A 72089-nucleotide genomic window follows, 5' to 3' on the forward strand; every position below is an offset into this window, starting at 1 on the left:
GAATTTAGTGATTATCTAAGAGAGCATTAGATAAAGAGACAATTTACATGCATGCATTAGATAAAGAGGTAGTTTACATATAGGTATACCTTGAACAAAATGGGATTACAAAGAGAAAGAACATATATATTACAAAAGTTTCTCGTGTATTGATACATTATTTTTCAACTAAAGCAGTAGCAATTACAGCTTATATTATGAACAGAACTACAATAGTTCATGGCATGATGCCCAATCAAAAATCTATTGGCAAAAAACTAGACTTAGCACACTTCAAAGTGTTTGGGTGTATTGCATATGTACATGCACTAGATGAGGTGAGAAAAAAATTGAATCCCAAGGTAGAAAAATGTATCTTTTTTAAATATCCCCTTGAGCAAAAAGGTTATGATGCTTCAATCCCACTACGTGGTGAGATGTGAGGGAGAAGGGATGTTTTTTTAAAAGAGATGAGTAGTTGGTATACACTAGTGAAGGATTCCATAGAAACTGATGTAAACAACAATGTGGCTACAACGAATAGAGAGCAACAATCACATGCTTCATGGACCAAGAGAGTTCTCAAACAATGGGTATATTCTTAGACCTCCTCTTGTAAATCACCATGTAAAAATATAATCTAAACATCCATTTGATGTAAAGACCATCCCTTAGTCACAATAATGACTGCTCTCACCATTACCATCCTAGAAACTGAGCTAAAAGTCTACTCAACCTTAGTGCCATTAAAGCATAACACAAAATTGGTTGTAGATACATGTGATCTTTGAAGAACCCTACTATGTACATGTACATTGTAGGGAGTTTGATCTACATGACTATCACCATGCTAGATTTGAGCTATGTTATTAGATTGGTGAGTCAATTTATGGAAGCCCCGAGGAAGCTACACTTGGATGCAGTAGGCAAGATACTTAGGTACATAAAGTCCATAGTACTCTATGGATTTTTTCATTATGAGTAGAGTATAAGTACATGGATATGTAGATATATATTGGGCTGATAGTGTCTCACATAAGAGATCTACTACGGCTTTATCTTGTTAGCTGGAGCAGCAAGAAAGCAAGAGATCTACTAGGAGCTTCATGTTTTCTTTTGGAAGTGATTTTTTAAGTTAGAGTAGCAAGAAGCAACCAACAGATGCATTGTCATATACAGACGCCAAGTATAGGGGTGTTGCTACGTGAGGTAGCTAGGTTACAGAAGCTACTTGCAAATATTGGAGAGCACATAGACAGGGGGGTTGTCATTTGTTTGTGCGACAACATGAGCTACATACAATTCACTAGTAACCTAGTGTATCATGCTAGGATGATGAAGTACATTGAGATGCATTATCATATTGTGAGGGAGAAGGTTCTAGCAAGGGATGTGGATATGATATTTATAAGCATAAAGGATCATGCAACTAACATATTCACCAAGGCATGGGATATAGAGAAGATCTACAAATTCATGAGCTTACTTGAAGTACATGGTATGGATTTGAGCTCTAGGGAGAGAGTTAAAGATATCAAGCTAAACTAGTGTGAATACGAATGACACCCCAGGATGACATCTCTACACTATTTCATTATCATGGTTGGTGAGATTATGGGTGATATGCTACTAGTGGTTTTTTACAGGCTATGTGATAGCCCCTTAGTGCACTAGAATTATGGCATAGTTAAAGTACCAGCTCATATAGTTAGGTTCATACTATGGACCGACCTTAGTAGGAGAGTACTTTCCCTTATAGTACGTACTCTTATATTTATGTTATGGTTGTAGAGAAGAGAAGAGAATAGATGAAAATTTAGCCATCCATCTCTATTGTGTGCTTGTTTACCCTTGAGTGTGTGTGTGTGTGTTTGCTTGTGAATGAGCTCAAGCTCACCAACTTCCTTGTATTTTTCTCATCCTACACTCTTTGGAGATGCAATAGAAACACTATGATGAATGCGAGACGTCACGGTCCAAAAGAAGGATCGTATGCCCCTAACCATTGTAATATCAAAACAATCATTTGAAAATGGGGTGAGACTTCATGAGTAGTACCATTAGCCAAGCTACTAAGGAAACCCAAGGGTGTTTCATCATAGTCACCATTAACTACTTCACTAATAAGTGGGCTAAGGCCGAAGCTACATAGAAAGCTGATGTGAGATCTACTAGTTCCTTTATGAGAATGCGATTACTCGATTTGGTTTCCCACTAGTGAAGAGTTCGTGGCTCACATTGAATAAACAAAGTAGTGATGGTGGAACCTACTTGTCTTGAGCTAGAGTTTTCCTAGAAAGGCTTCCTAGTTGTGTGGCCCTCCTTGGTTGACATCAAGACTAGTCACAATGTTCTATCTCGGAAGACATGGACCTCATTAGGGCACCTTACCCCTCACACTATCCGTACGACCATCACCCCATGGTAAACAATTCCCAATCCATAACCATCAGTTGTTTCAAAGTGAATATTTACAATGGAACTAAACATGTGACTTGCAAGTTTTATGTGACCGTCATATAGGCACAATGAAAGAATACATCATTCTCTAAAGGGAATGGATTGCTACCATTGATTGCATAGGCAATTGGTGAAGAAGAACCACAACGGTCGAAGGTACAATGAAATAGTGTAGCATTTCTGGAAGGGGATGGATTCCCGCCAATGATTGCATAGCCAATTGGTGAAAAAGAACCACGATAATGGATTCCCGTCGTTGATTGCTACCATTGATTACAAGTTTTATGTGACCCTCATATAGGCACAATGAAGGAATGCAACATTCTCGAAAGGGAATGGATTTCTGCCATTGATTGCATATGAAATTGTCGAAGAAGAACCACAACACTGGAGGGTACATTGAAAAAGTATAGCATTCTTGGAAGGGGATGTATTACCACCACTAATTGCATAGTAAAATAAGAACTGCGACAATGGTTTCCCGCCATTGATTGCATAGTCAATTGATTGCTACCATTGATTGCATAGTCAATTAGTGAAGAAACCGCAACACTCGAGCTTTCCTATAGAAATGTTATCATGCCCTTGGTGGATGAAGGACACCCTGAATGCTTTAGCATACCAAGCATCATTATCTAATTATAGGGATATCACCTCAAGTAACCCAACACTCAACACTCCTCTCCCCTCGATGCATCAACACTCCTCTCCCCTCGATGCATCGGCCACCCCCTTAAACCATTATGGAGATCCAAAATCTCACCAAAAGAGATGGATAAACCCCCCAAAAACTAACCACAATCCTTCAGGGAGGTCACCAAGAAGAAGTGGATACCCAAGAGTTCCTTGGCTAGCCAATGCAAGTTTGTTTGATGTTGCGTCCAAACAAAGATCTGGCAAGCACTGTTTAGTTAGAAGCCGACCTATGATTTTTTTAAAAAAAACTGATGGGGAGCCTCAAGAAAAGGAGTTGTTTACATAACCCTTGTTAAGATTGTAGAAGCTTAGTACTTCTACGAGGAAAACCTTGCCCCAATACTAACTCGAGCTGAAATATCAAAGCTCAATCAAGTGCACCAACAAACCGGATGGTAATTCTATCAAAGCTTTCATCGTGGATGGGCAAGCGATTTTTTGCATTTGCTCATTGATCTCATATAATAAGCCAAGTCTAAAACCGCACGTGTACATATGTAACGTTGCACCTCTTACTATCAATTGTACATACAAAGATACTTGGGAATGATGATTTTAAAAACAACATATAACAAAAAACAACATAACCCAAACACACAGCCACACTATGCATGCTCTCTCTCCACACACACAAATAATAACTTCAAGTACTACAACAATGGAAAATAGTCATTTTTCACCTTTTTTTTTCTTTTTCTTCACACCCTTATCCATATCATATTCTCTTATCTACCAATCACACAACTTCGAACAACCATATTAAGGGAAAAGAGACCTATAGTAGAAAAGACCGGTGGTTCCCTGGAAGTTGCGCCAAAAATGTTACGTCCTACACCATCCCTCTCCTAGTGCAATGGACAATACTCACCTTAACACACATTTTGAAACAACTCCTAATCTTCCCCTTATAAAAATCAACACCTACACACTTGCACTTGCACATGCACGTGCACACACATGTGCACTTGTACATGCGTGGATGCGTACACATACATGCACACGCTCAAAGCGTAGCCTTGAGCTTATGTTCCTAATCACTTTGACTGGTTTTCACCATCTTAGTGAGAATAGGAGCACACAATCCCTTACTGGTACTCTTGGCTTGTCCATTGGTATGTGAGTAATAAGGCAAAAATTTACGATGTATACTGGAATCTGGTATCATTAACAAGTTTCAATGGACACACGAATGCATGCTCGTATAAGATTTCGACTGTTATACAAAGTGTCAAACTTTCTTGTGGCCTTTGCCTCCAGCCATTTTGTAAAATAGTCTATGACAACAATGATATATATATCGAGCATCTCGCATGTTAGACTAATGGGTCCTATAAAATCAATTCTCTAATTTTTAAATGGTTGAATGGTCATTGAACAACGGATTGAGGAGGCATGTGGTCTTTTGTTGTCGAATAGCAAAATGTTGGCATTCATCGCCACACCTTCTCACAAATTCAATATCATCACTAAACACAAACATAGTGTGCCACCATAGACCTGCTTAGAGAAATCTGCAAGCAACTACAAAGTGCCCTACAATTCTTGATGAGTGTGCTGCTTCCAAAATGGTTACAAAGTGCCCTAATCTTGGTTACGAATTCATCATCTCGCACATCTTGTATTAGGAGTACTCGTCCTTGATAAAGTTGATATATTGATTTATGATATTTGAGAAAGTCAATTAAGATAAGTTGAAAGAGGATATTCTATAAGAGTAAGGGAAAGCTTATTACTGCACTTAGATGAAGACAATGCTATCCAAAATAGCTAGTAGGAAGGAAGATGTTTTCATCTACTTCATTTGATGAAGAATAATCAAACTCAATGCTATCCTAAATAGTTCGTTAAAAGACACTTCATTTGAGGAAGATAGTAATAGTGTAAAAAATAACGAAGAGTAGTCGAACTCAATGGTGTTGAGGTAAGCTTAGGATAGATGTTTTCTGTAGCTTTTCTAACAATCTACCTTGATTGACTAAATTACTAAATTATTGTTGAAATTATTCGTTCAAAGTATGAGTACTTGCATACCCAAATTTTCAATGATTGACTAAGTATTAAATTATTGCTGAAATTATGAAGATACAAACTATTTGTTTCAACTTCTATACCCAAATTTTCGATGTGCCTAATGTTGTTTAACACATGCCAAATAGTTATAAAAAACACGTAATATTATCCCTTTTTTCACAATTATGCAAGTAGATGTTGCTACCAAATTATTAATAAATTATACCCAAGTCATAAACGACTTTGAAATTGATGATAGCAACACACATCGTACATCATCGAAGCTTTAAGGCAATCACATGATATAACTCCGAGGGTAATAAATCAATAGATAATATAAAGGTTCCACTTTTGATGTATTAACAATATATCAACTATAATTGCATGGAAAGTGGAAAATTACACTGGAGCCTAGCATTGACTTAATACACATAAATTATGGAAGGAATACAACCAGCTTTTTTTCCCCCCCTAAAACAAACCACTATATTTAATCATTAAAATTTCAACGTGCAAAGTAATCCAACTATGTAATTGTATTTATCCACTTTTTCAACTTAAATTTAATCGATTTCAAGAAGCGTTAACGTGAGCCATAAAAAGGACGAGCACACAATAAGCTTCAATTTTAACTTTTGATGTTATAACTTTTATCATGTACAACAAAATATAAATATAAATTCAATCTTTACACGTTAGGTAATAAGACCTCACTTCTTTCTTGAGCTAATTAAACACTATCAATCAACCAGGTGTAGTTCTACGATCAAACAAGTTTAATTTTCACTTAGTAAAGTTTTGGTTATGTCAATAAGCTTAGTCACTCTTCACCGTCTATGATGCAAATATAGGCAACTTAAATTTAATCGATTTCAAGAAGCGTTAACGTGAGCCATAAAAAGGACGAGCACACAATAAGCTTCAATTTTAACTTTTGATGTTATAACTTTTATCATGTACAACAAAATATAAATATAAATTCAATCTTTACACGTTAGGTAATAAGACCTCACTTCTTTCTTGAGCTAATTAAACACTATCAATCAACCATGTGTAGTTCTACGATCAAACAAGTTTAATTTTCACTTAGTAAAGTTTTGGTTATGTCAATAAGCTTAGTCACTCTTCACCGTCTATGATGCAAATATAGGCAAGTTTATCTACAATCCAATTTCAGCATATAGAAGTATAAGGACAACCATCTCCTCTTGAGTGCAATAAATATCAACTTCAATCATGCTACACTTTTAAGATGCGTTCATCCTTGCGAACAAAGATGAGGAAGAGCCAAGTACCAGTGGTATAGAGTGGAAGGAATGTTCCCTATTGTTACCCAAATTTGATTTTTTAAAGTGTTTTCTTTGCATTGTTTTTTGCTTTCTAAAAATAATTTACCCAAATTGAGGGAATTGTGCATTTCATAATTATTATACCATGGCGAGGATTTAGAAATTTCACATTTTTGGTTATCTGTATTTAAATATAGGGGCTAACGTAGGGGTTCATTGTGTGGTCAACCTCTCTTATATTGGGCCTAACATGAGAGTTCAAGTGTTGGTGCCATTGTGTCTCCTTTGAGCATGTGTGGTGCACTCCAGAGTCCAAACCACCATGTCTATTGAAGGTTTATCAACATCCCCACCTTTGCTCGATGGGAGGTTTGTTGGGAATTTGAGGCTCAGTATGTGTAAACACCCTCTTAGAGTGTGAACACCCTCTTATGAGAGGATAGGATAAGTGTGTCATTAATTTAGTGTGTGTGATTTTTATGGGTCACAAGATAAAGATGCTAGCCTACAAAATCATGTACTTGTAAAGGGTTTCAAACATCAATCAATAAACCATCATTAAACGTGCAATACTCTCTCTCTCTCTCTCTACACACACACACTGGTTATCTCTCATCTTGTGTAGCTCTAATACCAACAATGTGCACACATTCCAGCTTTATTATTGTTCTACATTATTAAGATCCAAAGGCCAATCCTCTTCAAGAGAGAGTACAATAAAATTTGGCATTGTATTTGAGGATTCTAGGAAAATTAACCCTTATTCTGAAATAATTTAACATGGCTTAAGGATACTCTATGGCTAATGGATAAAATATCAAAAATGCCAAGACCTTTGCATAGGTAAGCTTATTGGTCTCAAGAGACCTCGTGATGGGAACATTCACTTATCACTTTTAGCATTATACTAGGAGAAGCTCTATGGGAATCCATAAGGAGACCATAAAAAATTAAGTGCTCATACTGGAGAGTGCAGCTAAACAATCTATAGATTTAAACATATGAAAGATTGAAACACTCACAAAACAAATACTACAATCAATTTTGAGGGACTAGTTGGACAAAAAACCCATGACCCACACACAAATGGCTTTTAGAAAGCCCAACCATAATCTTCCTCATTTAGAGAAAGATTAAGTGGTCGCATGTTCTATTGCTGAAGATGCTCTTGCTTCGTCGACTTCTTCATCTTGTGCCACAAAGTTTGCACCTACCTTCGCTTGCTCTTTGGCCATCTTCTTGAAGCATCAATTCTTTGTGTGTCTAAGCTTCTTGCATAAGTTGAATCTGATAGTCCTTCTTTCTTGCCTTTCGTCTTTGTAGATCACCTTGATGTTTGTGGTAGGAGTCTTTGTCTGTGAGGATTGAACCATCTCATCATAAGCCATTCCTCAACCACCCTTAGTACAATCAAGGTTTCAGAGAATTTTGAAACCTCTTCTATATTAGATAGACGCATGGCCTTCTCCATCATCCTCATCCACTGTAACTCCCAAGCCAGAGAGGAGTTGTAATATAGAGCCAAGGTTGCTAAGATGTTCGCCCAAAGTTTCTGTTTGATTTATTTTTACAAGAAAATTTTGCTGAAGAGAAACTTTGGAGTTATGATTTTATTACCAAACAAGTTTTCCAACTTATCTCATACCTCTTTTGAGCTCTTGGTGAAATCCACTTGATGAATCAGGTTATCAAACAACCGAAGCCCAATTATCAATTCGATCATTCCTAGTGCAAATCTTCTCCACTCCATCGCTTGGATTGATGTATGTGCGATTGACCACATTCCATACGACATCTTATCATTAGGAGATGCATCTTAATCTGCCATGTCAAAAGTTACATCCACTGAACTTTTCAATTGCCAGACTACTTCAGTTGGTCTCCACCATGATGCTTGCACAGACTTCAATTTGAAAACCCCAAAATTTTTTATGTTGCACCTGTTCCTATTTGATGTAGAGGGCTAATTTTTGCAAGAGCCCCAATTTTTTATGATGGCAAAAACATGAATTAGAAGGTTTACACCTGATTTCAGAAAAGCCTCAAACATGTTTTTGATGTGGCATTGTAGGTCAATCGAGCCAATGACACTGAGTTGTTGCCGTCAACAGAAGCTAGAGTGTTGAATGCAAGGAAGGAGGAGGAGTGAGGGGCAGGTGTAGCATACGATGGAAGAGGCAGGAGATGGTGGCGTGTCAACAGCAACAGGTTTGGGCTGCAATTGCATTGACTGGGAAAAAAACGGGAGTCAACGGGTAAGTCTTGAAGGGGCTAGCTCAGCGAGGGGTCATGGAAGCACTACAAACAGTAAAGCTTTAGCCTAGTTAAAAAGAGGCCAGCATTTTGAGCGTTCTCTCATACACATCAAACATGAGAGACACCTAAGAGTGAAGGGAAAAAAAACGCTAGTAGCCCCACACGAACAAGCACCCGAAGCATGCAGCCTGCTGCTGTACAAACTTATATAGACACGATCTGTAGGGCAGGCGTGGAGCTGCATTTTGCAATCACTGGTTTTGTATGGACTGCTTGGGCTGATTGGGACCATGTACTGTGCTCCAGGTAGCTGTTTGCAGGCTCATTGTCTACATCTACATTGACCATTCTTAAAAACTTTAATTAGCAAGAGTAGATTCTCTGGTGGAAGAGGCACTGTAAAGAAAGAGAACCGTCTTACAGGCTCGACAAAGGATCTTAGAGCAGTGTGTAGAGAACTTATGCGCACTCATATAACTGTGGCAACTTAACATAACATTCCACCTTGCACCATTGCTTTCATGTAATAGTTTGTGCCATTGTGTGCTTTTTATATTTAATAAGAAAGAAAGATCTTCGATGAGGCCAAACCAGTTTCATATACTAATCCAATTGGATATGGATGTGGTGCTGCTGCCGATACCTGCCACGTCTCTTTTGGCATCATCTCACTGCCATCTACTGCAGCAGCAGCACTCTTCAGCCAGTAGCTTCCAGCCCATTTGTGCATCCAACAGTCAACCCAGATTTAACAGCCATCCACATCGATTTTGGCCCCGATTTTGAGAGCCAGGCAAACTGTTGGCTTGAATTTGACAAGGGTCTACTTCAACAGTCAGTTGTTGTAGTGCGACATTTTCTTACTGGTTCATGTTGATTTGGGTGGAAAGATCTCTGAAACGTGTGGTGTTGTGGGAAACGACAAGCTGAAACGTTTCCGGCAACCGTTTTGGGGTTTACTGAAATGTTTCGATGACCAAAACGCGTTTCAGTCCCCTACCTACCCCGAAACGCATTGCAGCCCTCAAAAACGGCCGTTTCGGGCGTTTCCCGTAACTATGCTTATAACACAAGGTGGTACAAATACATAAAAACTGACATACACGTCAAACACTTGTTACAAATCTTTTTCGGGAGACCACCCGGGCAGAGGACCCATGACACTCACTCACATAAAGAACATAGATATTTATGGGAGATTAGATCCCCCCCTCGAACACATGTTGGTGATGAATCTTCTTCTAGTGGTGTTGCCAGGCAATCAACACTTGGGGCATCATTTTAAGCTTTGAGGCTAGGGGCTGTGTAGAAGAAATCTGAAGTTTTTGTCAATGTTTGGCTCCAATTTGAAGCAGAAGGCTCAATTTCGGACAAGCCCCAAATTTCAACATGTGCAAGAGCTCCAATTTGGTGTTTTTCTCCATATTTGAGAAAAGGCCCCAAATTATTAATGCTGTAGTGGGTTCAATGTCAATGTAGGAGCTCAATTTTTTGCAAAATCCACAAATTTTTACACAAAAATCAGAAAAGCCCCGAAATTTTTGCACCTATAGAGGCGTCAATTTGGTAATTTTTGCTTGAGTTTCGAAAATCCGCAAATTTTGGTGCATCAGGGACTTCAACTAGACAACTTATGCTTGATTTTGTAAAAACCCCCAATTCTGATGAGTGCAAAAGCATTTATTAGACCTTTTTCACCTGATTTTTGAAAAAAAAAAACCCTATTTTTTGTTGATGTGCAGGTACAGGAGGTGTGATGGGCTGGGGTTATGCTGGAAGTGCAGCGCCGGCTACTACTGATGGAGCAAATAAGGTCCAGCTGGTGGCAAACGCGACACATGCTTGTGCACGTGTAAAGTGGTTGGATTGCAAGGGGGACAGAATGGCTGTAGACAAGGGTGTCATGTAGGTGACGGACCTGTGGCAGTTGAGCAGGTGTGTGCTGGTCGAAGCTGAAGCAACAATGTGGCACACAGCTGCAGGTCGGCTATTACGGGCAGCAACTCAACGTGGCCTATTAATATAAGGTTTTAAACCTTCTATTCAAGTTAACCGACCATGTAGCCAACAACGGCAACACTTGTTCCGGTAGCTGCATTTGTGGGCTGGCGACACTCGTCTCATGTTGCACTTGTTGTTTTGTTTTTGTTTTTGAGCTGGGAGGTTGCAAAGGAATCACCCTCTACCACCATTTGCTCGGGGAAAAAACCCGTTACCACCATGTCACCATGAGTCCTTTAAGAAGGCCATGAGCACTTACTTGGACTACCCCCAGTAAGGGGTGTGGGTCGGCATCTCAAGAAAGAGATAGTGCAGGCCTTGACCAAGGATCTCACCTGCTGTAAAAGCCCCTTAAACTCTTCTGTCAAGAAGATCACCCAGCGGGTTTCCGAAAAGGAATGCCATGCCCATACGGAGGGCGTCGGCTCGAGGGAGGTGTCCCAAACAAGCGATACCCGGCGGTAGCCCGAATTCCACCAGATATCGAAGACGAGGTCATACCCAGACAAGTGACTACAACGGCTCAGGCTCAGCCAACTCACGAGACAGCTCGTTGTAGTACTTAGGTACGGCCTCGTGGAGGAAAGCTGCAACGCACTGCGCATAGGCGATCCTCTGCTTCGGGCAAGGGACTACCCAACCAGGTAGTCTCCTCCCGCGAGCCTCCCCTCCAAGGAGGATGGTTCCGATTTCGTAGTCCGAAAGGTTCCGATTTAGCCCCCTGGCATGAATGATGGCGGGCTGTATTGCCTCCCTGGGGCCATCCAGTTCGGAGCGCTGAATGAGGAGGTGGGTAAGGGAACTTTCGTTCTCATCCCCTTTACACAACGGGCACGTCGTAGGTGTGGATTGCATCACCTTATCCTTAAGATGTAGCCCGTCCACGCGAGCGAGGTGCAGAAGTTTCTCACCAACCCCCCCGGGGTCCTCGCCGATCATGGCTTTAAACAAGTATTTCCGAGAGAGATCAAAGGATTTCTCTTTATAGGACCTTAGGGAGACACAACCGTGCGAATTTTCCCACAACTTCCAACTCTCCTCCCTCTCGCGGTTTGGACTGGCGCGCTGTTTATATACCTCTTTCCCCAGAAAAGAGTTCGCTTGCACCAAGTCCACTTCTTGAACTGGGTCCAGGCGGGGATATTGTCACCAGCCTGGACATTTCCCAGTTTGAAAGAGGTCTGGTGGACTCCAAGATGTTTAAATATTTGGAAAGTACAAGCTTTGGGAATGGGGGATTATCCTAGAATACAAAGGACCACACTCCTAGAATTTAGGAGAGTTGCTATTTTTGGCCCGACTCCGATGGAAATTCTGTTCGCGTCATTATATCTGGAATTGAGCAGATACCAAGAGTTGGCAAAGTGCCTATGACAGAATGTCTACCAGTTGGGATATTTTTAGAGATAAAGTTTATGGAAGGACCCATCTCTTAGATTGGGACATGTGGCAAGGAGGTGGACCAAAGTGAGACAAGTGGCCTGACACTTGTTAGAAAGTGGATCAAAGTGAGACAAGTGGCCTCACACTTGTCACTTCAGCTATTGTGTGGCTCTCCACTTGTCATTGTAGCCTTCTCTTGCCATTTTAGCTCATGGGAGGCCCAAATCTATAAATTGGAGCCCTCTCTCTTCATTAATGGAGGCTCTCTTGCTGCACACTAGCCTCTACCACCGTTACAGGCTGCCCTAATGATGGCTACTCTCTTTCTCTCTCTCTTGAAGGCTGCCCATGAAGAATACCGGCTGTTGGGGACTGTTTTGGAGGCTTCCATCGCGAAGAAATACTGAAGGCAAGGGTATTTAATCATTTATTATGATTTCTAGCCATTGTACTTGTTGCACCAGCATTTGTACCTGCTGTACCTGCTGTACCAGCCACTGTACCTGCTGTACCAGCCACCGTACCGACTGTACCAGCCATTGTACCTGCTGTACTGGTCATTATACCTACTGTACCAGCATTTGTACTTGCTGTACCAGCCAATGTACTTGTTGTACCAGCCATTGTACCTACTGTACCGACTGAATGGAGAGTTGTACTTGCTGTACCAGCTCTATTGCATGAAGACCCGTGGTTTTTGGGGAAGAATCAGTACCCACACGGAGGTATATGGATTATATTGTTGGCTCGGCATTTCTACAGCCTATGTTCCGGCTTAGTTGCCTCGTGTTGGGCTGTGTTATGGCATTTGTATATGGATAATCCGGCATCTCCCGTGGGGAGAGTAAGGCCCTCAAAGCTTGTACATCATATTATTCTCCTTGGGTAATAAAATACTCCAAGGGGGGGGTCGGCCCATTCCGGCCTCTATGCGGTGTCACACGTGCAAGCTCCATTTTCAGCATTTGTGGATGCTTTGTCCAGCTTTATGTTTTATCAAAGTGATGATGGATATGTGTTAAGGCTGTGGCCATGTTTAAATGTTTTAATATGCATTGATGGTATCAACAAGTGTGTCAAAGGCCCTAGTCCCCCGGGCACCACCGCCGCGAGTTACAGATATGGTTTACCAAGTCTGCGATCCAAGTTCGCAGTCCCGAATACTTGGTGAAGGCCCTGACTCTCTGCCCTGCACAATAGGCAGAGACAGGGGGTAGTTTGAGTTCTCTGTGCAGGGCTGAAGCGGCAACAGAAGTCGATTTGGCTGCTTCACCCAATACCCATCGCATCCCCGTTGCGATTAGGCTCTCAATTGGGTTAAGCTTCCGCATGTCGTGGGACCCTAGAATTTCCGCCCCATAAACCGCGACTGGAAAAATGCAAGCTTTGAGAAAGGCCAGTCTGCTCCACACTGGGATCTTTCTCGAGCAGCACAAGTGTTTATGCGAGTATAGAATTTTACGAGCCGACTCTATCCGATCTTTGATAATGGTGTCAATTGAGACCTCATTATCAACCAGGATGCCAAGATATCTATATCTCTTTCTTGAGATCCAATTCGAGGCCCGAATCTCTCAAGCTCATCCAGGTCGCCAAAAAACACTGTTGCCTTGCACTTTGCCACACCGCACTTCATGTCCCACTTCAGCGCCCAATCGTGGAGTCTATCGAGGCTAGCCTAGAGATCCTCTTTAGACTCCGCCAACAAAATGAGATCGTCTGCAAAGAGAAGTCCTTGAATGCGCCTCTGGAGTTCCGGTACTGAGACCCCCAGGTTATTAGCGACTTCGCTCAATATATCGTTAATGAATATATTGAAGAGTGTAGGCGATGCGGAACATCCTTGGCGGACCCCCCGCGCGATGGGAACTTCTTCAGTCAGTTGTTCCCCTACCCGTACTCGTACCTTGGACGATTTATATAGGGCTTTGAAGAAGCTTAGGATACGCCCCCCCACTCCAGCCGCCTCCATTTTCAGGAAGAGGGCTTCATGGGGGACTTGTGAAAGGCCCATAACACCTTAATTCCTCTCGTTTTGTTGATGTTGGTGACAAGAAGAGAGAGAGAGGGAGAACCCCATACAGTTCTTGGAGGAGACTCTCCTATCTTTGGCTGATCACACGACGCTTGAGAGAAGACGCTCGACAGAAGGGGCCTACCACTCGGTCCTGGCTCTCACCTACTTTGCTCGAAGGCTAGTGGAGGGTAGCTTGCCCCTGTGGCGTGGTGTTAGAGCTTGGACAACGTGAGGCTGCCCTTCGCGGTGGATATCCGATCTACATCAACACATACAACCTGTTTGGTGCTTGGTTTCATTGTATTTGTATTGGAAATCTAGCACAAGGTACCTATGAAGCTTGTACATTCAAATACTCCTTAATAATAAAGGGGGAGTTCGGCCCATTCTACCCCAATGCAAAGGTGTCATTATTTTTAGTTGTGCTATGTAAGCCCAGCGGGGTGTGCTGTGACAAATTCCACCACGTATCCAAAAGATAGAAAAATAGAGAGGATAGTTGTATTATGTAAGCCCAACGGGGTGGGGTGTGCTGTGACAAATTCCACCACGTATCCAAAAGATAGAAAAATAGAGAGGATAGAGAGAGAAGATAGAGAGAGGGAGAGAGAAGGGTTTAGGGAACTCTAACATAGAACACACACACTGAGCGGGGAACAGGCCCTGCCCCCTTTCAGGAATTTATTCAGGAACAATACATGGGCTCGCAAGTCAGGATCAATACATCAATACAAAAGCAAACAAATATGCCGATGTAGAAACCCAAGTCAAAGTCAATGTCAAGGCATGAGATCCTGATGCCGAGCACACCACAGAGATGGCCCACAAGATCCAAACCCAAATCCAACGTATTCCAAACTTGTAGTCTAGGTACACAAGTGATAAGAATAGATGAAGAAGAATATGATGTTCAGCTGTAGATTTGTCATCCAAAACCAGAATAGAAACAACCCCAAAAGAGTCGCAAAGAGGCGTATGAATTAGGGCTAGTCCACGTGGCAATACGGCAACACGACAAACCGTAAATGGCGTAGAAGAGCAGGTGGCAGCTGATCAGCAGGCGGCCCAGATCAGCCAATCAGTGGTGCAGTCTAGGCAACCATACAGATCCAACAGATTGGCGCCCAGCAAGCATACGGCAGGCAGCACACAAGCGGCTGCAGTCAGGTGCAGGAAGCACAGACAGGTGGTGCAGTTCAGCAACAGGCGACTGCAGTCAGTAGGGAACGGCCAGGTGGCAGCAGCAACGGTTAATAGCAGGAGCATGCGGCGCTTTTCAGTAGGCAGCGGTGCTGGCAAGCGCAGTTTTGCAGCGGCACACAGTCAACAGACAGTACGGTGACCAAATAAGCAAGCGTACGACGAAGGTTCCGGCAGCCATACAGTCCAATCATACGGCAGTCATCAGTGCAGGCAACAACAGGGCCATGAAGCTTTTGATGATGGCGATGATGAGCTCCATACTTCCACGATGATGTTGATGAAGAGCCTATTTTATATTTGAGGGGGTCCTGCTCTTTGCCAAAAAGCTAGCTAGGCTTTTGCTTTGCTTTTGTTCTTTCTTCACTTTATAAAATATAACTCACCCGGTAGTGCATGGTGGAAAGATGGCTCATCATCATCAGTGCAACATTGTACATTATTAGTACCCTTTAGGATGATAATTGTCGTACACCGTGACCCCATTGTAATCCTCAGTCCAGAATAAGTCAGGCACAAGCTACGTAGGTCATTCCTCAGCCATAGCAAGTCAATCAATCAAGTCCCTTAACCCACTTCAAGAGATGCATTCATGCATGTAGAGTCCATAGAAACATTAGGGTTTGCATTATAAAGCACTCTGCATATTGCATATCATTCATCCATTGCATATAGTCCATTGCAGAAGCCTTCAAATAACATCTAGTATTTATTAGTATTTATCAGGCATTTTTTTCATATTTTACAGCATTAAATTATCATGAACAAGTCGTGCAGCAAAAATAGCTACAGTCGGCCAGCTTCACAACCAACCGACCAACACTTGGGAGCATATAAATAGGTTTGCTTTTGCACCATTCAATCATTCATATCAATCTTCAGCCAAGCGTTGCAGTCCTCAGCCCCTGGAGCATCATTGCTTGCATCAACAGCCACCCAACAGCAAAACGCAGTAGATTCAATAGCCGGCCAACATCAGCTCATCATCAGCCTTGCGTTTTCAGCATACATAGCAGCCGGCCAGCGTCTGTGCATCATCTTCCTTGCATATTCAGCATCTAACAGCATTCAGCCGCATACAACTCATTGTTTTGCATCAGCCACTTTGGTGAAGGCAAAACTTAGCATTTATATTCATTTCAACATTCATTCACAGCCTAGAAACAGTCCCAATCAGTCCACACCTCAGCCTCAGATTTGTAGCCTTCCCTCATTCCATTGGGAAGAGTGCATAGGCTCGAGATTGGTCATCATTGGTGCCTCTACAGCTGTGTACAGTTCAGCCTGACTCTTGGTCCTCAAAGATCTTGCGTTTGGCTTATCGTCAATCCAAAGTCAGTCTCTTCAAAGTAATAAAGCAAATACTATTCCGGTAACGGGATAGCGGGGCCTTCAGTGGGTAATTCGAGACCCCATACAATGTACAGTCTCTCTCTCTCTCTCTCTCTCTCAATCTCTCTCTCAATCTCTTAAAGTCTGAAGTCTTAAAAGTGGATTGCTAAACTCACGAAACTCAGGATAGAGAAGGCGGTGTGAGAATTTGTGTGACAGGATCCTTAATTACAAATACTTCTACCGCATGTTACATTGGTATCAGATTCAGCTTGTCCACACACACTGCATCCTAGCGTGAGGGCATCCTTGGATGGTCAGATTGTGTTCCAGCACGACCACCGACTTTAGCATCATGTCTACAGAGGAGAGTATCCATCAGTCGGAAGAGGTCTCCCCCGAAGGAGACCTTGCTCTTCCGACTACCGCAGACACCATAGCTCTACTAAGACCTCGGAACCAACTTCTCATGGAGCGTCTCCAACTCTTGGAGGCAACAGCAGCATGACCTCCTCCGACTCTAGCAACCCCTGACTACATCTCCCTCTACTTTCAGATGGAACAACAAAGAAGAGAAGACGAGGTTCGACGGAGAGAAGAAAAAGCAATAGCTGAAGTAAGAAAGCAACACGAAAACACAGATAGACGGGACTATGAGAAAGCCCAACGCAAGATCAAAGAAGACCGGCGTCAGGCTAAACTTGCCGCTCGGGAGCACCAACGAGAGCTCGATCGAGTATGTATGTTACTCGAGCACCAAAGGGAAAAGGAGGCCATGCATCTTAGATATCAACACCTCTCTTCACTTTCCCCAGCCTTAGGTGCCACCAGCCAGCAGCCAGCAGCCCGCAACATCGACTACCGTCATTCGAAGTCAACCAAATTTTAGTAAGTATGATGGTAAGTGTGATCATTTAGCAGTTAATCAGTTCATTCATCAATTTAATGCTCACTTTCCATTAGCTAGGATTACAGATCCTCAGGACAGCGTCCACCTAGCGGCTCCCCACCTTACGGGTGAAACAGTCACTTGGTCGCAGTATTGGTCTAGTCTTCATACAAACCAGACCACAGGTGTCACAGCTTTTAGCTGGGATACATTTGTTCACGACCTAAAGACCAGATTTCTTCCGTCCCAGTATATGACCAGCTTGGCAGATGAGTTCTATGGACTCAGACAGAACGGATCACCTGTGCTTCAGTTTTCCGGAAAGGTTATAACTTTAGAACAACAGTTAGGGTTATCTAAGCAGGCCAAGATGAATCAATTCATTCGTGGATTAGATCCTAATATCCGGTTTATAGTTTGTAACTTTGAACCCAGTACATATGACCAGGCTTTGACTCTCGCTCAAAATGAAGAAATGAGAATTAATGGAGGCAAGCCTAAACAACTGCAGTCTAGTACCAAACCCCAACCGAGGAAGGGTAATTTGTCTTCTAAAGACACTAAGACAAACAACAGTCCTAGCTCTAGTTCAGGGGGTAAGGAACCCAAGCCTAAGAAAACCCCCGAGGAAAAGGCTAAAGCAAGCATCGGAGCAAAAGAAGTATCAGTCAGAAAACCGATGTTTTTTCTGTCATACTATTGGACATGGTAAGAAGGATTGTCAAAAATGGCAAGCGGAGCAAGCCTCCAAAGAGCCTTCTGCCACAATTGCCGCAATATCCCTCGCTCCTCGAGACCCGCCTGCTACCACTAACGCGGTTCAGATCTTACCTTCTATGCATCCCATGCCATCCGTGGTGCTTGATGCTACGCAGGAGGGTGAGGCTACAACCGCACAGAAAAGCCTAATCCGAACTTATAGCTCTGCCAAGAGCCGCCAGTTCATAATCCTTTTTGACATGGGCAATTTTGAGGACACCATCTCTCCCCAATTGGCTACCAACATGAGTTGTACCTTAGTGCTCTATCATTTAGAGGTAGACGGGTTTACACTTGGTCTCCGCACCCACATATCTCAACGGGCACAGCAGTTTTCTTTTCAGATTCAAAAGGCCTCATTCCAACGAGATTTCATTGTCTCTCCTCTTTTGGGGTGTGACATGATCTTAGAAATCCAGTGGTTTCGTCAATATGAGCTTATTCTCGATCGGGGACAGGACACCTTTATTATCTCTAAAGGAGCCTGTCATGATTCGTGGGGATAGGAGCATTCTTGGCATTCCTACGATTTCTCATCTCCAGGTCCGACGAACTGTCCGCAAGGGAGCGGAAGGAGCATTGGTTTATGCTCAGACAGCTTCTATCTCATTGATAACCGCAGTCTCATCTTCTTCTTTACTCCCACAGTTGGCAGATCTCCTTTCTCATTCAAACATTTTTCTTAAGGATAATCTCCCACCCAATATCCCACGCTCGTCCTGTGAGCTACGTAGGTCATTCCTCAGCCATAGCAAGTCAGTCAGTCAGTCAAGTCCCTTAACCCACTTGAAGAGATGCATTCATGCATGTAGAGTCAGTAGAAACCTTAGGGGTTTGCATTATAAAGCACTCTGCATATTGCATATCACTCATCCATTGCATATGGTCCATTGCAGAAGCCTTCAAATAACATCTAGTATTTATTAGTATTTATCAAGCATTTTTCCCATATTTTACAACATTAAATACCATTTATTTATCATGAACAAGTCATGTAGGAAAAATAGCTACAGTCGGCCAGCTTCACAACCAACAGACCAGCACTTGGGAGCATATAAATAGGTTTGCTTTTGCACCATTCAATCATTCATATCAATCTTCAGCCAAGCGTTGCAATCCTCAGCCCCTGGAGCATCATCGCTTGCATCAACAACCACCCAACAGCAAAGCACAGCAGATTCAGTATCAGGCCAGTATCAGGTCATCATCAGCCTTGCGTTTTCAGCATACATAGTAGCCGGCCAGCATCTGTGCATCATCTTCCCTGCATTTTCAGCATCTAACAGCATTCAGCCCGCATACAACTCATCGTTTTGCTTCAGCCACTTTGGTGAAGGTAAAACTCAGCATTTATATTCATTTCAGTATTCGTTCACAGCCTAGAAACAGTCCCAATCAGTCCACACCTCAGCCTCAGATTTGCAACCTTCCCTCATTCCATTGGGAAGAGTGCATAGGCTCGAGATTGGTCATCATTGGTGCTTCTACAACCATGTGCAGTTCAGCCCGACTCTTGGTCCTAAGAGATCTAGCGTTTGGCTTATTGTCAATCCAAAGTCAGTCTCAAGTAATAAAGCAAATACTATTTCGATAACGGGATAGGGGGGCCTTCAGTGGGTAATTCGGGACGCCATACGGTGTGTAGTCTCTCTCTCTCTCTCTCTCTCTCTCTCTCTCTCTCTCTCAAAGTTTGAAGTCATAAAAGTGGATTGCTAAACTCCCGAAACTCAAGATACAGAAGACGGTGTGAGAATTTGTGTGACAGGATCCTTAATTATGAATACTTCCGCTTCATGTTATAGTATCTTGTGAAACTTCTTTTTTGGTGGGAGACATTTGGCTACACGCTCAGCCGCCTCCAAAAGGTGGCTTTCAGACCCTTGGCTCAAGATTGCGCTTCGGATACATGTGAGAGGAATTGGAGCACCTACTCTCTCATACACACGAAGCTCCGCAATCGCTTGAGCACACGACAGTTAGAGCAACTAATGACCACTTAAAAGTTAAAACTTAAGTTGTAACCTTCTTACTTTTTGATTTTTAAGTTTTATTTGATAATAACTATGTGTCAATGCGCATTATCGCTTGTAGGTCAATGTGGACAAGTTCAAGCTCACAAGCGACTCTCTCAAGAGTGTCCACGAGGAGGAGGAGAGACTGTACGCGGAGCTCGAGGAGATTGATCGACAAGTTTCTCGTACTCGTCGTGGGCGCGAGCAGATGCACTTTCGTCCCGGCTTGAGTGGCGTAGTGCAAACCTACACACGACGAGGTTCCGGTAGTTCTTCCTCCACTCCTGCAAATGAGGACACTTTGATTGCCTTGTCGCACGACATTAGAGAGCTCGAGTTTGATGACGAGGGTAACATCCTTAGCGAGGGTGACTTCTACGAGCGTTCCGATAGGCACTCTTCTGATGGAGATGATCCTAGCAAGAGCTCTGATTTTGATAGTGATCACTTCTCCATCTAGATTCTAGCCCCAACTCTCTAGTCTCTCTTTTTTGTGCACCACTTTTTGTACTTACTACTACAGCTACCTGCGCCTAGAGCGCCTCGCATTGTATGACTTCGGCTTTAGCCTAAGATCTATGTATGTTTTCAACTTGGTTTTAATGGAATTTTGCTTTGTGTCATGTGACAACTTGTCTTCTCTTTGAAATTGGAAATACTGAAGTTTGTAAGTATTTTTTTAAAAGACCGTACGATAAGAAATTTGTTTATATCACACCGTATTTTCCCGTATGGTATCGTATCGTACGAACCGTATGGTATCATACCTGATAACTATGATCCTTCGCTTCAAGAACATAACACTTTAGCATATCCAAGATAGTGAGGTTTGCAATCTCACTTTGTCCATCAGTTTGAGGCTGATAAGCCGAAGAGAAATTCAATTATGACCCCTCTATTGTCGAAAAGAGCTCTCCAAAAGAAACTGGTAGTTTGAGGATCTCTATCCCCCACAAATGGATTTAGGCAATCCATGGTGCTTAGAAATTTGCTGAATAAACAATCTCGCCATATGCTCTGTGCGAGTAGTCTTCTTCATTGAAATGAAGTGAGCTTGTTTACTGAATCTATCAATAATAGACTATAGTCCATATACCATCATTCCCATTTGTTGAGTCTGGTAATCCAAAGATAAAATCCATAGCAATACTCTCCCATGGAACATTCGGAATCAGCAATGGTTGCTAAGGTCATTGGAACCAAATGGATATTCCGCACCAAATTTAAAGCCGATGATACCTTGGACAAGTACAAAGCCCGGCTTGTAGTGCAAGGCTTTCGCCAAAAAGAAGGCATTGACTTCGACAAGATCTTTGCACCTACAGCTCAAATGACGACCATCCATCTCTTACTTAATCTGGCTGCACACCACATCCGGCCAGTCTACCAGATGGATGTCAAGAGTGCCTTTCTAAATGGCATTCTCGAGGAGGAAGTCTATGTTGACCAACCTCCGGGCTTCCCGCTCCCCACGCATGAGGACAAAGTCTTCCGCTTGCATAAAGCTCTTTACGGGCTTAAGCAAGCCCCCTGAGCATGGTATCATCGCATCGACACTACGCAGCCAAGGTTTTCAACCATCCCACTGTGATCCCAATATCTATATTCACACAGATCACGGGATGGTGTGCTACCTAGTGTTGTATGTCGATGATCTTATCATCTCTGGTTCAAATCAAGCCAAAGTGGTTGATATCATGGCACAACTAAGACAAATGTTTGAGATGATTTATCTCGGTCTTCTCTTGTATTCCTTCGCATGGAGATGGTCCAGCATCCTGATGGTATCTTTGTGTCACAACGAAACTGTCTTCAACTAATTACTTTCTATTTTCTTTACAGCGCTATCCCCGTGACCACCCCACCGGATCCAACCATCAAACTTACAAAGGAAGCAGATTCACCGCCACATGAAGAGCGAGTCTACTATCAAGTGGTTGGGAAACTCATATGGCTCACTAACTCTAGACTTGACATTTCCTATTGCACATCCATCTTAAGTCAATATTTCAAGCTCCGAAGGAACCACATTAGAGTTCAGCGATGAGGGTTGTTCGCTATCTAGTGGGTACCTATATGTTTGAACTTCACTTCACTCGTGAGTTCACCCTACGTGGTTACACGGACTCCAACTGGATCAGTGATATCAATTCTTGGCATTCACATGGTGGTTATTTGTACTCACTTGGATCTGGCCCTTTCTCTTGGTCTAGCAAGAAGTAGGACAACGTTGCAGGTTCTTCCGTTGAGGCTGAGTACCATGCCCTCTATGACACCACCACTGATGCTATGTATCTCCGTCAACTTCTTGAGGAGATGCATGTTCCCATGGACACTGCTACTACCATCTACGTCAACAATCAAAGTGCGATTATCCTCGCCGGTAATCCTATTTTTTCTAACCATACCAAGCATGTTGGTGTTCATTTTCACTTTACCAGGAACAGGTTGAGCTTGGTACCATCATGCTCCAGTACATTCCTACAGCGGACAACCATGCCCACATTCTTACCAAGTCCGTCAATCGTCCTATCCTCAAGCGTCTTCGCGAGTGGATCGGCATCGGTTGAAACCGGCCTTCAGAAATCTGACGGGTGGTGAAACAAACACTCGCATATAAAACACTTCGTTACCCATGGAAACCTGGAAAAGGAAAACAAACAGGGGGGAGCTAGAGTGCTCTTACAAATAGTACAAGGACACCGATTGGCCCCAAAATGCAATGGCGCCCCTTGTGGTATTTCTTTACTTGAACAAAATTTGAGTACACAGTACAACTCGTAGAATCCTCTACCAATAGGATCCCTCGAAGCTTTTCACCCAGGACTTCCAAATAAGAACTCTCGTTATTACAGCAGAGCATTCCATAGAGCAGGCACACCTGTACAACACCTCCCTACTTGAAAAGGTCTTCTCCATCGCTATCATGGATCCCACAACCCTTTCCGAAATAGAAGTAGGGTTGTACCAAACCACATGTCCTCCCCTATAGTCACAGCTTGTATGTAACCTCGACAAAACTAGAACTTGTTCACATGAATCCAAAGACATGCTTTCCACATGAAACCAAAGACCGATATCTGATAAACCATAGACCTGTATCCATAAACCATAGGCCTATTTCCTCGATACAAAAGTCTTGTTTCTTCTCGAAAGACCAATGGACCGTCTTGTTTCCATGACAGATATACCATCAAATCACGGTTGCCAAAACCCAGAGAAAGATAGAGGACGTGTCAAGCAATCCCTGAATACACATAAGTCCAACATGAAGAGCAACAACACATCTCTTCCAAGAACATCATTCTATGCATATGTAGCTTGATCCTCTGCATCCTAATCTCGAAAACAAAATCTGCTTGCGAAGAGAGAGAGAGAGACCCCTTGGCTGTTAGCCCCTCGGCGCCTCCTTCAGCTCACCTCCTTCCAAGAGAGAGAGAGAGTCAAGCGTGCTGCTCAGCCCTTGCGCCTCTGTGGCCGCCTGCAATCCTTCTAGCTGCCCAACTGGCTGTAGAGAGTCTCCCGCCTTGCGCCCGTTGCTGGCTGAAGCCCATACGTGTCCATACGTGCAACCACCTGGCGTAGAGAGCCTCCACCTGATACCCGCCTGGCTGCAGCCCACCTGGCACCCGTTAGCTGACTAAAGCCGCCTGCCTATAGCCCATGCGCGCAGCAGCACCCTGTAGCCATGTGCGCAACAGCCGCCAGCTGTGGCTCCTATGCGCAGCAGCCTGTAGCCCATGCGCACAGCAGCCCACCTGGCGCCCACAGCCATACACAGCCCGATGCAACCCGCCTGGCGCTGTAGTCCTTATGCGCAGCAGCCGCCAACTGTCACCATTTGGTCCATCTCCATTTCAGGAGCCACTTCTATGGGACTGTCACTCCATAGAGCGGCCATATTTGTGCCATGTTCACATGGGGCCAGGCCAGTGTCCCATGTGAAAGGGCCAGTTTTATGGTGTCACATGGACGGGAGCCAGATTAGTGCCACCCGTGTGCGACTAGTGCTGCGTCACGTGGACGGGAACCAGTTGGTTCAATGAATGGGAGAAAGAATTAGGGTTAGAGTTTCATGTGGGAGACATACACAGAGAGAAGAAGGGAGAGAGAGAGAGAGAGAGTTGGGGGGATAAGTCAACTCATTGATATGAGTGTGTGACTCCCCTATCACACATGTATATTGCACTAGTACACAGTGTGCACTTAGTACATTAAAAGTACTAAGTGTACTATGTACTATAACTTATGGGCTTGTACATACTACAAGGGTGGGCATAGTGCCTTTACCCCAACAACCTCCCACTTAAAGGCAAAGTGCCCTTAAATGAAGGAAAAGAAAAATCAGCATGTACATGATAATATACAAGGCCATATCAAGGCTGAAACTGGCCTCATTCAATGCCCATCAAGTGTCTGCAATGAGCAAACCGCTCCGGAGGCAAACTCTTTGTCAACAGATCAGCCGGGTTGTCATCCGTATGAATCTTAACAAGCTGAATTTGCTTGTTCTCTATCACCTCTCCAATGAAGTGATACTTCACATCCACATGCTTCGTCTTTGCATGAAAGACAGGGTTCTTTGCCAACTAGATGGCACTCTAACTGTCACAATGCAACAATGGAATATCCCCTGTATAACCCAAATCAACCACTAACCGAGATAGCCATAATGCCTCCTTGCAAGCCTCTGTGGCGACAATATACTCGGCCTCTGTAGTAGATAAGGCAGTGCACTTCTGCATCCTAGATATCCATGACACAGCACCTCCTGTGAATGTAAACACATAACCGGTAGTAGACTTCCGGTTATCTGGATGACCGGCATAATCCGAATCCGTGTAACCATGCACTAATGCATCCTGTTTGCCAAAGCATATGCACATGTCCTGTGTGCCCTTCAGGTATCTCATGACACCTTTCACTGCTTCCCAATGCTTCTTGCCAGGTTTGGCCATGTATCTAGAAACCACTCCCACTGCAAATGCAATGTCCGGCCTAGTAGCAACCATGGCATACATGAGACTGCCACAAGCTGAAGCATACGGAATCTTGGCCATATCAGCCCTGTCTCTATCTGACTGTGGGCTGTCCATAGCACTGAGTTTCACATATGGAGGCAAAGGAGTACTAGTCTTCTTCCCCCCGTCCATATTGAACCTCTGCAAAACTTTGCCAATATATTCCTTCTGAGACAAATACAACACATGCTGATTTCTGTCCCGAAGTATCCGCATACCCAAAATGTGATTTGCATCACCCAAATCCTTCATATCAAAGGTTTGATGCAGCCTCTTCTTCAAGGCATCCATCTCTTTACGAGATTTTCCGGCAATCAACATATCATCAACATACAAGATGAGGATCAATAGACTGCCATCCAAAGCTTTCTTGGTGTATAAGCAGTGATCTATGTCACTTCTCCTATGATACCATTCCCTTGGTGCCTATTTGAGCCCATAAAGACTCTTTTTCAGCTTGCATACAAGCTTCTCCTTTCCACTCACTGCATAACCCTCTGGCTGTTGCATATATATCTCCTCATGGAGATCACCGTGAAGAAAAGCAGTCTTCACATCCATCTGAATCAAGTCCAGATCATCATGCGCAACCAAAGCTAACACAGCTCTAAGTGTGGTCATTTTGACCACTGGAGAGAAGATCTCATCAAAGTCCACACCATATTCCTGCTTGAAGCCCTTAGCCACTAGCCTGGCTTTGTATCTTGGCTTTGTATCAGGTGCAACTTTGAGCCTGTAAACCCACTTGCATGGCAAAACCTTCTTGCCTGCAGGCAAATGCACCAACTTCCATGTTCCATTTTTGTGCAGAGAATCCATCTCTGACTTCATAGCACGCTCCCATAGAGCCTTGTCTGCCCTCTGTAAAGCCTCCTTATAACATGAGAGCTCCCCACAGTCAGTAAGCATCAAGTAGTCAACCCCTGGAACAAACCTGTCAGGGGCTCTGGAGGGTCTTGTGGACCTCCGTACCCAATGACCATCATTTGCAGGTTGCTGTCCAGCCTGCATATCACCTATTGGTGGCTCCTGTTCCATGCCATAAGGCTGAAAAATCATTCCCGGTATCTCCTCTAACTGTGGGATATCCATAGGGATATCTTCTGCCATCTCTGGCTGTCATTTGGACCATTTTCAGCATCATTTAAGGGCTGGTTTTGCTGCTGTAATGGCTGATTTACAGCCCTTGGTTGTTGTCCATGATGTCCATCATCATCAAAGATGACTCTGCCAGGCTCCTGTTGCCTTGCAGGCTCCTTATACATGCATGTTTCATCAAAAATGACATCATTGCTGCGTATAATCTTTCTATTCACGGGATCCCAAAGGCTATACCCCATTTCACCTCTGTCTCACCGTATCCTAGGAATATGCATTTGTGAGACTTAGGATCAAGTTTGGTGCGCATTTCCCTTCGTATGTGCACGTACGCAACGCAACCAAACACTCTCAAGTGCTTGTATGACGGAGTCTTCCCTGTCCATACTTCCTCTGGCACTATCCCACCAAGCCTCGTGTTAGGTGACCTGTTTATAAGATGAACGGCTGTCATAACAGCTTCAGCCCAAAAACCATGAGGTAATGCAGCATGTGACAACATAGAACGGACCTTCTCCTAAATGGTCCTGTTCATCCTCTCTGCTGTCCCGTTTTGTGGAGGATCATAAGGAGTAGAGAGCTCCCTCTTGATACCTTTAGCATCACAAAAGTCCTGAAACTGTTTGGACATATACTCTCCACCATTGTCGGAACGCAAAGCCTTCAGTGTTTTGCCAGTTTGATTCTCAACATGAGCAACAAACTTCTGAAACACTGAGAATGTATCACTCTTCAAACGAAGAGGATCAACCCACACCTTGCGTGTGGCATCATCTATAAAAGACACAAAGTATTTTGCCCCTCCCAAAGAAAGCTGAGGCATCTCACATACATCTATATGCACAAGCTCTAACTGAGCATCTTTCTGTCCAAGAGCTTTCTTGTGGGGGCACTGGAGTTGCCTGCCATATATACAATGCTCACAAAACTGAAAACTTGAAAACTTTAGAGAAGGCAAGTAACCCAAACGAGACAATTGCTCCATTCCTTTGACACTCATGTGTCCCAACCGGCTATGCCACATAGAGATTTCCGGCAGCTTGGTTGCATTTACATTAGCATGGTGACAAACACCTGCATGCATGAAGTAAAGAGTGTCCACCTTAGAGCCTCTGGCAACAACCAGTGAGCCCTTACTAATCTTTCACTTTCCACGACCACATGTGGTAACATAGTCAGCATCATCAAGCTGTCCAGTAGAAAGCAAGTTCTTCTTGATCTCAGGCACATGCCTGACATCATGGAGCATAAGCTGTGAGCCATGTGAAAACACAAGCCTCACATCACCTCTGCCAAGAATCTTGCATGCATGGTTATCACACAAATAAACTACTCCTTCATTGCCAGCAGTATACCTGACAAACAAGTCTCTGTAACCTGTGACATGAAAGGAGGCACTTGAATCAATCATCCATGAGTGCATACCATGACCATCTCCTGTAAGAAGTGAATGGCCATCAAGTGAAGACGTGAATAGGACCTCATCCTCACTGTCACCTGCATGTGACACATTGATTTCTTCAATCTTGACTCCACTTTTGACCTTTGGCTTTACATCTTTGGCTTCATCTTTGTCTTTGTTTTTGCCTTTTCCCTTTTCCTTTTGATCATTTTTCCATTTGTAGCATTGCTTTTTGATGTGTCCCTTCTTGCCACAATAATGGCATTCCAAGTCCTTTTTGGAGCGGGACTTGCTTCTTCCCCGTTCTTGGCTTTTCCCCCTTTGCTGGGATCTCCCACGTGCATTCATTGCATTGGACTTTCCAACAGAGTTGTTTTTCCTATTCATCTCCTCTTGAAGAAGAGCACCCTCAACATCTGCATATAACACCATAGCATTCGAATTGCTAGTGGCTGTCCTGAATGTGTCCCAACTCTCTGGCAAAGTGCATAAGAGAAAAGTGGCTTTGAACTCATCGTCCATTGCCAACTTTTGATTAATGACCTGGCTGACAATACCATTAAACTCATTTAGATGGGCTGTCATAGACGCCCCTTCCTTCATTTGAAGACCTATGAGTTTCTTCAACCAATACACTTTGCTTGAGGCACTTTGCTGGGGCTGCCCTGGTGTACTTGCTGTACCTGCTGGTTGTCCTTGTGTACTTGTTGCAAGTACAGGTACTTGCATAGTACCTGGTTGGTTGTACCTGCACATGTGTGAAGTACCTAAAATGCTTGATTGTTTCTGCTACAAATTATACCGGTTGTATCTGGATTGTACTCACCGTACGAGGTGCCCTCATATTCTTTTTCTCATTTGCATAAATCTGAAATTTGCTAATTTAAATTTAGAAAATGCTTTAAGTTGTGTAGTGCAGGAGCATGGCATGTATATGCTGACCATGTTCAGGAAATTCTTCCTGGTGTGGCTAGTATATTTTCCTGTGTGGTGTTGTTAACCACGCTCTCAGAGCTTCTGAGAGCCAGTGAAGGTTAGATTCACCAAGGAATTTGGGAGCAAAGCTCATTGGGGAGAACCAAGCCACATTCCCTCCGCGGTGTATCCCTTGGCCTGCGTTAGTACGGGCATGCCTGTTGGTGCACGGACCCGGAAGACCAGTGAAAGGCAGGTGTCCACCCAGTCAAGGTGGGAATGAGCCTGTGATTTGGGGCTACTCCGACCAACACCTCTTCATCGACTTGAACCAGTTCTATTTGGTTGTTTTCACTCCCTTGTGGAGAAATCTGGCTTGTGAGGCTCGTGACACTCGTACAAATATAAGTACTCCAAGAAATACAAAAAAGTATGGGGGGGGGGCCCTTTCCGGCCCCAGTGCTGGTGTCATTTGTATTTTCAATATTTTCAGTATTTGTGTGGCTGATGTTGTTTCCATTGTTTAATAACAATTAAATTAAGTGTTCTAAATATGTGTAAATTGTCTTTCGATCTATAGGCCTCCTGTAGGGAGCGGTCACATTGGTATCAGAGCCTGGTCATCTCTCTTTCTCAAGAGGAGACACGGAATGTTGAGATCGGAAGCAAGCACGAACACTTAATTCAATGGACAGCCAGGGCAACCCATTGGAAGTGCCGAATTCGAGGGGCTAATCAAGTGCTTCACAGGATTCCGATGCATTGCAGGAGAGGATGGACAGCTTATGTTCAAGAATCCACCCCGTTTGCAACATGGAGACCTTTTGAGATTCAAAGGTTGAGATCATATTTGCATAAAGAAGAAGTATCGGTCACCTCTCGCCATGCATCCACTCCTCATGGCACAAGAGGAAACAGATTTATGCATGCTCAAGGCCATTTGGATTCTAGGTATGTACATCATGTGGACAGTGGTCGACATGCAAGCCAAAAGACCTTGCCTATTGAGTTGTCTCGTGGCGACACAAGGCATTTCTCAACGAGGTCACATGCAGTGGGGCCACAAGAATCAAAGACCCATGTCACTTTGGCTAGTGGAACACCCATCATTGCCCATGAAGCTCATGCAGAGAGAGCTGCCCCGTTGGATAAGGGGAAGAGAAAAAGAGAAGAACATGTACCACATCCCAAGAAGCTCAAGGAGTTCAAGACAAGGGACAAGTCCGTGAAATTTGATGCCTTTCATGGAGAGTATGATGCCTCTAAGGTGCTAGCTTTTGTGGCCCAATTTGATATTGCTTTTAGTGATGAGGACTTCACTGAGAAGTCCAAAATTCGTCATGCAAGCATGTTCTTGAAGGGGAGAGCTGCCCATTGGTGGATCACTGAAAAGACCACCAAAGACCCCATTTGCACTTGGAAAGAGTTTAAGGATAGATTTTATGCCCAATTCTTGCCTCCTAATGCGGAGCAAACTCTCACCCAAAAGTGGGATAGACTTGAGCAAAAAGATAATGAAAGTGTGCAGCAGTATGTCAATAAGTTTTGGAAAGTGTTGCTTGAGGTAACTCCCTTTATGCAAATCTCCGAGGATGAAAGAAAGAGGAAGTTTCACTTCGGATTGCAACCAGCTTATCGTTCGGGCATTGAATTGCACCCGAAAAACACTCTGCAACAGCTTATAGCCTCTGCTCTTACTACGGAGCAATTGGTGCTCAAAATTAAGCAAGATCAAGGGGGTTGTAAGGGCAAAGAGAAGGCTGTCCCAAATCTGCAAAAAGGTGGACAGCCACCTAAAAAGAGCTTTCGGGAGGCCCAGAAGGGAGGTAAAGCTGAAAATACCTCATCCAAGGATCATGGGCCAAAGAAGAACAAATTTGGCTTGACCCCGAGCAAAGGGAGCAATATGCAAAGTGAAAGAGTGCACAGAGCGGAAGCAGAGTGGCACTAGAATGTGCTGAACAGAGAGTGCAAGAGAGAGAGAGATATGGAGCAAACTATGCTGAATATACTGAACCAAAACAGTCCCAAGCAAGAGACAGTGATAGTCTCATAAGTGAGGGAGCAAATAACTACAAGACTCTATGAAAAATGAGAGGCCAGCACCCACTATTTATAGTGGGGAAGAGCTGGCCGACTGGAGCATGGAAACAGGCCGACTGGAGCTGTTGGACATGGCTCCCTAGAAAAATGCCAGAAAGGCTGGGAAAAATCCCAGAAAAATACTAAAAAAGGGGTGGCCAGCCCACAAACAAGGGCCATGCAAAAGGGGACCAAATGGGCACCATACAGAGCAGAAACTGGGGATGAAAGTGCTAACACCCCCTCTCAGCACCAGATGCTGAACAAACTCCGAGAATCCGAAGATGAGGAGCCAAGGAAGCCTGAGAAACCGGCTTGGTGAACAAATCTGCAGCATTCTCCGCGGAAGGACAATACTCCAAACGCAAATCTCCAGCAAGAACCCGTTCACGAACATAGTGATACTGAATCTCAATGTGTTTCGTACGAGCATGAAACACAGGGTTCTTGGCGATGGCGATGCAACTCTGATTGTCACACCAAAGAAGAGTAGATCCGGTAGGAGGACAGCCAAGCTCCTCCAATAATCTCCGCAACCATATCGCCTCACATGCAGCATAGCAAACTGCACGGTACTCCGCCTCGGTAGAAGAAAGCGCCACAGTAGGCTGCTTTTTACTGCTCCAAGAAATGGCTCCAGACCCAAGTGAAAAAACACAACCAGTGGTCGAACGCCGTGTATCTGGATCTCCAGCCCAGTCTGAGTCAGACCATCCAACAAGAGTGCGTCCTTGGCCATAAAAGATGCCAAAATCCAGAGTGCCACGTAAGTACCGAAGAACTCTGAGAGCACACCGCCAATGCTGCTGACGGGGTTTGGATGAGAAGGAACTCAATAAACTGACTGCGAAGCATATGTCCAATCGGGAGTAGGTCAACCATACCAAACAACCGACGAGAACCCGATACTGTCCCTGATCAGTCCCTGGAGAAGCATCAAGTGAAGAAAGCTTCTCACCAATATCCAAAGGAGAAGATACTGGTTTGCACCCAGTCATCTGAAATCTGTCGAGAATCTCCTGAATGTACTTCTGCTGAGAGAAGAAAATGCCCTTCGAGGTCTGCCAAATCTCAAAGCCAAGAAAATAGTGCAAGAGGCCCAGATCCGTCATCTCAAACTCTGTCTCCAAAGCATCCATAACAGAACGGATCCGCACAGAATAAGAACCTGTAAAGATGAGGTCATCAACATAGACCACAATGATAACAATCAACCCCCTCTCAAGGAGGATATAAAGGTTCGAATCTGCATGAGAGCGGCGCAGGCCGAGCTTCTGAAAGAACTCATCAATCCGCTGGTACCAAGCCCGCGGAGCCTGCTTTAGACCATATAAAGCCTTCTTCAGCCGGTACACATGATCCTGTTTGCCCGGAACAACAAATCCTGGCGGCTGATCAACATAAACCTCCTGTGTAAGCTCTCCATTCAAGAAAGCCGACTTGACGTCCATCTGGAAAACGGGCCATCTATGATGTCCTGCAAGTGCAAGAACGGTACGAATGGTAGTCATTCGGGCCGTTGGAGCGAAAGTCTCATCGAAGTCGACACCGGGGCGCTGAGCATAACCCTTGGCAACCAACCTCGCCTTGTGCTTGTCCAAGCTGCCATCAGCTCGGAACTTTGATTTGAAAATCCAACGCACACCAATCACCTTACGCTGCAGAGGCCGAGGCACCAAAATCCAAGTGCCATTCCGTTCGATAGCATCCAGCTCTGTCTGCATAGCATGACGCCAAGACTCATGTGAAAGAGCCTCGTCTACAGAAGTGGGATCAGAAGGACCATTAATGATTGTAGACATAAGAGCATAATTAACAAACATGTTGCCCTCATGAATTTGTTTCCCTGTAACTCTGGAAGAACGCCGAAGAGAACCAGGCGGAGGAGCAGAAGGAAGCTCACGTAACCCAGAGTCACGAACTGTCTGATAATACCAACCAGGTACAGATCTGCTCGAACTCGCCGGAGGAGGAGCAGGGTCATCATCATCTGACTGAGAATCCTCAGCTGGAGGTGTGACAGTAACAGCGGGAGCAGGAGGATGAGTAGGAGGAGGAGAAGGAGGTGCAGGAAGAAGAAGCTCACCAAGCTCACCACCCCCCTCTGAAGAAGTAGGAGTCTCGTCGAACACCACATCACGGCTCACAATAACTTTACCGGCTTGAGGATCATAAAGACGATATGCCTTGGACACAGTGCTGTATCCAAGAAAAGTCATGCGCTGAGACTTCGAGTCCAACTTGGAGCGGTGCTCCTTAGGCACATGAACATACGCGGTGCATCCAAATATCCGGAAATGAACAACGGAGGGCTTCTCACCATGGAAAGCCTCATATGGAGTTTTGTCGGGAAGAGCAGCAGTAGGAGACCTATTCTGAATGTAGACAGCAGTGGAAGCCGCCTCAGCCCAGAAACGTCGAGGTAATGAAGAATGCTCAAGCATAGCACGGGCCATCTCCATAATGGTCCTATTCTTCCTCTCGGCAACTCCATTCTGAGATGGAGTATATGCTGTAGTAAGCTGTCTCCGAATGCCATGTGTCTTGCAATATTGCTTAAACTCCTGGGATGTAAACTCACCCCCTCCATCGGTCCTGAGAGCCTTGACCGAGTGACCGGTCTCTTTTTCCACCTCGGCTTTCCAATCACAGAAGTGATGAAAAGTCTCATCCTTGGTCTTCAGAAAGAAAACCCAAGTATATCTGGTAAAATCATCCACCATCACGAGCATGTACAACGCCTTACTCAAAGACGCGGTACTCATAGGACCACACAAGTCTGCATGAATGAGAGCAAGTGATGTCGAAGATCTGTGTGTCGCCTCCTTCGGAAAGGCGGCTCGGTGCTGCTTCCCCTGCAAACAAGAGGAACAAGGAGAAGACGGAGCCTTGATGGTTGGTAATCCATCAACCAACCCATCCTTCGAAGCTCGCTGCAGAAGCTGATAGCTCAAATGGCCAAACCGAGCATGCCAAAGAGCAGAAGAAGCACCAGAAGAAAGCAGAGCGGTCAGTTTGTAGAGACCACTATCTTGGACTCCCTGAGCCAAGATGCTACCAGTCGCTTTATCACGAATGGTAATCTCATAACGAGAAAAGATCACCTCCGCACCCTGAGCTGTAAGAGCACTCACTGACAAAAGGTTAAAAGCCAAATCTGGAATATACAGAACGTCAGAGAAGTACCTCTTGTCCTCTTCAGAACGGAAGATGGGGATAGTGCCATGACCATGCACTGGCACAGAAGAAGAATCACCCAGAGTGATCTCGCCTGATCTGGCAGTGAAGTCCTCGAACCAATCTCGATGGGGTGTCATATGAGCAGTAGCACCGCTATCAACAATCCAAGACCGTGACTGAGAAGTCACAAGAGCAAGTATACGCCGAGTACCTGCTAAGAGAAGTATTCCATCATCCTTCTTGGGTTGAGACACCGCCGTTGAGGAAGAGTTCTTTGCTGCTTCATCACGCTTCTTCTTGTGACATTGGGGTGACTTGTGACCCTTCTTGCCACAATAGTGACATTCAATGTCTTTATTCTTTGAAGATTTGTTGTCTTTATCCTTATCGGAATCCTTGGAGTTCTTGTCAGAACCCCCTTTACCTTTCTTTTGTTGAGACTTCCCTTTATCTCGTGCTGCCAAAGCTCCATCAGGGCCACCGGAGGTGCCAGTCCGCTCCTCAAAGCGAGACTCTATCTGCATAATGGAGGGGAGAACATCCTCCCAAGTAACTGGAACAGGACGAGGAGAAGAAACCAGAGACTGAAAGTATGCATCAAACCTCTCTGGAAGTTTGGAGAGCAGCCGAATAGCCATATCCTCTGTGGAGATGTCCTTGCCACAAACAGCAAGCTCGTCCCGGAGATCTTTCATCTTCGAGATGAAAGCAGATAAAGATGGAAACGCAGAAACTGATAAGTTCATAAGTTGCTTTTCCAATGCCAAAATCCGACCCGGAGACTTAATCTCATAGAGATCTGCAAAAGCCTTCCAAACTTCATGTGCAGCATCAGCTGTACGCACATGAGAGAGAACAGCATCCTGACAGTTCAACATCAGAAAGGAAAAAACACGTCGATCATTCGACTGCCAAATATCAATATGTGCCTGAGTCACACCACCGGAAGCAAGGGTGGGAGGGGTGGCATTGGCTGGTGTAACAAGCCAATCCCAGAGATCCACGCCACGCAAGGCCGATTTCACCTTCACCTTCCATAGGGTGTAGTTGGAACCATCCAACTTGGCAGACTCTGCAAACATATGAAGAGAAGTGGGAGCAGCCATCACAAGAGCTTGGGCTCAATCTCAAGAAATGCACAATCTCTGAAAAAAGTGTCCTCCACAGGTACCAAGTGTGCCACCAAAGCCTGCAACACCACAAGCCCCCTCTGCAAAGGGAAAGAACCACTGGAGAGGAAAAACGCAGCAATGAAGAAGTGCTGTCCTGTAGAAAACAGGCCGCCTGCAGTCCAATCTCCAAGTGGGCAATGAAACACTGATCTCCAAGAGCCAGACGGCTGAATCGGTGAAGCCAATCTGAAGAGGAACCGACCAGCAGAGTGCTGTCCAGAAAACGCAGCAGCAAAAAGCTATGGATCTGGAAGAAAACGCAGAGGAGAAGTGCTGAAAACAGGGCTGAACTGGGGCAGCAGAAAGGTTGCTAACCTAGAGCGATGATACCATGAAAGAGTGCACAGAGCGGAAGCAGAGTGGCACTAGAATGTGCTGAACAGAGAGTGCAAGAGAGAGAGAGATATGGAGCAAACTATGCTGAATATACTGAACCAAAACAGTCCCAAGCAAGAGACAGTGATAGTCTCATAAGTGAGGGAGCAAATAACTACAAGACTCTATGAAAAATGAGAGGCCAGCACCCACTATTTATAGTGGGGAAGAGCTGGCCGACTGGAGCATGGAAACAGGCCGACTGGAGCTGTTGGACATGGCTCCCTAGAAAAATGCCAGAAAGGCTGGGAAAAATCCCAGAAAAATACTAAAAAAGGGGTGGCCAGCCCACAAACAAGGGCCATGCAAAAGGGGACCAAATGGGCACCATACAGAGCAGAAACTGGGGATGAAAGTGCTAACACAAAGGAGGGTAAATGCTTTTCTTATGGCAGCAAAGAGCATATGTTTAGACAATGCCCTAACCGCAAACCAAAGCATGAGGACAAGCAAACCAAGGCAAATGTGCATGTAGTTTCCGATGTGCAGGGAAACACAAAGCATGATGGAAAAGAGAGGATGGTATGCAAAGCATGGGGTCAAATCAAGGATCAGTCCGCTCTATTTATGTTTGATGATTGTGCAATAGATAACTTCATCTTTATTCAGATTGCAGCCACCTTGGGTATTGAGATTGAGGACATGGGGCCTCAAATTGAAGCAGAAGCTGCCTTTGTTGGTAAAGAGGTGCAGGTTACCCCACTTATTGGGAAGTTGCGCATACATATCCAGGGTTACCTTGATCATGAGCATTTCTTGGTTGCACCACTTAATGGATGTGATGTATTGCTTGGCAAGCCATGGCATCATAGGCTTGAGTCCCGCAAAGAGTACAAGACAAACAGGATTTCCTTTATGCATAGAGGCCGCATGCATGTTATTGATGCTGACAAGGAAGGGGATTCTATCCTACTTGTATCTCACATCCAAATTAATAAAGCAATGAAAAAGAGTCTTTCTGTGTACTTGGTTTTTGTTCGTGATAGCATTGAATGTTGGGGTAAAGGCATTATGCCCACCCTTGTAGTATGTACAAGCCCATAAGTTATAGTACATAGTACACTTAGTACTTTTAATGTACTAAGTGCACTATGTGTACTAGTGCAATATACATGTGTGATAGGGGAGTCACACACTCATATCAATGAGTTGACTTATCCCCACAACTCTCTCTCTCTCTCTCTCTCTCCCTTCTTCTCTCTGTGTATGTCTCCCACATGAAACTCTAACCCTAATTCTTTCTCCCATTCAACTGGTATCAGAGCTTAGGCTACAGGAGATCCCTTTGGTAGAGAGTCGGTTTATTAGGTTTTGTGCAGTGTGCAGCGACTGTGTGTCCCTGCATTGAACCATTCGTAGGCAGGTGGGCTGAAAGAGAAGGAGTCGAAGGCAGCAACGCGTTGGGCAAGCAGGCGTGTGCTGTCTGTGTGAGCGTTGAACGCTGGGCGTCCATACTCAGGCGAACACACAAGACGTGAGCAAAGCAAAGCGCTACTAGGCGGAGGCGGTGAAGGCAGCAACGCGTGTAGCGCAAGCCACTAGGCGGAGGCGGCAACATTGAGTCGGCGGCAATTGGTAGGCAGGCGAGCGAAGAAGAACACCAGCGCGCGCAACTGAGGAGTCGAACGCCGTGCATTCAACTACACGGACTCCACGTCAGCAAATGCGAAGCGCCAACAGCAGCACTGGCTCAAATGCCTTCGCTTGTGTAGACCCCATGCCTGCGACCAGCCCAAGCCCAATTACAAAGCATCCCAACCAGGCAGCGCAGAGGGCTGCCCAGCGACTGTGTGCAAGTCGTCTCGAGCTTCCCGTCTCCTTCTACAGTCTCGCTTCTCTTCAGCCAACGGTTTCTCCGCCACCGCCACCGCCACCGCCACCGCGCGCTGCGACCATTCCTGCAATAGCAGCACAAAATTCATCACCCCCCTTCCCTGCAACAAAAAAATCAGAAAATTACCTGAGGTATTTGCTTCAATTTTTTGTAATTTGCATGTCCAATTTGCAATTGAGGAGGTACAATCATCAATTGAGCAGGTCAGGTGCCGAATTGCTCAATTTTTGAGCAAAATTGGCAAAATTGGGTGACATTGGTCACAATCAGGATCAATTTGCAGGAAATTGGATGTCAAAATTTGGGGCTTTTGATGTAATTGTGCAATTAAGCATTCATACATGTTGTATGATGTGAGAAATCGCACATTCGGGCAAAATTGCAGCAAATTGCAGTGCAAATCAAGGGGCTTTTGTGCCGATTGGGTTGATTTGCATGCAGGCACTCGTATTTGATGCTTTGGGCAGTGTGTTGATGCCTGTCAAGCACTCAATGTGCCTGTAAATCAAGGGGCTTTCATGTATTGGATGTATATGTGGCCAGGGGGAAGCATCGCGAAGACTCTGGATGCCTTCATGTGCGTCAATGTACCATGTATGATCAGAAATTGATCTTAAATCAAGGGGCTTTTCAAGATTTTATGCTTGTTGAGCTTGGCAAAGCAGCAGGCAAGACTTTTATGCCTTGAATCCTCAGAAATCAGCTTGCACTCAAGGGGCTTTTGCCCAATTTCTGTTCGGGACTGTTGTATGCAGTGGTCGGGACTGTAAAAGTCTGATTTTCACTCATTCGGACAGCCAAGAGAGCATTTATTGCTATTGTACTTGCTGGTACAGATTTGGCACAGCTTTGTACAAGTTTAGGCATAACTGCACATTGATTTGAGTGACCAAAAGGCTCAATTTCAGCTGTTGTACTTGCCGGTACAGGTTTGGTACATCATTGGTGAGCACTTAGTACTGCTGTACAGTACTTTGGAAGGGCAACAGAGCACATTTAAGGTGCTGTCCTAAATCTGCAGCAACTAGATTGTGGTGATTTTATCACATACAGTGGGAGTAGAGTTGCATTTGTGCTTCCGCAGTGGGAGATAAAGCTTGGGAGAACAACTGTGAGCACTTTGTGTGCTTTTGGTGCAGTGTTTGCACACTTGCAGGGAGTCGGGCATTGACAGGTTGCATATTGCTATGGCAACCACAGGTGAGAGCTCTTCATTGCTTCACATCAAGAAGCTTGAAGGCTCACATAACTATGATATTTGGCAAACCCAGTGCTATAATGTGTTGCTCCAGAAGAAGCAGCACAAGCCCATCAAAGAAAGGGGTGTAAAGCCCGCTTCTCTTACTGCTGAAGAGTGGGAAGATATGGATGAGCTGGCAAGATCTACTATCATGTTGTCTGTGTCAGACTCTTTACTTTTCAGCATTCGTGAAGAGGAGACAGCTTGGGGAATGTGGCAGAGATTGCAGGACTTGTATGCAACAAGTACAGCAAGTACACCAGGGCAGCTTCGGGCGGGTACAACAGCTGGTACAAGCGTGGGCAGCCAACAAGGCTGTGTGGCGTGTACAGCAGGGCTGCCAAGCGTGTACAGCAGGTAGGTATAGGGCAAGTACAGACGGGTACAACAGCCAGGTACAGATCAGGTATAGCCAGCAGCAAGGAGGCGGGTACAACCAGCAGCAAGAAGGCGTGGACAGCCGTAAGGAAGCGATGGAGAAAGAGAGCAGGTGATGGAGAGAAAAGACCACCAACTTCACACGTGGGCAGTTTCCAATAATGTTCCATGCAAAAAGGCTATTTTGTCTCCTTTCACACTTGGGTTGGCCATACTTATGAATTCCCTTTTCATATCCAAACTAATGCCTGTTCACACTGTCCATCCCGTGCCCGTGCCCACCTGCTTGTTGTCCAAAGGGAAAAACACAGGGTCGTAACATCGGTCCTCCACCATCACCCTCGGCATTTTGAGAGGGGGACCATCCTCATCATTTGCATTCTCTCTTTGTTGTAAAGGGCACATGAGTAAGTAAAACCCACCGCATAGCATTTACCATCTTGCATACCCTTTGCATCGCATTTTGTTTTTTGTGTTTGGGACGCATGTGTGAATGAAAACCCAAATGGGCGTTCATGCATGTGAAAACCCCTTGCATTGTGGCATTGATCTAGTACAACCCAAACTCAAAAGACAAAGAGACGAACGAATGATCTACACCCGCAACATGCCAAATACTTCATGATGTTCCTCTTCACCCACTTACCTTCATCATCTTCTCTCATGGTCCCCTTTTGGCGTGAGGAAGTGTGCAACAATCAGGCCCAAAGGTCACCCAAAATGGGCCCTTAATATGGCCTAAAAAGGCTCATTATCAAATTGGTCACGCTGGCCGACAGGGCCAACCGACTTGGTCGGCTAGGGGGGCCTGCGCTATATAAACCGTACGTGTCCTTGCTTCATCGCCGGTCTACTACTTAGAGTCACTTCATCAATACAGAGACACTCTTGTACCAGATTACATTCACCATTATACATATATCGGTTCATCCATTTCATGCTGTGTTGATTCACTTTGACCTCTCGCACATCTAGTCCTTTTGTCCTTTTGCCCTCACAGTCCAGGCCCCAGCCCACTTGCCTAGGTGCCCTATAAGCTAAGGTTTGACCACCTATGGGCAAGCCTTCCCGACCTGCAAGCTTGGGCGCTCCTTTGACCACCTTGCATGGGCCTCGCTTAGGTGCTTTGGTTGGACCCCCTTGGCTAGCTGTGCGCCTGCTGATCACCCCTCTACTGGTCGCCCACCATATGCTCCATTCTTGGCCGCCCATAACTGCCCCACTTTTGGCTGCACTCTACAGACAGGACAAGCTTGTGGGTGCCATGCTTCATGGTTGCCACGGGATTGCGCATAGCTTGCCTAGGGGCTGTACTCACCCTTTGGCTTGTACAACTAGAAATCGGAATCGCCTAGGAACAAAACGGTCTCAACATTCTTGTTGTGTACCTAAAACTAATCCTCGTGATTAGGTCCTAATCTAGATAGGGCTGGAAAGCCCTAAGCTTAGGGAAAATGCAAATTACAAGTGCCTAAGGTTCATTATTAGTGATAATCCATGGTTACTGGCTATTTATAATTGGATTGTTATTTACAACAACAGTAGTCACTATATAAGTGACTTATGGGTTCACAAGCAGTCTTGTGGAGGGTCCCTTAAGACAAGCTCTGGTGGTGTGGGAAGCCAAGGCTAACTAGCTTGGCCTGCGCTGAGTCAAGCCTTAGGCACATCCGACTGTTATCCAACAACAGTCACAGGAAACATTTAGCATGTTTCGTCTTTTCGACACATTTCGTTTCATCTCTATGGACTTAACGAAGAAGAAAGAGGTTTCTAAGTGACACTTGTTAAATCAATTTGAAAAAATTTAAGGAAAACGTAAAAAAATTCAATTGCTTGATGTGAAATTAGATACGATTGAGGTTGAAAGTGAGAAATTGGGATTCATAAATTGGAAAAAAGTGAGAAATTAAACAATTGTAGAAAATTTCAACAATGGGGTGTGAAATTAGATGCAATCGAGATTTATAAATTGGAAGAGAGTGATAAATTGAAGAGCTAGTGGAACACTTGTAGAAAATTTCAACAAATGGATGCAAAATTAGGTGAAATTGACAAAGAAATCAAATTTGGGCAAAACAGTGTTTCAACCATTTACGTTGAAAGTATGAAATTGGGATTTGCAAATTGGGAGAAACAAAAGAGCTTGTGGAACACTTGTAAGAAATTTTAACAATTGGGTGTAAAATTAAGTGAAATTAACTAAGAAGTCAAATTTGAGGACTGTTGCACATAGTCACAAGAAAATTTTCGTCTATTTCACCATTTCATCTTTACGGATTCTTAAATAAATTGAGATGGAGAGGAGAAGAAAGTAAAGAGGAAGAGAAAGAAGAGGAGAAGAATCTGATTTCTTTTTTAAATCAAAATGGCATTTCAATCAGGAGTGTCTCGTTTCATTTCGAAACATTCCACCTGTTTCCTCATTTTGTGGTTCGTAGGGTCAAAACCCGTTTTCATGTGACTATGTGTCAAATCCACACATCTTATGTTTTTTTTTTCTTCCCTCTGTTCCTTGCACATTCGCACAAGGGATTTCTCCCTTTCTTGCTTCCCGCACACTCATGCAAAGAAACCATGTTCTTGCCAAAATAGTCCACATAAGAGTACTAACTTGAACATCCTCCATGCCTTTTTTTTGCAATTGTCAAATACATGTGTTGATACCAATGTAAGGTCTTCATATACCAAGCCCAAGTATCATCTGACCTAGAACAAAAACCCTAACAAGGTTTCATAGACCCGACATCGTACGCATCGCACTGTAGAATCCTACGAACTCACTCCCAAGCCTGAGGTATGATCGCCACAAGCCCACTTGGTACTAATGGCCATAGTTGTTGGCATATGGTCATACGCTATGGTACGGTACAATATCGTACAAGAATTTAAAGTACCATATGAAATTTTGGAATACAATACGGTAAAGTAGGGTTTTTTTTTTTACTTATAAATTTACGAATTATCAATTTGAAAGGATATAAAGCTCAAAGGTTGTTCCAGAGCTTGAGAGCAATGGGAGCTTGAGCTTGCGAGGCTAGAACTATGAGAGCTTGAGCTTGAGAGATTGAACTTGTGATGTGGAGAAGGTTGAAGGAGAGCTTTTTAAAGGGAGGCCAAAAAGTCCAAGGCACCCACCCAAGGCCAAGGGCCGAGGCCCAACTGCGAAGACACAAAGAGAGGGAGGTAGTTGAGGAGACGCATTTGCTTCTTGTTGCCCTAACTAAGGAAGGTGCCTCACCTCCACCCTCCAAATACGAAGCAATGATCACAAGGATAGAGAGAACATATGCTTTACATCCACACCAAAAAACATCCACAAATCCTTGGCTACTGAGCCTAAAAGAACACCAAAAGCAAGCAAGTCCCATAATAGTCCAAAACAGCCATAAACAACCATTTTTTTCACAAAAAAAAGGGGGTCAAAACAACAACGGTCAAAAAACAAAAGAGGGGGAGGGAAGTTATCGTAATGCACCGTACCGTACGACTGTGCCGTACGACGTGCGAGTGCAACTATGCCGGTACCTCAAAAGAGTGGGAAACTCCCCTTTTTATACATATGCCCAAGACATGCTACCTCATAACTCATAAGTGCCCCCAAGGTCACTTATATAGCAATATCTTGACTAAAATTGGCCCTTGCTTTATTTATAAGCTTTCGTGCTTTATTTTAATTTTATACGCTTTTAGCCATTATTAGCCCTAGGCTATTAATTATAAGCTCTTAGCCAATCTAGTCATCATCCCGCTAACACCCTTAGCCCAGGTGTGAATCCTCGAGCCCCTCACGCCCTGGCTAAGTCCGTAACCCTAATCGTGGGTTAACCCTAACCCTAAGTTGGTACTTGTCCCTAGCCCTAACCCTAGGCCCGTAAGGATATAACACATACTGTTTATCATTTCGAGGCTACATAGTGCACCTGTTACTAAGCTATGGTAGAGTTAAATTGAGCTCCCAGTTAGTTGAGATCAACTAAACATGGACTTGTTTTTTTTTTCTTAGGGATCACATTCAAGAGTGGACTATAAAAATGTTCAACAACTGCTATATTTAACATGCAAATTGAGAGAGAGAGAGAGAGAGAGAGAGAGGGGTAAAGACATGCTACAAGCTTGAAAAAAAGCCTTAGAAATCTTTCAAGAGCGAGTCTATGCACACTCAACTCACATGAAACTAACAAAATGCGCCTCAGATTGGGGAAACAAAGACTCTCCTAAGCATAAACCCCTATGTACTACCATCAAAACCCAACATGTCATGAAGATTGGAAAAGAGCAAAAATATTGAGTTTCACATTTGGATAAGGCTACCAAAAGTCAACACAATTGCTGGTTTACTGCAGAAATATGAGAAGAGAATCGAACTTATCTCCAGTATACTGTCAATCTTCCTTATCCTTCTTTTCCGTACCTGCGGCACCCTCCGAATGCTCAAGGGGAACTTTGACAGCATGACCCTTCCCCTCAGGTACAGTGCCACCCTTCAGTTTGAGCAGTTTCCGCATGTCATATGCATCCTCACCATCCGCATAGTACTTGGCCTCCACATCATGGATCTTGTACCCTAGAGTCTCAGTGTAAAGGTGAAAGGCTGCTCTGTTGCTCTTGCGGACATGAAGTGAGACATACTCGGCCCCGAAAACTTCCTGCATAGCTCGTTGAGCAGCACTCATAAGCTTGGTGGCCAGGCCTAGCTTGCGGTGAGTGCGCAGGACCGCAAGTGATGTGATGTGTCCATGACACTCCGTAGACTCCTCTTCCATCTTGGCCAGCACGTATCCCACGATCTTCTTGTTGTAATCCTCGGCGACATACAGCAGCTGCGGCCACGACAGGATGTGATAGAAGTAGTACTTCATCTGGTAGTTCTCCGGCAGGCACATGAGATTGCATGTCTGCATCGCCAGCAAGTCGTCCACAGTCGCTTGCCGGATGCAAACCATCTGGATATGAATGAGAAATTTAACAGAAGAGCAAAGAGATCCCCAAGACCACACCCCCTTGAGAAAACAACATACTTCACAACCAATCCATACCTTGATGGCCGCAGTGCAGCTAGGGCTGGAAACTGATCGTTCTCAATGATCATTAAAGGGCTAAAAATACAGCACAATACCAACTCTCAAAGTCACACATAGGGGCTTCTATAAGAAAATTTGTTTTTTATCTTGCGTAGCTCGATCACTCGGACTCAACCACAAGAAGAAACATGTCAAAATTTAATATTTGACTCTTAAACACGCCAAAACACCATGTATGGAGTGTTTGTTCTTTGTTGTTGTAGGATCGATGTCCCTCGGCTCACTGAAACCATATAGCATACATCTTTCATTGATAGTGTACATGTTCACACTCCTTACATCACACATGCCAAACAGATGTTAGCCTCCAAACAACAACATGAAAAATGATCAATATCCAAACTTTAACAACATGATGCATTTGAATAGAGCTAATATGCAAAGAAACATGAAAGTTCTATAACAACAACGATGTGTCAACATGTAGATAGCATCCATGCAAAGACCAAACCGGGCAAGATACATGCAATAGTATGCATACGTAGTAGTATAGAAAGATGCATCAAATCAGGCACAATGTAAGTAAACATACATGGTTTACATACATACTATACATGGTACATACAAAGAGATCAAACCAAATATGCAAAGATGAAACAATGCAAGTAAACATATATAGTGTACATATGCACAATATACATGTGATGGTTGTATCCATATAGATGCATGTATGCATGGCAACATATATGGAAAACGATACACAATCCAATAAGTAATTGAAGAGATTGGGTAGAGTCTGCCTCATAACTGTCGAGAAGAAACTAAAGAGATTGGGTAGAGTATACGTCATAGCCGCTTGAGAAGAAACTAAAGAGATTAGGTAGAGTCTACCTATTAACCATTGAGAATAAACTAAAGAGATTAGATAGAGTCTACCTCATAGCTAGGAAGAAATGGATCTTTAGCCTTTATCAAACGATGCTTCTGAATTTTTTCTCCAATCATTGAGCATAGAAGACGCCTCTCAAAGAATCCATGCACATCAACATATTAACTAACATCAATCGTTGATGAAGTAATCATTTTAACTATAGCAAAAGCACTTCATATATGCATGTGTGCGAGTTTTTTAAAAAAACCATTAGGGAGGTGGCCCAAGTCTCCCTTTAAAATTATAACCATAGAGAAATGTGTCATTCCCCCACTTAGATGAGCACTTTCAACGTGAGAAGTAGAGGATAGAGCGGTTTTAATGTGGAAAGTGGAGGATGAGCACTAAAACTATAACCATGTCATTCCCCCATTTAGATGAGCACTTTTAGTGTGGGATGTAGAGAATGGAGCAGTTTCAGTGCAGAAATTGGAGGATGAGCACTTTCAATGTTGAAAGTGGGGGATAATGTAGTGTTACAAAAAGCTATATAGTATATTGCTTTAAAAGCTTTCTAAAGCATTCTCATTAGCGATTCTCACTATACATCTCCAGCTATACATCACTACAAGAGAAGCCCCTATTAGCGGTGTTTATTTGTGGTATTTTATGTTACGTCGTTATTAGCACCATTTAGCGACACTAATTAAACACCGCTATAAGCGACGCTCAGTGGCGCTGTAAAAATGCCGTTATAAGTGCTGCTAAAAAAAAAATAGAGTGTTGAAACTGAGTGGAAATGAAAACTTAAAATAAATTATAACCCAAAAAGCTTGACAAACATCCAAATATTATTGAGCTAAAACAACAAAATCATCAAATAGTTATACAAACCAATCAATGTGTACATATGTTATGATGATATATATTTAATTTGTACCATCATCTAATCCATCTTGCAATGAATCCATGCATGCCAATTGGTCTATCTCTAAATCCATTATTTTGATAGCTCCTATATCAATACAAAGTCCTATTTCACTACTTGAAGAAGATGTAGAGGTATATACTATTAGCATGGTCCTCATGGTCGTCATATTGATTGGTTAGTTGCATCCTCCATTGATTCTTCAACATCTTGATCTTGAAATATCCGTTTAGATCGAGAAGCCACTTGTATTACATATACCACCAATAAAGATCTCTTTGGTCCGAATGAAACACAACCTAAAAGAACCACAAAATATTTACAAGAAAATATATAAAATGCCTTCCTTCTATCTATAGATTTATCAAAATTGAAAATCAAGTGTATTTCTGTTCACAATGTTGTGGTAGAACGTATGTGTCTCTTAAATCTTGCCATAATTTGAGTCAATTGCAAAAAATCTGCTTGGATGCTTCTTGACGGTTGCTTGAGTATCTCTATATACCACTTTGAACCACTTAATATCAAAGATGAACACTTTGAAAGCTCTAAATCCAATCTCCAAGATGTCTTGAATTGTTCCATAATATTAAAGTTTCTCTGATATAATATTATTATCTCTTCTACTAGCTCAACTTTCTTGGTCAAAACTTACCATTACACCACAATCATATGTGATTCTCTTGGAGTCCACACGTTGAGTGCAAAAATGTCGACCTTCTGACCTCATTACATTCTGCACTATATACTTCAACCCAATAAAAAATCCTTAATATAGCTTATATGTAAGCAATTTAGTATTCAACATTATATATCTTAGCAAAAAATCTTTACTTACATGGTAGTCGCATCCCCTTGCATATTCCCATTCTTCTCTTGTAATCTCCTCTCCCATCCTTTTGGCTTGCTCGAGGGCATCTCTATTCAATATTGCAATCCTTTGGAAGAGCCTTTAGGTTGGGTGGGTATGCCATGTGCCTTTGTGTTGAACTCTTAAATGCTCTTCTCTCCTCTGTCCTTATCTTTTTTGCATCTTCATATTTCTCAATCCACTTTTCCATCCAAGAAGTGTTAAGAAGACAAAATGTAATGACCTTTTTGTGCATGGACTCATCCATCTTTCGAATGCGTCCTTTTTCATGTGACACATGTGACACCATTCGTTCATCCTCATCGTTATGCATGAATCTAGGCATAGATGGATCGATTTGTTTCAAATATTCAGAGATGTATACGAGGGGATCTTGCACCAACCATCCCTCTGCCATGCTTCCTTCTAGCCTTGCCCTTTGCTTCAAAATCCCTTCAAGGTTTTCATCAAGCGTTCAAGAAAAAACATCCACCGGCTATGAACAACACCACATATAGCCACCTCATCCACCAAATGTACTAGAAGGTGCAATTAAGTTGTGAGTATGCTTCTTGGAAAGCTTTCTTCAATCATATATACCTCCTCAATTAACTCAACTCGAGCCTTCTTAATGGAATCTGGATGAATCTCCTTTGACACTATCCACCTATTCAACAAAGGAATAAATGATAAATTAAAGAATAATAGATAATTTCAAAGCTATATGTTATACCAAATGCACAAATCTATAGTTTTGATTGGCACTCACCTCGCCAATCCACCTAATTTATAGATGGCATTCCGAGCTTTCTCTTCTCCGCACCCACCAATTGATTTGGAAGTATGAACAATGCAATCAATTTTTGAAAACAATAAAAGATGAATATAGAGTCCACACAACATAAACCGAGGAGTGCCCCAAATTAAATATAGCTATGTACGTACTTGCATCATCTCATGCCAGCCATGTGATTTGAGACCATACAATTAATGCTCACCCTTATTTTTTGTTATTGTAAATGCACCCTTTAATGAGTGCATTACATCGGTTGGTGTACGAAAAGATAAAATTTGATTCTTGACTTTTTTTCTCTCTTGCCTTGTCAACTTCCATGGCACTTTTGGTAAAATCACCTTGTCATTGACTACCCTTGGCTATGCATTTTCCATGTGTCTGATATCCTTTAAGTCATCTCTTATTGCATGGGTGTCTTTTTTATCAATTAGATGGTCCCAAATCATTGATGCCACATTCTTAAAAGATGTGCATTGGATCCAAAAGATGATTTATTTTTAACTCTGTCCAATATGGTAGACGATAGAAGATTGAGTACCTTTTCATGCCCGCGGGACTGTGATGAGAGTCACCCTCCATCTCTCGTCCCACTCTCCATCTCTCCACCTTTCCTCTAACGGCATTGTAGGAGGCGAATGCCACATGGTCTTCCACTCCACACCTCTCATCACAATCGGAGAAACCCGTGGATGGAGAAAGAAATCGATGATGTTCATCATACACCACTTTCTTTTGTGCATGTGCTTGTTGGAAACAAGTGAGATGGACTACAAATTGGACATGCATTATATCCTGCAATTGTGAGACCTACGAAATTGCCATGTAAGAATTGAAAGTTAATAATTATCAGATTGAGCACCTTTTTATTCCTGCGAGTGCTGTGATGAGAGTCAGCCTCCATCTCTCATTCCACACTCCATCTCTCCACCTTCCCTCCAATGGCATTGTAGGAGGCAAGTGCCACATGGTCTTCCACTCCACACCTCTCATCACAATCGGAGAAACCTCTGATGAAGCATAATCTAGGTGGCTTGGAGGAAGAAATCGATGATGTTCATCATACACCACTTTCTTTTGTGCATGTGCTTGTTTGGAAATAAGTGATGGACTACAAATTGGACATGCATTATATCTTGCAGTTGTGAGACCTACGAAATTGCCATGTAAGAATTGAAAGTTAATAGACATTATAATACATTACAGTTATAAATGAATTATTTATTTGTGCATGCTTAGATAAGAATTAATTTATGAGTATGACGACCTAAGCACTTCGTATAGCCCGAAAAATCATGCATAGTTCACATCAAGATATCCTTGACCATTATATTGCGGCATGAAATTGGACGAGAAACATCATGCACCCTTATGCCTCTCCATAATTGCTTGAGCTCATCAATCAAGGGCTCAAGGTATACATCCATGTTTTTTACCTTGTGCTTCCCGGCCATAAGAAGTGCAAGTATCACACATGACCCTTCTTGATGAACATCCACGGAGGAATATTGTAATTCACAACAACAATAGGCCATGTGGACCATGGTGTAGACCTCAATCCAAATGGGTTCACCCCATCCATACCCATCTTTGAACTATGGCCATCTATCCTCAATGTGAGCCCAAGCTGGTGAGTCAGCGGCGGCAGCGGGGCGGGAATCCTCAGCATGTCATCGGTTGAACAATGGTTCACATGTTATGTCATTAACTCGGCAATGGATTGACACCGGAACATATGTTGAATGCGAGGTATAATACGAAAGTGCCTCAATACCTTTTGGGGAATTTTTGCACCTTGTAAATCCTTCCTCTAATGATCCTCTCCACAAATTGGACATTATATGACATTGGCAAAGGTACCCCTGAATAGTACACAATCATTATGACATGCATGGATTCGAGTGTAATCCATATCAAGATTGGAAAGGATTCAAGCATCACTTCTTCTTGCAGGCATCAAATTGTTTGTTGGTTTTGGGAGCATCTTCTTTAATAACCGAAGTAGGCTATTCACACTATTATCGCTCCATATGTTGTTTGTGTAAGTTGAGGATTTCCAAGCATGCCTGCAAAGTTGAGTACTTTGCATCCTCCTACAATGGTGTGTTAGCCTCTTTGTGTAACACATTCTTTCTTTCATGTGTTTCAAAGTTAGGTATCTCTTCCTCACCCTCGCTTTGAAAAAAGTGAGTGATCGTCTCCTCCATGGCATCCTCTTCCTCTATCTCATGTGAATGAAATCCTGGTTCTTCCAAATGTACTGAACATGCTCCACTTTCCAAGTGCTCCTTACAATGCTTGTATTCCTTCCTCAAGTTTCTCCCAATGATCGAATAATGAGGTATATTGTGTAGTACTCGTGCACGAATGTCCATGCCCTCCTCATCCTAATGAACCATATTTTTAAATGACACTCAACATTACATATGGCAAACCACGAGTTTACATGTCAAGGCATAAGTTTATATACTAACCGAGGAATTGGCTTGCAACATCAAGTTGGTTGGCATTGGTTCAAACGATCCCCATTTTCTAATATGCTCCAATGTCACTCGACATTCACGTACACAAAAATTCTTGCATCTTGCATGAACAACGGATTCTTCTTCACAACCACTCTGGACCTCCAATTGGTTGGTGACCCATCACTATCCGAACTAGTATAAGACATCTATACTAGGCACAAAAAGTGTGCAGTTAAAAAACTGAATATGAATACATGCACTAAATTTAGTAGTGTCAATGGTATATGCATAGGCTTGCTCTCTAAAATTTACATAGTGTCACTATAAGTGTCGTTAAGCGTCCTTTTTAGCGACGCTGACAAAATTAACTTTTTGAGTTTGCGACATCGCCGACACCTATTTTTCTCTCCCACAAAAAATTTTCTCCACTCCTTTCCTTGAGTTCCTGCACCGACTCCTCACTTCAATCAAGCTAGCTTTCCTCACAAGCATTTTTACTCTTTATATTCTCCTTCCCCTTCCTCTTCATTAGACTCTTTCTCTTCATCTCCAAATGGTTATGGTGTAAGCTCTTGAAGGTATTTTTCTCTTATGTTTTATTTTAATGCATTTGTTCATGGTTCTTCTTCTTCTTCCCCTTCCCCTTCCCTTGCTATTCCTCTTTCTTTTCCTATCCATCACTCTACAAGTGATGGTGTGTGTGACCTTATGATTAGGTTTGCTTCTATTATGTTTAACCCTTGGGTGTCGAAATTTAAGGTTAGCTTAGCTTAAACTTAATGCATAAATTAAGCTTTAAACATAGAGCTTAATCGCTCTATGCATAGAACTTAATCTATGCATAGAGCTTAGAGCATAGATTAAGCTCTATGTAAGCTCTATGCATAAAGCTTATTATCTTAATCTATACATTGAGCTCTATGCATAGAGCTTAATCTACACCTTCCCCAACGGTTGCAACATGGAGATGCTGTAGGGAAGATTGTGAGAGCAAAAGGTGGGCACACATTGCACCGTGGACACAGAAAATTGAGTTAGGATAAATCGCAAGCTCCATGGCTGATGTGCCCTCCTTTTAACCCCCACCCCTGTGATCGGCATTGGATGGGTTGCGGGCTCTCCTACTGGTCTACCGGTGAGGGGAGGCCGATTACCATGTAGGGCGAGGGGGGTTTCTAATTTTTGAGCAAAACCATCTGAGCATTTGAGCAAATTGGATCAAAATGTAGTTTTTTTGTGTCAAAGTTTATGAAAACAATCCAAGTGTATGGACCCCTTTTGTGAATAAAGGGGTCATATTGCTTAAGAAAAGAAATGGATATCCTCATTTCTGACTAAACAAGTTTTCTGACTCTTGAAGTTCATGAAATGAGGCCATGATTATGAAACCGTTTTGTAAATGAAGGGTCCATATTGCTCAATTAAAGAAACAATAAAAGAAGTGGTTATCCTTGTAAAGTAATAAACCACAACAACTAGTTTTGTGATTGTAAAATCATCCTACAAGGCTTCCCATCATGAAGGTGTGCAATCTGCAAAAAGTATTATTATAAGAGTCCTTTCAAATTTTGTTCAACATCATGAAGGTGTGCAATCTACAAAAACTAGGCCTTGAGGCATGCAAGATAATGTGAGAGAAAGATACAAAGTTGAGATTCCAATCACTTAGACCTAAGGTAGAATTGGACATGGGAAGAAGAGAGGAGGGCACTCATGTGAAGATCTCTTTTGTACTCAAGTTAGCTTGGTGACCAAAAATATTATATTTTCTATCCATATAAGTTAATATGTAAATAATATAGCCCAATTTTAAGTCAAATACACTCACAATATTTTCTATTTTGCTATTTGTTGTATTTTCCAATACATGCTCACATTATTTCAAATAAGTTTTCTACCTATGCAAATGAAAATGAAGACATGATTTATCACATAGAAGACATGTTCAAACTTTTGTGATGTAAAATCATCCTTCAAAATGTCCTACCACAATTATCAAGTGGAGAATAATTAGCACACTATCCTTGTGGTTCAAATTACTCATGGAAAAAAGGATTTCTTATATCCAATCCAAGGTACAAAAGGAAATGTAACAAATATAGCCAAATTTTAAGTCAATATTTTACACTCATAGTTTGGTATTTTGCTACTACTAGATGTGTTGAGTTCATGTTATTTCAAATAAGTTTCCTACAAAGCGTCTTGCCACAATTATCAACAAGTAGAGAAACAAACCAAAAATTTACACAAGGAGAAATGCAAAAGGCCCCAAAAACATTGTTCTTGTGGTTCAAAATCTTCATGGAAAAAAGGATTATTATAGATATCTTTTCATTTTGTATTCAACATCATGAAGGTTCAGTCTTCAAAAAAATACCATTTTTGTGCTTCAAAATCCTTATGGAAAAAGGATTATTATAATAGCCCTTCCATTTTTTGTTGACCATCATGAAAGTACAGTCTCCAAAAACTAAACCTTAAGGCATGCGGGACAATGCCTGGAATATCTCTTTTTTACTCAAGGTGGCTTGGTGAACAAACATATTATTTCTGCTATCCAATCCAAGGTATGAAAGGAAGATATAATAAATATGTTTGCATGGAATATAGGCATCCAATTTGCGGGATCGTCCAATGAAGTCTTCACAATTGCAAGAAGGAAATGGAGAAATGTCAATCTTGTATTCAATACCTTTTTGCATTGATCCTTCTGTAGAAACAATGAACTCAGCATGCTCCATGGCCTTCACGGCTGTTGCGTCCTTAACAATGCATTTCATGACCAATGACCTCTGAATTCTATCTTCCATTTCTTTGGAGATTTTGTTTCGCCATCTGATTGCTTTGCCATCTTGACGCCGAGGTCGATCTTCATGCAATACTATTGTTTCATCATGGGCTTGAATTGGTGAAGCACAACTTGCACCCACCATCGGAGTTGACACTCCTAATATGACAAACCCTGAGCTTGTCAACCTGGCAATCTCTGCACTTGTCAAGGATGTTCCTGATTGAAACTTCCACCTTCCTGGTGATGGTCTTGGAATACCTGTAATGCTAGTTGATGGCTTCCACGTGTGGGTTACATCATTTCCACAAAACCAAATCATTTGGAAGCGCACTCCAATTGGTGTTTGAATCCTCCCAAAGAATGATGGTGCAACAACTCCACGTCGATTTTCACGATCCTTTATATTGACAAGCTTGTTACATTTTCCTCCTTGTCCAAGCCAAGCCTGGCAACGGACTTGGCTTGTTATAGGAACTCTTCGTAATGCCCAATTTGCATCATGCACTTCATATTCTTGTACACTCTTGGAATCATCATCCTCAAAACTCTCTGTTGCAAATTTAGTACTAGATTTTGAAGACATGGAGTATCTTTTCTTATTTGCATAACTGTACTCAGGGCGGTGACTATCATCCTCACATATATTTGAAGGCATTGACTTTGGCCTTTTCCTTCGCACAGTCTTGTCATCTCCATCATTAAAACATACTTCAGATGCAACACCCATTTCCTTTGCAACATCACTTGTTAGATCAACAACTGTTTTGGCACTAATGTCAATCCGAGATTTTAAAGATCTTTTTTTTAAGGTCTCCAGACTCGGCCCACTTCCCGATAAACTGGCCCTTCAAAAAAGATGTGTATCTAGCGCTTTGTAAAATTGCATTTGAGAGGTCACTAATAGAGGCATTGTAGAGACCAACATATTTGACATGGTTCAATCCAGCCCTCCAACTACCATGAATAGACTCTGCTAGATTTGTTCGAGGTATCAAGTACTTCTCGTTATCTGACATACTCTGCAGAGATATTGTAATGGCAAAATTACATTATTAACATGACAAAAAAAATTCAAGAGAAATACAAAACCAACCTCTATAATGTAGTGGCCCCAATGGGAAATCCTAGCATGCCACCATGCAAACCAAGTTTCAAGCCGTGGCAAGTCTGAGTCACTTGCATGGCCTGCATTCCACCATGCCCTTAGGCTTCTCATTTCGACTTCTGCAGCTTGCTCTGTAGAGGCATCCTTCCAGCGTCTACATCGGATTTTAAATTCCTCTTGGCTGCCAACTTTTATACATGCCTTTGCATGGGAATGAAGACTTTGCTCCCAATGGAAAAGGCAAGAACGCTCTTTCCCTTCCATTATATTGTCAGGGCCACCATTGAAAGTGGCACGTACAGCTCTCCAGTTGGCTTGGGCCTCATCTGCCATGAACCCTTTGAATTCAGCATTGTCAAACCCTTCTGAAACCATTACTTTGTTGAGAGTATCCCAAAATAGAATTTGTGCGTCAGTATCTTCCACCTTGAAGTCACAAGTTGCAATTGTTTGCAACTCTTGGATAAAAGGATTATACACATGGCAAGCCATGGTAGTCCAATCTTTCATTCGCTTCACAAAGTCAAACAACACCCAACAATGACCCAGTTCTCCTCCAGGTCTCATTTTATTTACCAAATCAACCCCTGAACCAGAACCTTGGGTAGACATTTTAAATACATGACACCTGCTGAATGAACTATGTTGCAATTGTCCAGGAAACACTACACTTTGGAAATAATTATATCTACAATGTCTTTTCAAGTATAAAATTCCATCTAGCCCATCTGACACAGGTCGAGAGTCACGTCGACTCTCCTCAATCCATCTTGATAATCTACACAGACATAAAGTTGATCAATATTCATTGTGATAACATAGAACCCCACCGTAACACCTACTAGTATTGAACCTGCGCATTGCTGCGGGGCCGACCAAGGTTCCAGAAAAGAACTATTCCCTCTCTACAACCATCTCTATGTCTCTCTCTCTCTCTCTCTCTCTCTCTCTCTTTCACACACACACACATACACATGCACATGGCCCTCTCCCTCTTTCTATCACGTACACACTCTCAAATGTTGAAACTCTCTCTCTCTCTCTCTCTCTCTCTCTCGCTCACACACACACACACATGCGCACACTCCCTCTCTCTTCTTACACTCTTCCACACATAGAAGCGCTCTCTCTCTCTCTCTCTCTCACACACACACACACTCTCTCTCTCTCTCTCTCTCTCTCTCTCTCACACACACACACACACACACTCTCTCTCTCTCTCTCTCTCTCTCTCACACACACACACACACACACACACACACACATACACATATGTAAATATATAGTATCAACAACAATATTATGTTTTAGATACATATACCTATACATAGACACATATACTTATACATATACCTATAGTACCAACAACAATATTATGTTTTAGATACATATACCTATACATAGACACATATACTTATACATATATACATGTATTTAAAAATATAAATACAAACATCAACATAATTTAAGTAATTTTGATTAAATTTTAATGTGCAGAGATGGGTGATAAGCTGTGGTCACTTTTAAATATGTAGATAGATATATCATACACACACACACACACACACACACACACACACATATGTATTTACATATACATACATACATACATACATTAATTTACTTTCTAATGGATTATATATATATATAAGAAACTCAATAAATAAATGGTTTGATGGTGACAACTAATTGTGAGCTCCAATGCATCTAGGCGTGTGGAAAAGAAACCCCCAAACACTTGACTTCTCTTCTCCTTTTTCCTTTTCAAAAATTCTCCCTCTCGTTTCTCCATGTAAAGGGCTGAGGACTCTTCCTTTATCTTGTAATAGATACCCTTACCCCAGTTATGATGAAAAGACACTTTTTTCCAGCACATGCTTTGGTAAGGACCTGTTATGGGCGACAGTGTGTACAGGGAGAGTGAGAGACGCACCATGCGAGGCCATGATAATCATCTGACTATTAACATGGCAATGGGGCTTTCATCTCAGCAAGACAGTTGACGTGGAGGCCGGCCTCCTCGCCCTACATGGTAATCGGCCTCCCCTCACCCCGGTAGACCAGTAGGATAGCCTGCAACCCATCCAATGTCGATCATAGGGGTGGGGGTTAAAAGGAGGGCACATCAGCCATGGAGCTTGCGATTTATCCTAACTCAACTTTCTGTGTCCACGGTGCAACGTGTGCCCCCTTTGGACTATTTCTGTTTGGTGCACGGGGGATAGAGGTTTTAAGTCCATTGTGGATGAAGCAGGACACTTATTACTATCATGGTCAAAGGTTTTACAATATATGCAGTATAAAAAAATAGGTACCTTGTATGCACAATGAGGATTGGGATGGTCATAGTGATGCTCTCACAATCTTCCCTACAGCATCTCCATGTTGCAACCATTGGGGAAGGTGTAGATTAAGCTCAATGTATATATTAAGATAATAAGCTTTATGCATAGAGCTTAATCTATGCTCTAAGCTCTATGCATAGATTAAGTTCTATGCTTCATTTATGCATTAAGTTTAAGCTAAGCTAATCTTAAATTTCGACCACCCAAGGGTTAAACATAATAGAAGCACACCTAATCATTAGGTCACACCATCACTTGTAGAGTGATGGATAGGAAAAGAAAGAGGAATAGCAAGGGGAAGGGGAAGGGGAAGGGGAAGGGGAAGAAGAAGAAGAACCATAAACAAATGCATTAGAATAAAACATAAGAGAAAAATACCTTCAAGAGCTTACACCATAACCATTTGGAGATGAAGAGAAAGAGTCTCATGAAGAGGAAGGGGAAGGAGAATATAAAGAGTAAAAATGCTTATAAGGAAAGCTAGCTTGATTGAAGTGAGGAGTCGGTGCAGGAACTCAAGGAAAGGAGTGGAGAAAATTTTTTGTGGGAGAGAAAAATAGGCATCGGCGTGTCGCAAGCTCAAAAAGTTAATTTTGTCAGCGTCACTAAAAATGACACTTAACGGCGCTTATAGTGACACTGTGTAAATTTTAGAGAGCAAGCCTATGCATATACCATTGACACTACTAAATTTAGTGCATGTATTTATATTAACTGCACATTTTTTGTGCCTAGCATAGATGTCTTCTACTAGTTCGGATAGTGATGGGTCACCAACCAATTGGAGGTCCAGAGTGATTGTGAAGAAGAATCCCTTGTTCATGTGCAAGATGCAAGATTTTTTGTGTACGTGAACGTAAAGTGACATTGGAGCATATTAGAAAATGGGGATCGTTTGAACCAATGCCAACCAACTTGATGTTGCAAGCCAATTCCTCGGTTAGTATATAAACTTATGCCTTGAAATGTAAACTCGTGGTTTGCCATATGTAATGTTGAGTGTCATTTTTAAATATGGTTCATTAGGATGAGGAGGGCATGGACATTCGTGCACGAGTACTACACAATATACCTCATTATTCGATCATTGGGAGAAACTTGAGGAAGGAATACAAGCATTGTAAGGAGCACTTGGAAAGTGGAGCATGTTCAGTACATTTGGAAGACCCAAGATTTCCTTCACATGAGATAGAGGAAGAGGATGCCATGGAGGAGATGATCACTCACTTTTTTCAAAGCGAGGGTGAGGAAGAGACACCTAACTTTGAAACACATGAAAGAAAGAATTGTTGGAATTAGGGTTGCAGGAATGCACACACAACTTCAAGAAGATGAGGAAGCTTGAGCACAACACAGTAGTGTATTATGAGTGCCAAAAATGAAAGATAACAAGCCCTAGAAGATAATGGGCGTATATACAATGCACGGGGGAAAAAACCTCCTGGTGAGGGAAAAAGTGCCCCGGCGGTCCTAAGTGTGTTCACACACATCACTACTATAATATGGTAACAAATCCCCCCTGGAGTGATGCGGTGAACAAGAGCTAGCACTCATGTATAGGGAAGTGTCTAGCTATGTGGACGAATCCACAAAAGGGAGTAAGCCCAAAGCTTTGCGAAAAGCTTCGAACTTCTCACGAGGCAGAGCCTTTGTGAAAAGGTCTGCAAGGTTATCCTGTGTTGGCACATAAGCCAAACTGATCTCTCCTGCAGAGAGTCTCTCCCTGACATAATGGTAGTGCACCTCAATGTGCTTCGTACGAGCATGGAACACTGGGTTCCGCGCAACTGCCAATGCGCTCTGACTGTCAGTAAAGATGGTGGTGGCAGATGGCTGCCCAACACCCAAATCAGCCATAAGGCGTCTGAGCCACACACACTCAACCGTAGCTGTGAAAGCTGCCCTGTACTCAGCTTCACAACTAGAAGTGGCCACAGTAGGCTGCTTCTTGCTCAACCATGATATGCATGAGCTTCCAAGCATGAAGCAAAAACCACTCGTGGACACGCGTGTGTCATAACAACCAGCCCAGTCAGAATCTGAAAAAACATGTAAATCTGGCGGCAATGATCCCCCCTTGGGATAAAACAACCCAAGATGCCGAGTACCACTCAAATAGCGAAAGATACGCTTCACTGCCTGCCAATGCTTAATGCCTGGGCTATGCATAAATCTGCTCACCTGTGAGACTGCAAACTGAATGTCTGGCCTCGTAATGCATACATAAATGAGGCAACCAACAGCTGTCTGATAGAGTGTGACATCAAAGTGATCTCCAGCATCATGAAGACTCAACTTCAAACCTGTCTCCATTGGAGTAGCAATAGGCTTGCAGTCTTCAAGGCCAAATCTCCGCAACAATGTTTCAATATACTTTGTCTGACACAAAGCAATACCTCCATCACACTGCTTAAATTGTATCCCCAAATAATGATGCAAATGCCCCAAATCTGACATCTCAAAAGAGGCATTCAAATCAGCCTTAAAATCAGCAATATGACTCTCATTTGGTCCTGTGAGCAGCATGTCATCGACATAGAGAGCAATGATTAGATGTACACCATCCACACGTTTAACATACAAAGTGCTTTCTGTTGGACTATTCTGAAACCCATGTGCAGTCAAATATGCATGTATTTTTTCATACCAAGCTCGTGGAGCTTGCTTTAAACCATATAAAGCCTTTTTTAACCTGCACACTTTGTTTTCCTGCCCTCTTTGAACAAAACCACGAGGCTGCGATACATACACCTCCTCATGCAAATCTCCATTTAAGAATGCAGTCTTTATGTCCAGCTGATGTACATTCCAACCATTATGAGCTGCTAATGCACAGATGCTACGAACAGTGGTCATACGACATGTGGGAGCAAAAGTCTCATCAAAATCAATGCCCTTCTCTTGAGCATAACCTTTTGCAACAAGCCTAGCCTTATGGCGATCCACTGTGCCATCAGGCTTACGCTTCAATTTGTATACCCACTTAGTGCCAATGGCCTTCTTGCCAGGGGGCAAGTCACATAAAGACCATGTACTATTCTTCATAATAGCATCGTATTCTGCTTGCATAGCAGCCATCCAATTTTCTGAACTTTGTGCCTCATCAAATGAAACAGGCTCACTTTCATCGCACATACTAGAAACAGCCAATGCATAACAATCTGACGCATAAGAGGCACCATGAGAGCCAGAACGAGTGCGACTAGACAAAGGGGCATCCAACTTGCTGTCACGCAAAGTCTGCACCAGCCATCTAGGCATGTTCCTAGAGCCCTCAATCTCTTGTCTCTCATCCTCAAGTGCATCATGCACATCTGCATCAGATATAGGCTGATCTGTGCCATCATTTAAAACCTGCATAGGCTGAAAAACTGCCTCATGAGGTATTGCACTTGACTGTGCACCACTGAAAAGAGGCAACAATGTATCATAGACATCACGTGAGCTGATATCTGTCTCCTTAGTACATGAAACCAAGGGCTGAACTGCATCTTCCACAAATACAACATCACGGCTAACCAAAATGCGCGTTGTCTGTGGATGATACAAACGATAGCCTTTGCTCTCAGCACTATATCCAACAAAAATACATTTGACAGCTTTGTCATCCAATTTTCTGCGATGTTGCACAGGCACTAATGCATATGCCAGGCAACCAAAAACACGTAAATGGCCAACAGATGGCTTGCGGCTATGCCAAGCCTCATATGGAGTGACAACCTCTAATGCTTTGGTGGGACACCTGTTTAGTACATAAGTGGCACACATGACAGCCTCAAGCCAAAAACCATGTGGTAGACTTTGACTCTTAACCATACATCTTGCCATTTCCATGAGAGACCTGTTTTTTCTCTCAGCCACACCATTTTGCTGTGGTGTATACGGCACTGTACATTGGTGTTTTATCCCACGCTCAGCCAGAAATGCATTAAATTCTGAAGACATATACTCCCCCCCTCGATCTGAACGGAGGGTGCCCATCTTACTTTCTGACACATTTTCAGCCATAACCAAAAACTGTTTGAAGCACAAAAACACTTCGGACTTTGCCTTCAAAGGATATACCCATGCATGCCTGGTAAAATCATCAATGAAAGTCACGAAGTAAAGGTAGTTTCCAAATGATGGAGTTTGCATGGGACCACAAACATCACTGTGAACAAGCTGCAATCTGCGTTCAGCTCTCACTGATCCATCTTTGGGAAAGGAAGCACGCTGCATTTTACCCAATATGCAGCCCTCACAAACATGCTTGACAGGTGCCTCAAGCTTAGGCAAAGAAGACACCATTTCAGATTTCTGCAGGCGCAGCAAACTTGCAAAATTCAGATGACCAAAACGTGCATGCCACAGTTTTGCATTTGAAATAGCCTGCGTATCCATAATAGCACATGCTGAATCCTCTACACATTTGCCATCCATATTGAGCTTATACAGCCCTCGACATAGTGAACCAGATGCTACAATGATGTCACCACAAGAGAGATCATGAACAGTACATCTGTCATCCACAAATTTTACAACCAAACCTGTTTTGGCAAATGCGGAGACTGACAGCAGATTCTTTTTGATCCCTGGCACATACAATGCATCAAAAAGTGTAAAGGTGTTGCAATTTGCAACATTCAGCACAATCTGTCCAACTCCTTTAACGGGATAAGAGGAGTTATTGGCACAAGTGACAGTATTCCCTGTGGGAGCAGACTCAAGGAAAGTGAATAAACTGCGCTGCGAGGTGATATGCTTAGTGGCACCACTGTCAAAGTACCATACATCTGAATCTACTGCAGACATACATGTGTCATGCAAAGATGGGTCATAACTGCACTGCGCATTGAATGCCCATTCTGTATCTAGCACAACATTAGCAGATTCATTGTTAGAAGGAGAGGCATCTGCAACAGCCATACCAGCCTCTTTCTTCTTAGCCTCTTTCGCAGCCAGCTTAGGACACGCTTTGATGACATGATCATTTCCCTTACAGTACTTGCAAAATGTCTTCTGTTTGTCACCCTTCTTCTCATCTTTGTCTTCCTTCTTTGGTTGCGCAGCATTTGCAGATTTCTGCTTACTAGAAGAAAAGCCAGCTTTACCTTTCCCGCTTCTCTGACTAGCAACGAAAGCTTGATCTGCGACACGCATAATATTCCTGTTTTGCCTTGACTGGTCTTCTTGCAGCAAAACAGAAACTAACTCCTCAAATGATAAGGCATTGGGATTGCCTTTCATCATCAAGCGAAGAGTGGAAGCAAAACCCTGATAAGAATCTGGTAGACCATTCAAAACAGTCTGCACAAGTGAACTGTCTGACAGGATTTCATCTGCAGAAATGAGCTGCTCTTTGAAATCCTTGATCTTTGTCAAAAAGCTATCCATAGAATCACCTTCGTTCATATGCTCACTCTCCAACTGTTTTCGGAGATAAGCAACACGAGCCTCATTTCTTGCCTGATACAATGTGGCAAGTACATCCCAAGCATCCTTAGAAGTCCTGCAGGAGCGAATATGTGGGATAATGGTACGTTTGACAGACAGCGCAATCAAGGCATGAGCCTGCGCATCTCTACCATCCCAACGAATCTGCTCTGCTGAAAGTGGTGGTTCTCGAACAGCTGCTACAGCACTTGTGCCTGCACCATCATCAACAGTACCTGTTTCTGATGTATTTGCAGCATTCCCAACCACAATAGGACGTGCATCAATACCCTGCACAATGTTCCATAACCCCTTTGCTACCAATACATGTCGCATCATATATGCCCACAATGGATAGTTGGTGCCATCCAACTTATCCTCAGCAGCCAACATGCGGAATACATCATTGTTGTCAGCCATGGCCAATGACTGTACTACTAGATGTAAATGCTGTCTGTAAGAGGTAAACCTGTATAAAATCGACCTGTGCTATGTAGCACAGCCCAAAACAGACGAATGGGCACCTGTCCTGCAGATTTTAATCTTGACAGAAAATCTGCACAGTAGGACGATTTTGCCTGCGCAGTACTTGGAATGCAAAAACGGAGGGCGAAATGACTTCAGATCAAAATTCTGAAACGACCTAGCCCTACGGGCTTTCCCACGGCATATACTAACCTGCAGACGCTCGTGAAACCTCGTCGCAATCGGAGGAGATGAAGCGGCAGGTGCCGGTGATGCTGCCCGGGAGGAGGAAGCCTGCTCTGATACCAATTGTTGGAATTAGGGTTGCAGGAATGCACACACAACTTCAAGAAGATGAGGAAGCTTGAGCACAACACAGTAGTGTATTATGAGTGCCAAAAATGAAAGATAACAAGCCCTAGAAGATAATGGGCGTATATACAATGCACGGGGGAAAAAACCTCCTGGTGAGGGAAAAAGTGCCCCGGCGGTCCTAAGTGTGTTCACACACATCACTACTATAATATGGTAACAAGAATGTGTTACACAAAGAGGCTAACACACCATTGTAGGAGGATGCAAAGTACTCAACTTTGCACGCATGCTTGGAAATCCTCAACTTACACAAACAACATATGGAGCGATAATAGTGTGAAAAGCCTACTTCGGTTATTAAAGAAGATGCTCCCAAAACCAACAAACAATTTGATGCTCGCAAGAAGAAGTGATGCTTGAAGAATCCTTTCCAAGCTTGATATGGATTACACTCGAATCCATGCATGTCATAATGATTGTGTACTATTCAGAGGTACCTTTGCCAATGTCATATAATGTCCAATTTGTGGAGAGGATCATTTTACAGGAAGGATTTACAAGGTGCAGGCACTTTCCTATTATACCTCGCATTCAACATATGTTCCAGTGTCAATCCATCGCTGAGTTAATGACATAACATGTGAACCATTGTTCAACCGATGACATGATGAGGATTCCCACCGGCTTGGGCTCACATTGAGGATAGATGGCCATAGTTCAAAGATGGGTATGGATGGGGTGAACCCATTTGGATTGAGGTCTACACCATGGTCCACATGGCCTATTGTTGTTGTGAATTACAATATTCCTCCGTGGATGTCCACCATCAAGAAGGGTCATGTGTGATACTTGCACTTCTTATGCCCGGGAAGCACAAGGTAAAGAACATGGATGTATACCTTGAGCCCTTGATTGATGAGCTCAAGCAATTATGGAGAGGCATAAGGGTGCATGCTGTTTCTCGTCCAATTTCATGCCGCAATACAATGGTCAAGGATATCTTGATGTGGACTATGCATGATTTTTTGGGCTATACAGAGTGCTCAGGTACGTCATACTCATAAATTAGTTCTTATCTAAGCATGCACAAGTAAATGATTCATTTATAACTGTAATGTATTATAATGTCTATTAACTTTCAGTTCTTACATGGCAATTTTGTAGGTCTCACAACTGCAAGATAAAATGCATGTCCAATTTGTAGTCCATCACTTATTTCCAAACAAGCACATGCACAAAAGAAAGTGGTGTATAATGAACATCATCGATTTCTTCCTCCAAACCACCTAGATTATGCTCCATTAGAGGTTTCTCCGATTGTGATGAGAGGTGTGAAGTGGAAGACCATGTGGTATTTGCCTCCTACAATGCCATTCGAAGGAAGGTGGAGAGATGGAGTGTGGAATGAGAGATGGAGGGTGACTCTCATCACAGCACCCGCGCGGGAATGAAAAGGTGCTCAATCTTCTATCGTCTACCATATTGGACAGAGTTAAAAATAAATCATCTTTTGGTTCTTATAAATTGATTCTTATCTAAGCATGCACAAACGATTCATTTATAACTGTAATGTATTATAATTACTAACTTTCAATTCTTACATGGCAATTTCGTAGGTCTCACACTGCAGGATATAATGCATGTTCAATTTGTAGTCCATCACTTGTTTCCAACAAGCACATGTACAAAAGAATGTGGTGTATGATGAACATCATCGATTTCTTCCTCCAAACCACCTAAATTATGCTCCATCAGAGGTTTCTCTGCCGATTGGATGAGAAGTGTGGAGTGGAAGACCATGTGGCATTCGCCTCCTAAAATGCCATTGGAGGAGGAAAGGTGGAGAGATGGAGAGTGGAACGAGAGATGAAGGGTGACTCTCATCACAGTCCCGCGGGCATGAAAAGGTACTCAATCTTCTATCGCCTACCATATTGGACAGAGTTAAAAATAAATCATCTTTTGGATCCAATGTACATTTTTTAAGAATGTGGCATCAATGATTTAAAAAAGACACCCATGCAATATGAGATGACTTAAAGGATATCAGACACATGGAAAATGCATAGCCAAGGGTAGTCAATGACAAGGTGATTTTACCAAAAGTGCCATGGAAGTTGACAAGGCAAGAGGGAAAAAAAGTCAAGAATCAAATTTCATCTTTTTGTACACCAACCGATTTAAGGTGCATTTACAACAACAAAAAATAAGGGTGAGCATTAATTGTATGGTCTCAAATCACATGGCTGGCATGAGATGATTACGTACATAGCTATATTTATTTTTGGGCACCCCTCGGTTTATGTTGTAAGGACTCTATTTTGATCTTTTATTGTTTTCAAATATTGATTGCATTGTTCGTACTTCCAAATCAATTGGTGGGTGCGGAGAAGAGAAAGCTCGGAATGCCATCTATAAATTAGGTGGATTGGCGAGGTGAGTTCCAATCAAAACTATAGATTTGTGCATTTGGTATAACATATAGCTTTGAAATTATCTATTATTCTTTAATTTATCATGTATTCCTTTGTTGAATAGGTGGATAGTGTCAAAGGAGATTCATCCAGATTCCATTGTGATGAGAAGGCTCGAGTTGAGTTAATTGAGGAGGTATATATGATTGAAGAAAGCTTTCCAAGAAGCATACTCACAACTTAATTGCACCTTCTAGTACATTTGGTGGATGAGGTGGCTATATGTGGTGTTGTTCATAGCCGGTGGATGTTTTATCTTGAACGCTTCATGAAAACCTTGAAGGGATTTGTGAAGCAAAGGGCAAGGCTAGAAGGAAGCATGGCAAAGGGATGGTTGGTGCAAGAATCCCTCGTATACATCTATGAATATTTGAAACAAATCGATCCATCTATGCCTAGATTCAGGACAGAGGAGAGAAGAGCATTTAAGAGTTCAACACAAAGGCACATGGCATACCCACTCAACCTAAAGACTCTTCCAAAGGATTGCAATATTGAATGGCTTAGAGATGCCCTCGAGCAAGCCGAAAGGATGGGAGAGGAGATTACAAGAGAAGAATGGGAATATGCAAGGGGATGCGACTACCATGTAAGTAAAGATGTTTTGCTAAGATATATAATGTTGAATACTAAATTTCTTATAAGCTATATTAAAGATTTTTTATTGGGTTGAAGTATATAGTGCATAATGTAATGTGGTCAGAAGGTCGACATTTTTGCACTCAACGTGTGGACTCCAAGAGAATCACATATGATTGTGGTGTAATGGTAAGTTTTGACCAAGAAAGTTGAGCTAGTAGAAGAGATAATAATATTATATCAGAGAAACTTTAATATTATGGAACAATTCAAGACATCTTGGAGATTGGATTTAGAGCTTTCAAAGTGTATACGGTTGTCGATGGTTGTAGAGAGGGAATAGTTCTTTTAAAGCTTTCAAGTTAGAGCGAAATTGTGCCTGCGTGAGAAGAGCTTTTAAGTTTCTGGTGTCCACCACTAAAGAGTTGTCAAGTTTCTAGTGTTCATTATCTGCCTTGGGGAGAGAGTGTACTGACTCGGGAGAACTCAGAACCGGAAGGAGGTTCATCTTGAAGGCTTCAAAGTTCAAGATTTAATATCTTCTTTTTGCCAAATCCAGAGGGTTTAAAGGTATGGACTATTTCTTTGCTACTCGTTTTCTTCTCTTCGATTTTAAGGAGAAAATGTAGTATACTTGGTTTGTCCGTGTGGCGTGTGTGTAGGCCATGGATACCATGCAATGTGTATGCACCATTTTTTTATGAAGTGAGGTTTTCTTATCCATCAAAAGAGATGTTTGTTTTCTTATAGCTTTGAAAATGTTGTTGTGTATGTACTATGCTTATAGGCTAGAGGTTTGTGATTTATCCTCTCTTGTAGTGTCTCTATTAAGGGGTCCCAAGTTTCATCGATGTCATCTAGTACAGCTTCGCCCAGAAGGCCTTCCTCCCCTGTTGCTCAAGTGTGCCTCTCCCATCACCAGCTTTGGGACTAGGCCTTCATCCACATCCTCCGCCACTCCATCCACAGGTTTAATTTGGTTCTCTAGCGAAGGGAGCAGGCCGTCCTTAACCTCACTAGGATTCCTCGAAGAAAAAGTTCATCCTCACTCCAAAGAGGCTACTCTTGGGGGAGATCCTACTCTCGAAGGAGATCTCGATAGGCTTCATGGGCTCTAGATCCTGCTCTCAAAAGAGTTCGCTTTGCATTGCATGAGGATGCAAAGGAGACAACCTCCCCACATAGAACCTCACCGTAACACGTACTAGTATTGAACCCGCGCATTGCTGCGGCCGACCAAGGTTCTAGAAAAGAACTATTCCCTCTCTACAACCATCTCTCTCTCTCTCTCTCTCTCTCTCTCTCTCTCTCTCTCTCTCTCTCTCTCTCTCTCTTTCACACACACGCACATACACATGCACATGGCCCTCTCCCTCTCTCTGTCACGTACACACTCTCAAATGTTGAAACTCTCTCTCTCTCTCTCTCTCTCTCTCTCTCTCTCTCTCTCTCTCTCACATTCACACACACACACACACACACACATATGTAAATATATAGTATCAACAACTATATTATGTTTTAGATACATATACCTATACATAGACACGTATACTTATACATATACCTATAGTATCAACAACAATATTATGTTTTAGATACATATACCTATACATAGACACATATACTTATACATATATACATGTATTTAAAAATATAAATACAAACATCAACATAATTTAATTAATTTTGATTAAATTTTAATGTGCGGAGATGGGTGATAAGCTGTGGTCACTTTTAAATATATAGATAGATATATCATACACACATCGAAACACACACACACACACACACACACACATATGTATATACATATACATATGTATATACATACATACATACACACACACACATATGTATATACATATACATACATACATACAAACATTAATTTACTTTGTAATGGATTATATATATATATATAAGAAACTCAATAAGTAAATGGTTTGATGGTGACAACTAATTGTGAGCTCCAATGCATCTAGGAGTGTGGGAAAGAAACCCCCAAACACTTGACTTCTCTTCTCCTTTTTCCTTTTCAAAAATTCTCCCTCTCGTTTCTCCACGTAAAGGGGTGAGGACTCTTCCTTTATCTTGTAATAGATACCCTTACCCCAGTTATGATGAAAAGACACTTTTTTCTAGCCACATGCTTTGGTAAGGACCTGTTATGGGCGATAGTGTACAGGCAGAGTGAGAGACGCACCATGCGAGGCCATGATAATCATCTAACTATTGACATGGCAATGGGGCTTCCGTCTCAGCAAGAGAGTTGACGTGGAGGCCGGCCTCCTCGCCCTAGGGTGTGTCTTTTCTCTGAGCGTCTTGGTCTAAGCACATTTTTCTGAGCATGGCCTATATTGTGATTTCGTAGACAATTTTATCATAACATCACACACCATTTAGTCATAAAACTACCCCAAGAAGATACTATATACATTTCTACCCCACAAAGATGTCGCTAACATCACATACCCTTTACTCATAAAACTACCCTACAAAGAGGCTATATACATTTAATTACATTTCTTTCCAATAGTATTTAGGGCTTATAAGATCCCTTTATTCACAAAACTACTTTTCATGTCTACTTCATTTCAACACCCTCCACCTACATCATCCATCATTCATACTACCATGATAGATAGTGATGATGAAATGATTGCAAGTCACATGGTGAAGAATTTAGGGTGCAAATTTGCATGCATCTATGCCGAAACATTTATTAGTTGCAAGGAGATACTTCAAGATTCAATTCACCATGATGATCATTTGTACACAACTCATAGTTTTGACATGCAAACCTTAATTAAGATATGACATGATTATCACATCTCTAGCAAATAGAAAAAGTTTTATGAAACCAACATGCTCAAAATTGAATATGCGATATTGAGATTAATATTCATGGTGGGTACTCACATGATGTACTAATAGTTCTTCAATATGATTACTACATCTCTAGCAAATGAAATAGGTGTAAGACACCACAAAAGTTATGCATGTTCAATACTAGGGCATCACAAGCAAAATGAATTGCTTGAAGGGAAATACTCATGTCAAATCACACTACTCAATGCTTGAAAGGAAAAACTCATGTCAAATCACTAGACTCAATCTTCTTTACTAATGTCATCCACATAGATATTGTGACGATGCCTTCTCTCTTTGATGGGAGCATTGAATGCAATGTCATTACACATCATCTCAGCCATAGCACCTGCATAAGAAGGCAAAAAGCTAAAATAGATTAATCAATATCAATGCCTCATTGATAATAATATTCTCCAACCAACAAATAAGTTTAAAAAGATTAAACACGAGAGTAACATACTTACTAGTCGTCTGGAAGATTAACAACCATTTCCACATCTTCGGAATCATTTAGAGTCCCATAGTTGCTTAACACATTTCCCTTTCCTTTCTGTCCATCCAAAAATGGTTACAATATAGAATTGCAAATGTCAGGATCATTCTCAATAGATAAGCATGCTCTCCCAGAATGCACGCATGCTTTTTGCATAGAACCAGTCCCAGCACCTAAGTCCACCACATGTCCAGAAATTGGACACAAGAACTCCAAGAAGTACAACATCATGCATGGAGCCTTCTCCAATGCACCTCTCCATGGAATACTCTCTCCATGTTTTACAGTCTGCTCACTTGTTGGTAAATAATGATGAAACAAACTACTTCCAAAAGCAATTCCCAATTTGGTACCAACCACGGAAGCATTTCCAGGATTACAAACACAAGACATACCAGCCCGATGAAGAAGGCATAAAACCACAACATCCACCTAAAGATAAGAAAAGAATTAAACATATACTTAGTACAAGCCATTTCATTATACGAGAGCATAAATTCTTTCAACAGGTCATTGTATGACAATTGTCTCACCTTATGATCAATACCACCAACTTTGATTGTGCAATATGCATCTAAGCATTGCATGTACATTCGACATGCAAACTCCAATCTACTGATCCTAGCATAACGCTCAACCAAATGAAGAACATGAGGAGCACACATAACTAGGATCCAGCCAGAATCTGAAACAACTGTGGCCGCTACTAGCAAGGAGTAGCGTACATGGTCCTCTGTTAATAAATTCCAAGATGGAGATGTGGAATCCTCTACTCCAAGAGCTTCTAGCTGTGTAGGCAGATCAATAATGACAAAATCTGCAGCCCAAGCAACACTCTTACCATTTCTTGTTTTTCTTTCACCTCCAAGACCCACAAAGTATTCCTTCATGTCTATGCTTGTGTGAAGTTTGAGACAGACAATTGCTTCCCAAACTCGACATAATCATAGCACCAAACCTTGCAATGTGAAGCATCACATGTGCCACTCTGATTCAAAGTTAGAGAGGTCAATGGAATGTACAAAAAGCGGACAGACCTATCTTTCCATTTACATCCTTTCAGAATGGGTGTAGACTGTAGTACCTGCACATCTGTACCTACACCACATATGTAAAGACACAAAGTGATAACAACATATGTTACACAAACAAATAATAGCCTGAAAAAAGATCAAGAGAACTTACCATTATTAGTACCATGATTTTTTGGTGGCCTACCACCCTTCTTTAGTTCCATACTTGAATCTTTGTCCTTTTTAGTCATCTTCTCAAGTGTTTTTTGAACCTCAATGACTGCATCATCCTCATGGACTGAATTTGAGCTTGATGAACCCATCTCTCCCTTTTTATGCTGTGCGTACAGCTCTGCCTCCTCCTCGATGCAACATCCTTTTTTCATATCGAGCCACCACGGGCAGTTCTTTCTCTCCCACTCAGAGAGCACTTGCTTCCCTTCTTTTTCTATCATGTTTGGAGAGTACATACAGAATTTTAAGTCGTGAATTTTTGTCCATACTCGACATATGGGCAACAATTTTTCAATCTTACCAACAGCTTTTAAGGATTGCAAGAATCTGCATACAATAAGAGTCTTAGTACAGAAGCGAAATACTTAAGGATGGATTTTTAATTGAAAAGGAAAAAACATGTATTGCTTACCTAAACACCAATCGTCGAGATGCCCTCGTCATCTCCATTTGTCCTGTTGCAGCTGTAGCAACAGTCATTGAATCCTTTAAATCTTCATAAAGTTCAAGTCTGTTCATTGCTTGTATTTCCCCAAAATACTCTCTCAACGTAGGATCTTGAGGAAGCACAAAGCTAGCTTGTTGACTAGCAACCAAGACCTGAGAGAGTAACCTCTTAGATTCACAAAGCAACTGATCCATCCATGCCTCTTTCGCCATCCACTTTATGAATTCTCTATCAGCTTTTGGCATCCCATAACTTGTTCTCAAATTTGAATCTGACCCTAAGATTCTGAGGGTTGCTAGTTGTGTCTCCTTTGAGACTTTTGCAATGGAGATGTTATACAACTTTTCCAATGTGACAATGGATGATTTATCATCAAATGGGAGGCTCCACAAGATATTAAACCAATCTTCACCATTTGTTGGTTTGACAATAGACAGAATCTACATATAAATAGTACATGCAATCGTCACACTCAACTGTATTTTTTAATCATACAATACATGCATATCCCATACCTTGATCATTTTGTAAACAAAGATCATATGACCAATCTCAAAAAACACTTGAACACTTTAAAGAGTCAACTTTATGTTAAGAATCATTAAATTAACCATACCTTGATCATTTTTCGACCATACTTGAGATTCACATCCTTTCGAATACTTTTAAGTGATTTCTCCATATCAGCAACACTCAAATTTGGCTGAAGTTCCTTTAGCTTTGCCTCATAATCTTGCTTGTATAGTGGCTAAAATATATTCCAAAGAGATGAATGAGTACAATGAATTAGTTAGTTCTAATTTAAAAGACATCCATGACAAATGGTATGAAACTTACTGCAAATACCATTCTCCCTAGCATCAAAGATGTCAAAGGATACCAAGTACTTGATCCTTTACTGCTTTCATTTGCCCTATGCTTTTCAAGTGTCCTTTTTTCTTCCTCAGAAAAAAGTGATAAGTACTCATTCTCATCACATGAACACATTGTCTTCGTGTTGAACAAATAATACTTGAGATTTGTTTTAATAATTGCTGTTTCATTAAGGCTGAAAAATAAAAAATACATAGCTTCAAACATATTAAGAATTGTTCACAAAACCCTTAAAAGCTCGAAAAAAGGTAACACATATAAGTAAGAACTCGCACTTACAGATTGAACCTTTGAAGAGCAGCTATTAGCTTCATTTCTGTTTCTTTCTCTGGAGTAATAAAACTTGCTAAAACTTGAATATGCCATGCCTTTGATGTCTTGAATTTCTCCTCAATTAGAGACATCCATGCAACAGTACGGTGATTCCCCTCCCACACAAAAAACATCTTTCGAGACAAAAATGACCAATCAGCATCATCAATAATCTGTGCCTCAAATTCTGCATTTACATCCCTCCAACAAGAATCCCATGATTGTTCAATTTCATCTGTCACCTCTTGTGAAACACCATCCGAAAGTGTTGTAGATAAAATAAACATTCCTTTCTGTTGAATATATTTTTCTGCCTCTAGAGCTTGCTTTAGGCTATCCATATCAGTTCGTAGGCCTCTCACTCTTGTGTTTACAACACAACGACATAATGGGATCAAGGGAGCAATCTTTCCAGGATTGATTGCAAGAGATTCAATAACAT

The 72089-nt window shown here is 42.5% G+C and overlaps 1 protein-coding gene across 4 annotated transcripts; it reads right to left on the reverse strand.

Moving 5' to 3' along the window:
* Positions 1-7405: 7405 nt before the first annotated feature.
* Positions 7406-44175, reverse strand: LOC147628833 (N-terminal acetyltransferase A complex catalytic subunit NAA10-like). 4 transcript variants are annotated; one of them, XR_015267826.1, is made up of 4 exons: positions 44020-44175; positions 43395-43926; positions 8080-8255; positions 7406-7917 (listed from the first exon to the last, which is right to left on the reverse strand). XR_015267826.1 is itself a non-coding variant. In XM_086811994.1 (3 exons), the coding sequence occupies exons 2-3, from the start codon at positions 43924-43926 to the stop codon at positions 8251-8253; spliced, it is 537 nt and encodes a 178-aa protein (XP_086668120.1). In that variant the 5' UTR covers positions 44020-44175; the 3' UTR covers positions 7406-8250. The 4 variants fall into 4 exon arrangements, 2 of the variants coding, with proteins under 2 accessions (XP_086668120.1, XP_086668119.1); XR_015267825.1 differs by having other exon boundaries at positions 7406-7986; XM_086811994.1 differs by having other exon boundaries at positions 7406-8255.
* Positions 44176-72089: the final 27914 nt, after the last annotated feature.

Source organism: Cibotium barometz, chromosome 18, assembly GCF_041138505.1.
Source record: "Cibotium barometz isolate CiBa-2024 chromosome 18, ASM4113850v1, whole genome shotgun sequence".
NCBI lineage: Eukaryota > Viridiplantae > Streptophyta > Polypodiopsida > Cyatheales > Cibotiaceae > Cibotium > Cibotium barometz.

Coding starts and splice junctions, on each gene's coding strand:
- LOC147628833 (XM_086811993.1), bottom strand. CDS start 43,926: ATGGTTTGCATCCGGCAAGCGACTGTGGACGACTTGCTGGCGATGCAG. Junction 19,536..43,394: donor GCATTCGGAGGGTGCCGCAG/GTACGGAAAAGA, acceptor CTGAAAATGCAG/GGAAGATGATGCACAGATGC.